The following is a 72,089-nucleotide window of genomic DNA, read 5'->3' on the forward strand; positions in this document are numbered from 1 at the left end:
AAACAGTCCCCTGCAGTAAACAGTCTATTTAAACAGTGCCCTGCAGTAAACAGTCTATTTAAACAGTGCCTTGCAGTAAAGTCTATTTAAATAGTGCCCTCCAGTTAGCAGTCCATTTACAGAGAGTGCATGCAGGGTGGCAAGACCATTCCAACTTCACAGGTTTGTGATATGTCCAGAGAATGATTGGTAGAAGAGGTAGCAATCCCCCTTGGTGTAGTGGAATGTAGTCTGTGTGATTCCTGGTTTAGCCAAGCTAAACTTGCATGTTTACAGATTAACCTGGTGGGTGACATAATTACTCAACTATCCCTATACCAATCTCACTGACTGACTGCTAGACAGCAGGAGGCTACAAGGGAAAGATCCTGAATTCACTTTTTGAGGATGCCCCAAAGTGCTTTACACTATTGCAGTCCCTGTGGAGAACAGCAAACCAAAGACCTGAATTTACCAAAGCATTCCAAAGAAGGAAGTATAGACAAGATTTTACATTTTAAAGCTATTACTTTAACAATCAAACCAAAATCAACATAAACATGAATCTGTCAATATGAATTATAAATTACACAGTTAATAATGATAAAACAAAGATAGATCTCACTGATTTATCCTGCATTCTACTAGGCCAATGTGGCATCATTTGCAGCCACACATTCCGTGAAAGCTCTCATGTCCCTCCAGTGGAATTCCAGCTCCCTTCCTTCACAGATTTAGTCACTGATTATCGGCAGCCACCAACTACCTGGCAATCTGAGGTACCAGCGATGCAAACTTCAAAAAGGTACATCCCTGCAGATCGTCCTCAGCTCTGCACATGCTGTTCACGATGGTATGACTCCACCAGTACTTCCATTATCTGAACCAGCAGAGACAACCTGATGCACTGCATGGCTGGTTCTGGTCTATCAGCCCTTTTTACTAAAATAGTGGCAGCAAAACTATCTTTTCACTATCACCTCTCTTGGATACAGCACCTTATCTTCGACTCCAGCAAGCCTACTCTCTCAGACATGTTTTCACACGGGTGGGATCATAGAATCATAGAGATTTATAGGATAAAAAGGCCTTTTGGCCCATCGCATCATGCTGTTCAAAACCAACCACCTAACTATTCTAACCCTATTTTACAGTACAGGGTCCATAGCCTTGTATGTCTTGGCATTGCAAGTGTACATCTAAATTCTTCTTAAATGTATTGAAGGTCTCTGCCTCCACCACCCTTTTAGACAGTGAGTTCCAGACTCCCACCACCTCCTTGGTGATAAGGTTTTTCCTCTCATCCTGCTAACCCCCCTGCCCCGTACATTAAATCCGCAGATCCCCTAATCATTGATCACTTCACCAAGGTGAAAAGTGTCTTGCTGTCTACTCTATTTATGTCCCTCCTAATTTTATACATCTCTGTCATGTTCCCCTTCAATTTCCTCTGCTCCAAAGAAAACAGCCCCACTCTCTCCATAACTAAAACTGTCCAGCCCAGGAGGCATCATGGTAAGTGTCTGTACCTTTCTATTCAATCACATTCCTCCTACAATGTGGATTCCAGAAATGCACACAGTACTCTAGCAGTACCCTAAGTAAAACTTTCCTGCTCTTAAACTCTACGTCTCAGCTAATCAAGGCTAAAAATAATACCATATGTCTTCTTAACCACTTGATTTACCTGTCCTGCTATCTTAAGGCAGTGGTGTACATTCACAATCCTCTGATCCTTGGTGCTTCCCAATGTCCTTTGTTGTTTGTCATGTATTCCCTTGCCTTGTTTGTCCTGTCCAAGTGCATCATCTCACACTTATCTGGATTGAATTCCATTTGCCACTGATCAGCCCATCTATATCCTCCTGTAATCTAAGGCTATCCTCCTCACTATTTACCACCCCACCAATTTTAAATATCATCCTCAAACGTGCTGATCAATCCTCCTACATTCAAGCCTGAATCATTTCTATAAACCACAACCAGTAATTGCCCCAACACTGCGGGACTCCACTGGACATTTATGCCTCAGAAGGAAAGGGGGGAAAGCAGGAGAGCAATAGTTATTGGGGACGCGATGGTTAGAGGGACTGATAGGAGATTCTGAGACAGCAAAAGAGACACATGGATGGCATGTTGCTTCCTGGGTGCCCAGGATCCTTACGGGAGAGAGGGATCAGTCGCAGGTCATGGTGCCAACCACGTAGATAGGAGAAGGAATGGTGATTTAAAAAGGGAATTTAGGGAGCTAGGGTGGAAGCTGAGAGCCAGGACAAAGCATGTTGTCATCTCTGGCTCGCTGCCTGTGCCACGTGCTAGCGAGTTGAGGAACAGGGAGAGAGTGCAGATAAACATGTCGCTACATGGATGGTGTAGGAGAGAGAGGGTTGCATTTACTTGGATAATTGGAGGACATTCTGGGGAAGGTGGGACTTCTACAAAACAGGATGGATTGCACCTGAACCAGAGGGGCACCAATATCCCGGGAGGAAATTTGCTACAGCTCCTTGGGGGGGTTTAAACTAATTTGTCAGGGGGATGGGAAATGAGCTGTAGTCCAGAAGCCAGTGTTGAGGATAGTGAGGTACTGAAGAAGGTATCAAGTTCACAGGAGTGAACAGGCAGACAGGATGGTGGGTTGAAGTGCATCTACTTCAATGCAAGGAGCATCTGGAATAAGGTAGATGAACTTGGAGCGTGGTTTTGTACTTGGGACTATGGTGCTGTGGCCGTTACGGAGACATGGTCAGAACAGGGACAGGAGTGGTTGTTGGCAGTTCCGGGGTATAGATGTTTCAGTAAGAGTTGGGAAGGGGGTAAAAGAGGTGGAGGAGTAGTATTGTTAATCAAGGTTAGTTTAATGGCTGCTGAAAGGCATTTCGAGGGGGATCTGCCTACTGAGGTAATATGGGCTGAAGTTAGAAATAGGACAGGAATGATCACATTGTTAGGAGTTTTCTATAGGCCCCCCAATAATAATATAGATGTGGAGGAGGAAATGGCAAAGCAGGTTATGGATAGGTGTAGAGGTCACAGAGTAGTTACCATGGGCGACTTTAACTTTCTGAATATTGATTGGAACCTTTGTAGGTCGAATAGTTTGGATGGGACACTTTGCACAGTGTGCAGCAGAGTTTCCTGACACAATATGTGGATAAGCCAACAAGAGGTGGGGCCACATTGGAATTGGTACTGGGTAATGAACCGGGCCAAGTGTTAGATTTGTTTGTGGGAGAGCACTTTGGAGATAGTGACCACAATTCGGTGTCTTTCATTATTGCAATGGAGAGGGGGATAAGGTCACATGGCAGGGCAAGGTTTATAATTGGGGGAGAGGTAATTATGATGTGATTCGGTAAGAATTAGGGAGCATAAGATGGGAGCAGAAACTGTCAGGTAAAGGCAGAAACGAAAAGTGGAGCTTGTTCAAGGAACAAATACTGTGTGTCCTTGATAGGTATGTCCATGGCAGGCAGGAAGGAAATGGCTGAGTGGAGGAACCACAGTTCACAAAGGAGGTTGAATGTCTTATCAAGAGGAAAAAGGATGAAAAAACAAGGTTCAGTTGGGTCACTTGAGGGTTACAAGGTAGCAAGGAATGAGTTAAAAAAAGAGCTTAGGAGAGCTAAGAGGGGGCATGAGAAGTCCTGGGCAGGTCTGATCAAGGAAAACCTCAAGGCTTTTTACTCTTACATGAGAAATAAAAGAATGACCAGGGTGAGGTTAGGACTAGTCAAGGATAGTAGTGGAAACTTGTGCATGGAGTAGGAAGAGATAGGTGGGGCATTGAATGAATACTTTTCTTCAGTGTTCACTAAGGAGAAGGGCCATGTTTTTGAGGATGAGACTGTGATACAGGCAGGTAGGATGGAGGAGGTAGATGTTCTAAGGGAAGATGTATTAGCAATTTTGAAAAATCTGAGGGTCACTAAGTCCCCTGGCCCAGATTAGATATATCCTAACATACTTTGGGAGGGAAGGGATGAGATTGCGGAGCCTTTAGTTTTGATCTTTGGGTCCTCACTGTCCACGGGGATTGTGCCAGAGGACTGGAAAGTGGCGAATGTTGTTCCTCTTTTCAAGAAAGGAAATAGAAATGACCCTGGTAATTATAGGCCAGTTAGTCTTACTTCGGTGGTTGGTAAGTTAATGGGAAAGGTCCAGTGGGATAGGATTTATGACCATTTGGAAAGATGCAGCTTAATCCGGAATAGTCAGCACGGATTCGTGAGGGGTATGTCTTGACTTACAAATTTGATTGAATTCTTTGAGGAGGTAACTAAGTGTGTAGATGAAGGAAGAGCAGTTGATGTCATACACATGGAATTTAGTAAGGCTTTTGATAAGGTTCCCCATGGTAGGCTCATGAAAAAAATAAGAAGGTGTGGGATAGAAGGAAATTTGGCCAATTGGATAAGTAACTGGCTATCTCATAGAATAGTAAGAAGTCTCACAACACCAGGTTTAAGTCCAACCAATTTATTTGATAGTAAACTCACAAGCTTTCGGGGTTTGCCCTTTGATCAGGTGAATGGAGAGTTCTGGCCTCAGACAGAGCATATAACAGCACACACAGTTTACAGATTACTGATTAGAATGCAAGTCTTTACAACTAACCTGCTATTCACGTCTTAAAGATGCAGACAATGTGAGTGGAAAGAGCATTAGGCATAGGTTAAAGAGATGTGTATTGTCTCCAGACAAGTCATGGGAGTTACAGATAGTGCGACATGAACCCAAGATCCCGGTTGAGACCGTCCTCATGTGTGTGGAACTTGGTTATCAGTCTCTGCTCAACGACTCTGCGCTGTTGTGTGTCGTGAAGGCCGCCTTGGAGAACGGTTACCCGAAGGTCAGAGGCTGAATGCCCGTGACCGCTGAAGTGTTCACCAACAGGAAGGGAACAGTCTTGCCTGGTGATTGTCGAGCGATGTTCATTCATCCATTGTCATAGCGTCTGCATGGTCTCCCCAATGTACCATGCTTTGTTAAAGAACACGTTAAAGAAGCCATCCCCTATGGACAAGCCCTCCGTATACACAGGATCTGTTCAGATGAGGAGGATCGTGACAGACACTTCATAAGAACAGGATATGGCGCTCGACTCATCGATTGACAGTTCCAATGCGCCACAATGAAAAACCGCACCGATCTCAGAAGGCAAACACGGGACACAGTGGACAGAGTACCCTTCGTCGTCCAGTACTTCCCCGGAGCGGAGAAGCTATGACATCTTCTCCAGAGTCTTCAACATATCATTGATGAAGACGAACATCTCGCCAAAGCCATCCTCACACCCCCACTTCTTGCCTTCCAACAACTGCACAATCTCAAACAGACATTATTTGCAGCAAACTACCCAGCCTTCAGGAGAACAGTGAATACAACACCACACAACCCTGCCACAGCAACCTCTGCAGGACGTGCTGAATCATCGATACGGATGACATCATCACACGTGAGAATACCATCCACCAGGTACATGGTAAATACTCTTGCAACTCGGCCAACATTGTCTACCTGATACGCTGCAGGAAAGGATGTCCTGAAGCATGGTACACTGGGGAGACCATGCAGACACTACGGCAACGGATGAATGACCATCGCTTGACAATCACCAGGCAAGACTGTTCCCTTCCTGTTGGCGAACACTTTAGTGGTCACAGGCATTCGGCCTCCGACCTTCGGATAAGCATTCTCCAAGGCGGCCTTCACGACACACAACAGCACAGAATCGCTGAGCAGAGACTAATAGCCAAGTTCCGCACGCATGAGGATGGTCTCAACAGGGATCTTGGGTTCATGTCACACTATCTGTAACCCATGACTTGCCTGGGTTTGCAAAACCTCACTTACTGTACTGTCTGGAGACAATACACATCTCTTTAACCTATGCCTAATGCTCTTTCCAGTCACACTGTCTGCATCTTTAAGACTTGAATAGCAGGTTAGTTGTAAAGATTCGCATTTTAATCAGTAATCTGTAAACGGTGTGTGCTATGATATGCTCTGTCTGAGTTCAGAACTCTCCATTCCCCTGACGAAGGGGCAAACCCCAAAAGCTTGTGAGTTTACTATCAAATAAACTGGTTGGACTTAAACCTGGTGTTGTGAGACTTCTTACTGTGTTTACCCCAGTCCAATGCCAGCATCCCCACATCATATCTCATAGAAGACAGAAAGTGATGGTGGAGGGAAAATTTTCAGTTACCAGTGGTGTACCACAGGGGTCAGTGCTGGGCCCTCTGTTATTTGTGATTTTTATCAATGACTTGAAAGAGGAGGCTGAAGGGTGGGTTAGTAAATTTGCTGATGATACCAAGATTGATGGCGAATTACAGGGTCAACGGCAGGGTTCTGAGGAATGTGGAGGAACAGCGAGATCTTGGGGTTCATATCCACAGATCTCTGAAGGTTGCCACTCAAGTGGATAGAACCATGAAGAAGAAGGCTTCTAGTGTGTTAGTGTTTATTAACAGGGGGGTTTGAATTTAAGAGCCATGGGGTTATGCTGTAACTATACCGGACGTCAGTGAGACCATATTTGGAATATTGCGTGCAGTTCTGGTCACCTCACTATAAGAAGTATGTCGAAGCATTGGAGAGAGTGCAGAGGAGATTTACCAGGATGCTGTCTGGTTTGGAGAGCAGGTATTATGAGGAAAGGTTGAGGGAGCTGGGGCTATTCTCTTTAGAGTGGAGGAGGATGAGAGGTGACTTAATAAAGTTTAAAGGATGATGAGGGGGATAGATAGACCGATCGTTCAGAGACTATTTCCTCGGGTGGATGTAGCTGCTACTAGGGGGCATAACTATAATGTTCATGGTGGGAGATATAGGAGGGATGTCCGAGGTGGATTCTTTACTCAGAGAGTGGTTGGGGTGTGGAACGCACTGCCAGCTGTGATAGTGGAGTCGGACACTTTAGGAACTTTCAAGCGGTTATTGGATTGGGACATGGAGCACACAAGAATGATAGGGAGCGGGATAGCTTGATCCTGAGGTCAGACATAGCTCAGCACAACATCGATGGCCGAAGGACCTGTACTGTGCTGTACTGTTCTATGTTCTATATATCTTCCAATCAGAAAAACACCCCTCCGCCATCACTCTCTGTTCCTGCCTCTCAGCCAATTCTGGATCTAACTTGCCAAATTTCCTTGAATCCCATTGGCTCTTACCTTGGCTATTAGTTCCCCACGTGGGACCTTATCAAAAGCCTTGCTGAAGTTCACACAGGCGAAGGATGTCAAATTCTAATGGACTCTGAAAACCACATATTCTACTCTTGAATTGTGAATGCTGTTGTAGAAAATGTAGCAGTGTTTTTACACATGGCTACTGACACACTCAGCAATTTGATTATGGCCAGGTGAAAAGGGACTCGCTGATGATTCTGTGAATTGCTAAAAACTTAAGCTAAACACATCCGCTCATGAAGCAGAATCCAAGTACAAGACGTGTCTTTATTGACCAAACTATTGAATGGAACAATGATATTACAAGGCCCAGCACCCACATGGAGTCTCCAGACAGTCCAATATCACCATGAATTACAATGCCTCCGTGAGGGCAATTATACATTTTCAAAATCATATTTTCCACCTTTCTCATAGGCATGATCCAGTAAACATTCGTACAAATCAATCAATAACTCACCCAGCCAATTATGAGCCACACCTTAGTATTGTGGAAGGTGCTGGAGTCCATTATCAACGATTTTATAACTCAGCATTTGGAAAACAGTGGTATAATCAGACAAAGTCAGCACAAATTTAAAAAAAGGGAAATCATACTTGACAAATTTATTGGAATTCTTTGATGATGCAACTGGAGAGTTGACCAAGGAGAACCAGTGGATGTGTTTTATTTAGATTTTCAGAAGGCTTTCGATAAGGTCTCACATAACAGACGATTATGTAAAGTTAAAGCACATAAGATTGTAGGCAATGTCTTGAGATGGATAGAAAGCTGGGTAGCAGATAGGAAGCAGGCAGTGATTAGTAGGATACTGTGCTAGGACCCCAACTGTTCACATTATATAGTAATAATTTGGAAGAGGGAATTGAACGTATTATCTCTAAATTTGCAGATGATACAAGGTTCAGAGGGAGGATGAGCTGTGAGGGGGTTGGAGAGATGCTTCACCGTGATTTGGACAGGCTGAGTGTGTGGGCATCTGCACGGCAGATACAGTATAATGTGGATTAATGTGAGGTTACCACTTTGGTAGCAATAATAGGAAGATACATTATTACTTGAATGGGTGTACATTTAGAGAGGTGGGTACTCAGCGAGACCTTGGTGCCCTCATGCATCAGTCGCTGAAAGTAAGCGCGCAGGTACAGCAGACAGTAAAGATGGCAAGTAGTATGTTAGCCTTCATACTGAGAGGATTTGAGCATAGGGATAGGGGTATTTTATTACAATTGTATAGGGTGTTGGTGAGGCTACACCTGTGCAGTTTTGGTGTCCTAATCTGAGGAAGGATGTCCTTGCTAGAGAGGGAGTGCGAAGAAGGTTTACCAGGCTGATTCCTGGGATGGCAGGTCTGTCATATGAGAAGAGACTAAGTCGGTTAGGATTATATTCACTGGAGTTTAGAAGAGTGAGAGGGGATGTCATAGAAACTTATAAAATTCTAACAGAGTTAGACAGGGCAGATTCAGAAAGAATGTTCCTGATGGTGGGAGGAGTCCAGAACTAGGGGTCAGTGTTTGAGGATAAGGGGTAAATCTTTTAGATCTGAGGTGAGGAGAAATTTCTTCACCCAGAGAGTGGTGAGTGTGTGGAATTCACTCCCATAGAAAGTGGTTGAGGCCAAAACATTGTGTGATTTCAAGAAGAAATTAGATATTGCTCTTGGGGCTAAAGGAATTTGGGGGGAAAGGGAGAATCAGGGTATTGAATTTGATGATCAAAATGAATGGCGGAGCAAGCTCGAAGGGCCAAACGGCCTCCTCCTGTTTCTCATTTTGATGTTTCTATTTAAAGCTATATCTTATTTCTAATATCCACAAATGCTAATATAGATTATTTAAAGCTGCCTTTGTTACCTCCTCAAAAATGAATCCAAACAGTGCATCCTTTCTTGTTGGATTGAACACTTTTTTATAGAAAACTGTCCTGTTTTCTATAAAATTTTTCTCCACTTTATATTACCACTGTCTGAGCCTGTATTAAAGTATCTCGATTCGGATCCTGATGGGTTTCTTCTCTGAACTGAGCTGGTTGGATGTTCATTATTACTCAATAACCATGCTGTTGTTCTGGCTCTCTTCACTGATTGCTCTTGTGTACATTTCTATACAGAGTCCTGGTCTGTGATTATTCAGTGACTGAAGACAGTTGAATCCATCTGAACTGAACTTGTTCCTCTACAGCCTGAAACACAGAAATTAATATCCACCTCAGGTTAATCAACCCAACTGGAAATATTCATACAGCACAGGTATGTAGGGAGAGAATTCTTTGTTTTATTAACGTTCAGTAAATCAGGGTCTGAGGACGCACAATACCCCAGTCGGGGTTCCTGATCTCTACACTGCAGAAAGGGAGAATTTACGCTGAAAACATGGACATCGGATTAAACAGGAATGGGTGCAGCAATCAAGTGGATTGTATTTGACAAGGTCCCTCATGGCAGATTGGTGCAGAAGGTGAAGTTGCATGGGATCAGAGGTGAGCTGGTACGGTGGATACAGAACTGGCTCGGTCACAGAAGACAGAGGGTAGCAATGGAAGGGTGTGTCTCTGAATGGAGGGCTGTGACAAGTGGCATTCCTCAGGGGTCAGTGCTGGGACCTTTGCTGTTTATAATGTATATAAATGATTTGGAGGAAAATGTAACTGGTTTGATTAGTAAGTTTATGGATGACACAAAGGTTAGTGGATTTGTGGATAGCAATGAGGACCATCAGAGGATACAGCAAGACACAGATCGATTGGAGACTCTGGCGGAGAGATGGCAGATGGAGTTTAATCTGGACAAATTTGAGGTAATGCACTTTGGAAGGTCTAATGTAGATAGGGAATATACAGTAAATGGCAGAACCCTTAAGAGGGACCTGGGTGTACAGGTACACATGTCAACTGAAAGTGGCAATGCAGGTGGAGAAGGTAGTCAAGAAGGCATACGGCATGCTTGCCTTCATTGGCCAGGGCACTGAGTTTAAAAATTGGCAAGTCATGTTGCAGCTTTATAGAACCTTAGTTAGGCTGCACTGGGAATATAGTGTTCAATTCTAGTCACTACACTATCAGAAAGATGTAGATGCTTTGGAGAGGGTATAGAAAAGATTTACCAGGATGTTGCCTGGTATGGAGGGCATTAGATATGAAGAGAAGTTGGAGAAACTTGGTTTGTTCTGACTGAAATGACGGAAGTTGAGGGGCAATCTGATAGAAGCCTACAAGATTATGAGAGGCATTGATAGAGTGGATAGTCACCCTTTTTCCCAGGGTGGAAGAGTCAGTTACTAAGGGGCATAGGTTTATGGTGCAAGAGGCAAGGTTTAAAGGAGATGTACAAAGCAAGTTTTTACACAGAGGGTGAGGGGTGCCTGGAACTCGTTGCCGGGGGAGGGAGTGGAAGCGGATACGATAGTGAGTTTTAAGGGGCGTCTGGACAAATACATAAATAGGATGAGAATGGGGGGATATGGTCCCCAGAAGGCTTGGAGATTTTAGTTCTGTCGGGCAGCATGGTTGGTTTGGAGGGCCAAAGGGTCTGTTCCTGTGGTGTAATTTTCTTTGTTCTTTGTAATATAGAGTCTAAATGTTTATTCAGATCCATGGGGAAGTGATGCACTGAGGGAGGGAGGATCATTGAGATGAAAAGATTATAAATGAGTTCAAAGTGAGTCTCTGGAGAGAGTGAGGGAAGGGTTTGGCAATATGCTGAATGAGTGGTCAGGTTTAGTCAACATTTCCCAGAAAGGTATGAACATGTTGACTTTTATTGCAAACTGTTCCTGTTTAAGTTCTCATCTGGAGCCGCACAGCAGAAGCTGAACACAGAATCCAGGCTAAGACTCTGTGTAGGACTGAGGGGATGCTGAACTGTCAGAGGTGCTATTCTTTGGATGGAACATAGGTAAGTAGGTGATCATCCTGTTTCAGGTGATGTTTAAGGTTCTGTAGTTATATTGAAAGAGGAGCAGGGAGTTAGTTCTCCCAGAAAACTCTTAGCCAACATCACTGGAAAAAGATTAGCACAGAATTGAACTCATTGCTGTTTGTGATATCTTGCTGTGCTGTGTGAGGTAATTGCACTGGGGTGTAATAAATGCAGGTTCATTTTCTCCGTGAAGGGGCTGGAAGGAATATTTAAAACACAACCTTGAACATAGATATACTCACCTGATATGGAGATAAGTGCGCTTCTGTCTCAGGTTCTGAAGAGCACAGATGGACTGGTCTGTGAGCAGATTGTTGGACAGGTTCACCATTGTCAGTGATGTGTTTATAAAGAGAATCCTGGTCAGTTCGTCTGTGAAGGTATCTGAGATCTCATTACCCTCCAGTCTGCATGGATCAGAAATAACGTTTATAATAACAGGAGAGCAAGTTATAAACACAAGAGACAGGTAGAGATAGTGGCAAAGGAAATGAGATGGCAGTAAATTGGTGTCAAAATGAAATACATTTCATGTTCAAAGCTTGTACACAGCCGTGCACTACGAGCCACAATGAACACAGTTACGTGCACACAGCCACCCATGCACACTGAACCACACAAGAACACAAATGTGTACACAGCTGCATACATGTGCACAGCCACACATGTGGACACATCCATAGACACATGTACGTACAGTCACACGCATGCTCGCAACCACACACACATGTGCAGAGCTGCACATGTGCACAATGCCACACATGCCCACACACAGCCACATATGCTTGCACACACACACACGTGCGCGCGCGCGCACACACACACACGTGCACATCCACATCCTTGTGCAGTCAAAAGTGCACACAGCCACCCACACACAAACATATACATGTGAAGCCACACATCTACACAGCTACAGATGTGCATAGCCACATGTGCAAAGACATATGTGGGCACAGCACACACACACAATCACACATGTGCATGCAGCACATGTGTATAAAGCTGCATATGCTCCTGGCTACACATGCTGACACAGACACACACACAAACACAACAACAAACACACACAGAGAACCACCCAAGAGTCCACGTGCACACTGCCACAAACAGCCCCACAACCACATACAAACACTGCCACACACACACATGCAGAGCCACACATGCACAAAACCTGACCCTTAAAGGATGAAGGGGGGGGGACTTAGTGGTAGGGGATGTGGAAATGGCTGAGGCCTTGAATAACTTTTTTTGTTTCGGTCTTCACGGAGGAGGACGCGAATAGTTTGCCGGGTGTTAGCGATGGAAAAATGGTAGGAGTGGAGGGCCTGAATGACATTATTGTTACTAGAGAGGCAGTGCTCGACAGACTGGAGGGACTGATTGTGGACAAGTCCCCAGGACCGGATGGAATGCATCCAAGGGTTCTGAAAGGAATGGCGGAGGTGATAGTGGATGCCTTGGTGATTATTTTCCAAACCTCGCTGGATTCCGGGGAAGTGCCGGAAGATTGGAAAACGACTAATGTTACGCCGTTGTTTAAGAAGGGTAGCAGGCAAAAGGCAGGGAATTATAGGCCGGTTAGTTTAACGTCTGTTGTAGGTAAAATGCTTGAATCCGTAATCAAGGAGAAAATAGCGAGGCATCTTGAGGAGAATTGTTTGATAGAGCAAACGCAGCACGGTTTCGTTAAGGGGAAGTCGTGTCTGACGAATTTATTAGAATTCTATGAGGATGTGTCTAGTGCGGTGAATAGAGGAGAACCGGTGGATGTGGTGTTTCTTGATTTTCAGAAGGTGCTTGATAAGGTGCTGCACAAGAGGTTGTTACAGAAGGTTAGGGGGCATGGAGTTGGGGGTAGTGTGTTAGCATGGATAGGGGATTGGCTGTCAAATAGGAGGCAGAGAGTGGGGGTCAATGGGTGCTATTCAGATTGGCGGTTGGTGACTAGTGGAGTGCCCCAGGGGTCGGTGCTGGGGCCTCAGCTATTTACCATTTATATAGATGATCTGGAGGAGGGAACCGAGTGTATGGTGTCGAAATTTGCTGATGACACCAAGATTGGTGGACCGGCAAATTGTGCGGAGGGTGTGGAGAGTCTACAGAAGGATCTAGATAGGCTGGGCGAATGGGCCAGGAAATGGCAAATGGCAAGTTGGCAAGTGTGAAGTTGTCCACTTTGGTAGGAATAATGGTAGGAAGGACTAGTACTTACATGGCGAAAAACTGCAGCATGCAACGGTGCAGAGGGACCTCGGGGTCCTTGTGCATGAGTCGCAAAAACCCAGCCTGCAGGTGCAGCAGGTGGTCAGGAAGGCAAATGGATGCTAGCCTTCATAGCGAGGGGGATTGAATATAAAAGTAGGGAGGTCTTGCTGCAACTGTACAGGGCACTGGTGAGGCCGCAGCTGGAGTACTGTGTGCAGTTTTGGTCGCCGCACTTACGCAAGGATATTTTGGCCTTGGAGGGAGTGCAGAGGAGGTTTACTAGGCTGATACCGGAGTTGAGGGGATTGAGCTATGAGGAGAGGCTGAATAAACTAGGCTTGTACTCGTTAGAGTTTATAAGAATGAGGGGAGATCTCATTGAGACGTATAAGATGATGAACGGGATGGATAGGATAGAGGTGGAGAGTCTCTTCCCACTCAGAAAGGACAGTAGGACTAGGGGGCACAGCCTCAAGATAAAGGGGGGGGCAGTTTAGAACAGAGTTGAGGAGGAACTTCTTCACTCAAAGGGTGGTGAATCTCTGGAATTCTCTGCCCGTTGAAGTGGTGGAGGCTGCCTCGCTAAATATATTTAAGACGCGGGTTGATAGGCAAGGGGATTAAGGGTTATGGGGAGAAGGCGGGAAAGTGGAACTGAGCCACGACAGATCAGCCATGATCTTATTGAATGGCGGGGCAGGCTCGAAGGGCTAGATGGCCTACTCCTGCTCCTATTTCTTATGTTCTTATGCACAACCACATGCATCCACACCCACATTGTACGTGTGCATAGTCACACACACACATAAAACCACACATGCACATATAGCCACACAATTTCATATGTGCACACTGTAACATGTATGCACTGCCAGTCACCTACACACTTCCACACCTGTGCATACAACTATACATGTGCACGCATGCACACACAGCCATACATGCACATGGACAACCGTTAACATATGTAGAACCACATCGGAGCCCACCAACGCAAAACTGCAAGTGCACACAACCACACACAGCCTCAGACACATGCACACTGCCACACATGCACACAGCCACACCTGTGCACTCTGACACGCTCATGCAGCTGCGCATGCAGTCATACACACACTCAGCAATATGCACACAGCCACACGCACAGACAGACATACATGTGCACACACACCCACACAGCCAGTTGTGCACATGGTCACATAAGCATGCACAGTCACCGAAGGCCTCACAGCCATATATACATGTACAGCCACATGTGCACACGCACACAACATAAATGTGCACAGCCACACACACACTTTACTTACTCCAATGTTTGGATTGGACAGTTTTTCTGACCCAGAGTGTTAGTTAACAGTTTAAATCCCATGTCTCCCAGTTTATTGTTATTCAGATTTAAGCTTGTCAATGATCGGTTGTTTCTGAGAACAGAACTGAGTTGATCAATGATATTACCTCGAATAAGATTCTCACAGAGCGTGGTGAAGAAAATGAACAGTGTTAATAGTTACTGTATTAGAAAGTTTTTCCACACACAGGACAAAGCCAGATTAACTTAATGTTTCCTTTAAACTAAGATAAAGGCAGATCAAGAATTGAAGGCAACAGGTTTAAGATAATTGGTAAAAGAAACAAAAGTGATAAGTTTTCACACAGTGAGTGGTTCAGGTCTGGAATGCCCTGCCTGATTGGTGGAGAAAGGTTTAATCAAGACATTGATGAGGGAATTAGATGATTATTTGAAAAGAAACAATGTGCAAAGTTCCACAGAGAAACCAAGAGAATGGCACCAGGTGAAATGCTCAATTGGAGAGACAGTACGAATGTGATGGGCCAAATGGCCTCATTCCATGCTGTTATAAGTCTGTGAACTTACTCCAGAGTCTGTATTTTACACTGCCAGCTGTTCAGTGCCTCACACAGGTATTTCACTCCAGCGTCTCCCAGTTTATTCTTACTCAGATAAAGCTGTGTCAGTGATGAATTGCTGGTGAGACCCATTGCAAGTTGCTGAGCATCTGTATGAGACAAACCATTGGAACACAAGCTGTGGGAGTGAAACACAGTGAATTGGGGAGTATGTTAACACTGGAACAGTAAGATTATGTATAAACAACCCACACAAGTATTTCTTATTACAAATACACATTCAGATAATGTACACAGTGTATTACTTACTCCAGTGTCTGTATTTTACAATCCGGTCTCCTCAGTGCAGCTGACAGCAGTTTGACTCCTTCTTCAGTCAGATTATTGCCCCTCAGCCTGAACACAAACACACACAGACTCAGAGACCAGCACTGTGCACTCTCATTTCCACCACGTTAGATCAGCTTTACCTCAATAAACTCAACCATTAACTTCCATTGTACTTGAACAACAAATATAAAAATATCAGAGTGAAATCTGTTCAGGATGCAGTTATATTGATTAGTGTGGGTACAGAGAGTGAAACCAGACAAGTGTAAAGGACACAAGCTGTTGTGGAAAATTGCAGTTCAAGAAGGAAGATCCAGAGGTAATTGTACATGGATTTTCCATTCCAAACCACAGGGATTGAGTTTTACCGTCCAGATATTAATGGTCATCTGGGCAAAACACAGAAAGAAGAATATCACACACCCTGACAGAACCTGACAGATTCCAGTCCCATTGTTTCACATGCTGGAAAATCCTGGTGGATTGTAACACAATCTGTCAGAATTTCTCTTCAGTGTTTCAGGCAGGTAATCATATCACTTTATCCATCATATCCCTCTACATCCATCCTATCTCTTTTCGATCCTATTTCTCTATGGTCCTAGTTCTCTGTGTTATTCCTCTCAATCTGGTATCTTCTTTCTATCCTGCTGTCCAATTTAACCTGTCTCTCTTCATTTTCTCATTGTAGGATTAGGCTTTTTAACTGAAGGAAAGTTTAGACTTGGGGAGATTTAATTTAAATATTGAGAAATGATGTAGATTGTGGGTGCAATCTTACGAAAAAGATTTGAAGTGCCGAATGGGTGAGAAAATGGGAGAGAATGGCGCTGTTTTTTTTTGACGAGCTGCGAGTCACAATCTTACAACACTTAGTGCAAAGATTCTCACCAACTGGGGTGGGAGAAAGGGCGGGGGGTGGATCTGATCTCACTGGAGTAGCTGGATCCTGAGTTCCAGGGGTGCCATTTCTCCTGCTGCCTTCGCCTCACCCACCACATGGACATTGAGACCTCCACACGCCTGTGGGGATCTCACCCCACAACCACTCCATGGAAATTGGAATCCCCCTCCTGCTGGATTACCACCCCTGCAGAATTCCACCATTTTCCCATCCACCTCCCATCAGCAACCCTGCAGAGTTGCCCTTGCCCCTTCCTCTCCTCCACCTCCATCCTCCCCACCCACCCCCCCAATTACAATGAAACAGCCTCCAGTGATTCTCTTCAGAATGGACTCATCCAAACTGCCTGCAGTTGAGCTCCTTAACAAGCGAGAGCTTCATATAAGCTCCAATGATGGACACACAGGCAATCACACATTCTGGAGAACTTCACCAAGGTTTACTGAGACCATCTGCTAGATGCATTGGAAGGGTGGACGGACACATTCTTCCCCCAGACAGGCGATGAGCCAGGGATTGGTACAGCTTTTTAAGACGCGGATTGATAGGTTTTCGATAGGCAAGGGGATTAAGGGTTATGGGGAGAGGGCGGGAATGTGGAACTGAGACACGACAGATCAGCCATGATCTTATTGAATGGCGAGGCAGGCTCGAAGGGCTAGATGGCCTACTCCTGCTCCTATTTCTTATGTTCTTATGAAGGGTGGTGGCAGTCAGTGCCCTTGCACTGGCACATAGGACAGGCCATCAGTGCCAATATACATTCTGTCCTGGCATCAGTTCCATATGGGGAACTTGCATCCACCCGTTCACACCCCACGGCCTTCCAGCACCTGACCCCCTAGCACTTGCTCCAATCCCTCTGGCATCCCCATCATAGCCCCCTCTTGGCCAAGGCATTATCCCAACAGACCCCACCCCTGACACGGACCCAGACACTCGCTGCCCTTCCAGCTATCAGGCTTTCAGTGCCCCCTTCTATGCCCACAGGAGAAGATGGTCCATAACCACCAGGAGTGGGAGAAGACAGGGGGTGCAGCCCCTGAGCTCAGAATCCATGCCTTTTGAGAAGAGCGTCATGGATTTGGCAGAAGAGGAGCTCAGGACCATGAGGGGCAGCCAGGTCGACCTGTGACAGAGAACTGAGCATCCAGCAACACTTTAGCTAAGTGGCAAGCTGCCCAAATACTTGTCTCTCTCACACTTAAACCTGGTGCCCTATGTTGCAGGAAATGACCCTGTTGCACTCGGTTCATCTGGCATCACTGCCCTCTTGAGTCCTCACCGAGACACTCCATGACAGCTCGGAGGGAAGCCTGAGGAAAGCTTTGAGGCCAGCACCTGTTGATCGCCACAGACATCGTCCGCACCATCCAACAGCACAGATACTATCACCTCAGCGGGACAAATTAGTGGTGAGGCTTCAGTGTCACTCTCTGGTGTGCATGACACAGCCACTGATGTACATTAGATGGAAGTGGAAATGTCTGAGGCCTCTGGCACATCAAGGTCTGCTGGAGGCAAGGATTCAGCTGACTACAAGCCAGATGCCACATCTCGCTAAGCTGTGGAAATGCAGCAGCAGAGCCAGGGAATGCAGGAGGGGCTGTCAGCAACATTCAGCAACCGTTGGGAGGAGGACCAAGAGATATTCCCGACACTGTGAGGGACCCAGGCCAACACTTCAAGGACACCCACTGTTTCAGAAGGAGTTACTGCAAGGACACCCACTGTTTCAGAAGGAGTTACTGCAAGGACACCCACTGTTTCAGAAGGAGTTACTACAAGGACACCCACTGTTTCAGAAGGAGTTACTGCAAGGACACCCACTGTTTCAGAAGGAGTTACTGCAAGGACACCCACTGTTTCAGAAGGAGTTACTACAAGGACACCCACTGTTTCAGAAGGAGTTACTACAAGGATACCCACTGTTTCAGAAGGAGTTACTACAAGGACACCCACTGTTTCAGAAGGAGTTACTGCAAGGACACCCACTGTTTCAGAAGGAGTTACTACAAGGACACCCACTGTTTCAGAAGGAGCTACTGCAAAGACACCCACTGTTTCAGAAGGAGCTACTGCAAGGACACCCACTGCTTCAGAAGGGGTTACTGCAAGGACACCCACTGTTTCAGGAGTTACTGCAAGGACACCCATTGTTTCAGAAGGAGTTGCTGCAAGGACACCCACTGTTTCAGAAGGAGTTACTGCAAGGACACCCACTGTTTCAGAAGGGGTTACTGCAAGGACACCCACTGTTTCAGAAAGGGTTACTACAAGGACACCCACTGTTTCAGAAGGAGTTACTGCAAGGACACCCACTGTTTCAGAAGGAGTTACTGCAAGGACACCCACTGTTTCAGAAGGAGTTACTGCAAGGACACCCACTGTTTCAGAAGGAGTTGCTGCAAGGACACCCACTGTTTCAGAAGGAGTTGCTGCAAGGACACCCACTGTTTCAGAAGGAGTTACTGCAAGGACACCCAATGTTTCAGAAGGAGTTACTGCAAGGACACCCACTGTTTCAGAAGGAGTTACTGCAAGGACACCCACTGTTTCAGAAGGAGTTACTGCAAGGACACCCAATGTTTCAGAAGGAGTTACTGCAAGGACACCCACTGTTTCAGAAGGAGTTACTGCAAAGACACCCACTGTTTCAGAAGGAGTTACTACAAGGACACCCACTGTTTCAGAAGGAGCTACTGCAAAGACACCCACTGTTTCAGAAGGAGCTACTGCAAGGACACCCACTGCTTCAGAAGAAGTTACTGCAAGGACACCCACTGTTTCAGAAGGAGTTACTGCAAGGACACCCACTGTTTCAGAAGGAGTTACTACAAGGACACCCACTGTTTCAGAAGGAGCTACTGCAAAGACACCCACTGTTTCAGAAGGAGCTACTGCAAGGACACCCACTGTTTCAGAAGGAGTTACTGCAAGGACACCCACTGTTTCAGAAGGAGTTACTTCAAGGACACCCACTGTTTCAGAAGGAGTTACTGCAAGGACACCCACTGTTTCAGAAAGAGTTACTGCAAGGACACCCACTGTTTCAGAAGGAGTTACTGCAAGGACACAGGTTTAAGGTGCGGGGAGGAAAGTACAGAAGTGATGTTAGGGGTAAGTGTGAAGAAAATCAGTGGAGTTACTCCAGTTTTTATGTGAATTCAGCACTGAGAATTCTTTGACTTTCACCCCCAGAATCTTTACCTTGGCAGGTTAGCCAATCTGGTACCTGAAGGACCAATGGAGTCGAGGCACAATGTCGTTTGGAAGGAAAGGGAAGGACAACAGTTCAGGATTGCTGATAGACTCATACCCAAATGGTGAGAGTGCTGATCAGGAGATTCTCTGTGTCTCAGTCATTGCTTCCTCAATGACCTTTCAGATCAAAGTAAGCTCCTTAAAACCATTACCTCGAGAAAGAAATTCACTCCCTGCTTTTCACCTATAATATGGGTATGAAAAATCTGACTTCACACAATTTACACACAGATCTCTTCCTGATAGGGGGGTGATAGATCCTGAGAAGGAAGGAGATTAGGAAACAGGGAAGTAGAAAACCAGAAAATCAAATGACTGAAACAAGAGTGAGAGAATAATCTACGGACATACCTGAGCTGTTTGCATTTGTGTAGAACAGGTGCCAGTCTCTGGATCCCTTCAGTTCCCAGGCAGCAGTTATTGAGGTTAAGCTCCAGTATCTCATCACAGTGACGAATGACAGCCGCCAGCACAGAGCAGTCCATAGGTGTCAGTTGGATTGCACTGTAGGGAAAGTCATGACCCAGTGCGAGTATTCCTCCCGATCCCACAGTGTTCCGCATTAACCCTGTGTTCTGTAACTCAGACAGATAATAGAGTGATTCCAATAACTTGCTGCTGCTACTGCCTTCACTTTGTGTGTTGAGGTTGTTCCGGGTATTGCTTAGGTTGTTCTTAGTTTGTTCCTTCACCCAGTCAATCACTGTGCGGGTTGTCTGATGAGGAAGGGGTCCCAGGATGTCTCCGAGTATCCGAGCTGAAACTGATGAGGAGAGACCGACCATAAATCGGAGGAATGTCCTGGATCTGTCACCATGCTCAGCAGCAGAATCCAGGAGCTGTGTCAGATTCTGTGGATCCACAGTCAGGTATTTAGCCAGAGCTGCTACAAACTCCTGGAGGATGATGTGAATGAATGAGAAGATGGGTTGAGACGTATCTGTGTCGAGATATTCTATCAGAAACCCTGGCAAAGTGTGTGATCGCTCCAATCCGAAATTATTTAACTGCTTCTCATTAAAATGGATGATATTATCACAGATTCCCATGTGGGCCATTTCACCAGCTTTAATTACCAGGTCACGAATTTGTCCAGGACTGAGAACATGATGTTTATAAATGTTGAATTCATGGTTTTTGAACATGTTTGAGATGCAAGTTGCAAATATCTGAGTAACTGTTGTAGGGAGAGTTTCCCGTGTCCCCTGCATTCGTCTCAATCCTGGAGCCAGTGAGGAACAGATGATTCTGCAATAGGAGGGGTTGTCACACATGGAGTACAGGATGTCATTCTGTTCCAGGTGGGTGAAAGCTGCTTCTACCAGGCTCTGATCTCCAAAGTATTTCTGAAAGTACTCCTTGCGCTGCTCCTTTAAGAAGCCCACAATCTCTGCCCACAGATTAATCTCAGCCTGTCTCAGTGACTCCAGTTCAGTCTGGCGGGTTGTGACCAGCACTGAGCAGCCTTTCAATACTTTCTGTTGGATCAGACAGCGTACAATATCAGACACTTCACATTCACAGTCTGGGTGGAAACACTGGTGCTCAGGGAGTGAGTTTCTCTTTGAGTTTGTGAAATCTATCTTCTCCTTAAACTCCTCTAAACTGTCCAATATAAAGAGCAATCCCTGTGGATCCTCCCAGAGATGTTCAATCTCATTCCCAAAGTAAGGATATGAATCCAGGATCAGTTTCTTGATACTCGTTTTGCCTTTAATGTTGCTGAGGTCTCGAAATCTAAAGAAGAACATAAACTGGAACTGTGGATATATTTTCCCGTCCGCCCAGTCACAGACAATCTTCTGGATCATGGTGGTCTTCCCAATTCCAGTAGCACCACTGACCACCGTAGTCCCAGACAGGCTGCTTTTCCCAAAACTGCTCCTGAAGAGCTGACCGATTCCCACTGTTTCCCAATGTGTTTTGATCATCTTCCTCTGACCTTCCTCACGCCTCTTCCCGCTTACTGCTAGATCAAGTCTTGAAACATTCTGATCAGGGTCTGAAACAATGATGATCTGTTCAATATATTGATCCTTCAGGAAGAATTTAACCTTTTTCCCACCAATGACATTGATCAGTAGATATTTATTCTCTTCATGAAGGAATTTTTTGTGTTGCACCTGGATTTCTGAAATGAAAATTGAAATTGTTATCAATAGTATAACACAGAGTAGAATAGTATAACATGGGTGACACAGCGGTTTGTACTGCGGTCTCTCAGCACCAGAGACCCCAGTTCGATTCCAGCCTTGAGCGATTGTGTGGAGTTTGCACATACTCCCCATGTCTGTGTGGGTTTCCTCCGGGTGCTCCGGTTTCTCCCCGCACTCCAAAGATGTGTGATTAGGTTGTTTGACCATGCTAAATTGCCCCTTAGTGCCGGGGGATTATCAGGGTCCATGTGTGGGGTTACAGGGATAGGCCCTGGGTGAGATTGTTGTTGGAGCAGGCTCGATGGGCCAAATGGCCTCCTTCTGCACCATAGGGATTCTATGATCTTTGATTTGATTTATTTATTGCCACATTTTTTAACATACAGTGAAAAGTGTTGTTTCTTTCATGCTGTACAAACAAAGCATTCCGTACATAGACATAGGAAGGAGAGAGTGCAGAATTTAGTGTTACAGTCATAGCTAGGATATAATAGAACAGGGACAGAAAATAATCCGAAAGGCTAATGAAATGTTGGCCTTGAAAACTAGAATACAAGTTGGTCAAAACCATATCTCAGTTACTCAAAACCCTGGTTAGACCACAGGTAGAGAACTGTGAGCTGAACAATATATTGGCCTTGGAGGGAGTAGATTTAGCAGAATGATTTGCGTACTCCAAGGGTTCAATTACGAGGCGAGGTTACACAAACTAGGAATGAACTCTCTGGAATTTAGAAGGTTAAAGGGTTTGATTTGTCGGAGATTAAGATGTTGAGGGGAAGTCGGAGAACCAGAGAAGGCCATTGCCCCGTGGTACAAGAAACTGGAACACATGGTCACGTCAGTGTGTGAACGGGAATGAGTCTCACAGTTTGCTAGTTGAAGATCATTCTCAGGGAACCAATGCTTTTCTGCAGTTTTACCTTTCAGATAATTGGACACTCTGAATTCCATTTGACTCTGCCTCACTTCCATTAGTAGATTGGCTCCTATTAAAATAAGTTCCATTATTTACAATTCACATTTTATCCATGTATAAACAGAATACTGAATATTCTCATCATAAACTTGAGTACATTGAGTGTTACTTCACACCTTTATTTTCAATCTCTTGCAGTATCTTTCTCAGTTTTGGATAATTAGGCATCATCTTTACAAAGCTTTCCCACATTGCTCTCGCTGCCTGAGCTCCAGTCTCCATCACAGTATCCAGGAGAAGTTTGGAAGCTTCCCGCTGATGCCCGTCTCTCGCCAGCTGTTGGATTTCCTGGAAAATAACAGGCTAATCATCACCATGAGGGTCAGGAAATCTCTGGTCATTATTTGGTCTGAGTGAGTGTAGTGAGGATGTGGAGATGCCGGCATTGGACTGGGATAAGCACAGTAAGAACTCTCTCAACACCAGATTAAAATCCAACAGGTTTATCTGGTAGCACAAGCTTTCAGAGTGTCGCTCCTTCTTCAGGTGAGTGCAGTGAGCCAGAATTGAGAGAAATTCTTTCAAAAATGAAGCATGAAATTATGGCCCAATTGCTGGATGGATAAACAATTAATTATTGTTGAGATGCAACAGACAAGTGTTTAACAGAGTTTCCCGGTGTGTGGTGTAACTCTAGCATTGACTAGCGCATTGAGTGACTGCACTGTCGAGTGAGTGAGTGAATACCCAGGTATACAGTGGTCAGGAGGACTTGCCCTGGGACTCCTCAACCTTGACTCTGGACCACATGAAGCTCTGACATTGGGTCAAACATGGGCAAGGAATACTCTTGCTGTTTATTCCTTCCTGCCCTCAATGCTCTTGTCAGCTGATGAATAAGTATTCCTCCATGTTGAATATCACTTGGAGGAAGCGCTGAGGGTGGCAATGGCACAGAGTGTTCTCTGGCTGGGAGACTTCAATGTCTGTCAGCAAGAGTGGCTGGGTAGCACCATTACTGACTGAATCCAAATGACAGAGCTGCTAGCCTGGGTCTGTGACAGGCTCAGGGAACAAACAGGCTTCATCCTCACTGACTGAGCCCTAAATGACAGAGCTGCTAGCCTGGGTCTGTGGCAGGATGGGGGGACAAACAGGCTTCATCCTCACCAATCTAGCTGCAATGCTTCTATCCATGACGGTACAGCTAGGAGTGACTGCCATCATCAGTCTGTGAAGATCATTATGCTTCGTGACATAAGCATTCGTTAGAGTGGATTGAAGGTAAAGCTTTGAATTAGGCACCCATGTGGCATCAGCAGCACAACCTGCTATCAACCATAATCTGTAATCCCATGTCCCAGCATATCCTCCAACTGTACCATTACCATCAGACAAAGTATTAACCTTAGTTCAATGAGGAGCGCAGGAAGGAATGCTGTGACGGCACCAAGCATACCTAAAAATGAGGTGGTAATCTGGTGAGGCTACAGAACAGGACTACATCCACACTAAACAGCATAAGCCGCATGCTAAATACAGAGCTAAGTGATCCAAACACCAAGGAATCAGATATAAGCCTTGCCATCCGGCTATATTCATTCATGAACGGTGGTGGACAATTAAACAACTCACTGGAGGAGGAGGCTCCACAAAGTTCCCCATCCTCAATGATAGAGGAACACAGCACATTAGTGCAAAAGACAAGGCTGCACGGGATTGAAAATTAGATAGGAATGGGCCTGGGCCTGTTTTTATTCCCCCACAGGTCAGGAGAAAAGGAACAGTTAGACAGGGAAACAGTGAAGCTGTGAGTGGAAGGTCAAAGGAGAGCCAAAAAATTGATTTTGGAGCCAATCAGAGATTTTGGGGATCGCTGTGAAAGCAACTGGGATAAGACAGAAACTGAAAGGGACTTAGGGCCGACACCCAAATAAAGGAACTGAATCACCATCTGGGGAATACAGAGGACTGAGAGACTGGGGAGCTGAAATCAATGCCAGTTATATTTAATGCTGAGTGCTTGCAATTTTATGAAATTCTTTTTGCTGTTTGGAATGAAATGTTTTGACTGAAATTTGAATTTTGATTGAAGTATTATTCACTTGTTAATTAATATTTGAATTACATTGGTGTGGTTTGATTGTTACAGCAAGAATAGAAAGTGAAATGTTTTTGATGGGTTTATTTCGAGATTCCATTCTTTTCACACTTTAACTGTCTCTTCAGGAATGATGATATAGTAAAGGGAAGGAGGTTGGTCTTGGACTGCACGGTGGAGAAGGGGCAGCCGAGTCTAAAGGAGGAGAAGGGTGAGGGTTAGGAGGGTCACTGTGGCCTGGTTTGGGAGCCTAGGGTGAAACTCTCCAGTTCCTCTTGGCCCACAAGCAGTGCTGAAAAGTTCCCTGGATCTCACTGACTGTCCTCACCATGCTGCAGCTGGAGGCTTTCCCAAAACCCAGGATAACCATCAGTTAAATCTGATCGATACAAGGCTACCAGCCTCAGTAACATCATTAAAATGCAATCAGTGTTGCAGGCTGCGGTTAGTGAACCCAACAATTGTTCTACCAAAGATGGGAGATCAGTGAGTTATACACACTTCTATTCTACAGCCTCCCCCCAATCACACCTACACACCCATATTCAAAATGCCTCCTTCACTGTCATTATCGACTCTATTGAGGAGCGCAGGTATCTGTTAACCATGTGGACAAACTAACATCTTCAGGAAAGAAGAGAACAAAACTGCCAGAAAGGCAAATCTGCGTTAAAGAAAGCTATTGTGCTGAAACATCTGTACTGTTTAAAACAACGATTAGCAGACGATTACATTGAGGATTTGTATTCTACATACCTTATAGCGATGATCATTTGACTTTACTTCACTTAGTATTATCAGGCTGACACCTTCCACACGTTCCTCAATGACTTCTTCTATTCTCTGTCGGTAGAATTCAGTGACTTTGCGGAGCTGAGTGTCAGTGTAACCTCTCAGAGTCTCTCTGACAGCAGCACTGTTACCTGGAAACACAGTAAAAATAAACTCTGTTACAAACAATGGCACATCACTGATTCCACCCATACTGAATATAATTTAAATTGGATGTTGTGAGGTCTCAGGGTGACAGCATCACTGACAATGTCTCATTTATTGCCCATCCCAATTGGCCTTTAGGTTGGTATTGAGACTTCTTGCTGCTCTTTCCAATTCCATCAACCTCTTCCCTATCATCAGCAAAGTGATGGAGGGTGTCATTGGCAGTGCTATCAAGTGGCAGCTAAACATTAAATAACCTGCTCACGGGCACTTAGTTTGGGGTCACCACGGCAACTCAGCTCCTAACCTCATTACAGCCTTGGTTTAAACATGGACAAAGCAGCTGAACTCCAGAGATGAGGTGAGAGTGACTGTCCCTGATATCAAGGCAGCATTTGACCAAGTGAGGCATCAAGGAGCCTGAGCAAAATGGAGTCGATGGAAATCAGGGTAAACTCTCTGCTGGTTATAGTCATAGCTGGTAGAAATGAAGATAGTTGTGATTGCTGGAAGTCAATCATCAGCTTCCCAGGATCAGAATTCCTCAGGATTGTGTCTTAGGACAAACCGTCCTCAGCTGTTTTATCAATTATCTTTGCCTTCCATCAGTAGGTCAGAAATGGAGCTGTTTGCTGATGGTTGTACAATGTCCATGTGGTAGTGTGGCTTCTTTTATACAGCCGGAGCCAATGGAGTGTGAGCGCGCAAACCTGGGCCAGTCAGAAGCAAGGAGGACCTCAGAGTCCGGGCATTTTTATGGGGAATTCCTGGAACTCCTGTGTAAATGTCAGGAAGTGCTTAAAAAGGGAACTTGTTTGGATAAAAGGGGTTAAAGGTGAAATATACTTGAATCCCAAGACTATGCCTAGGTTTATCCGAGCTCATCCTGTACCATACACATTGCATCAGAAAGTGGAGGTTAAACTGAGAATGCTGCTTGGGCATCATCAAACCTGTACAGTTCTCAGAATGGGCTACACCCATTGTCCCTGTCCTGAATCCAGACCGCAGTGTGAGGATCTGTGAGGGCAATAAGCTGATGTTACAGAGAGAAGCCCAGCTAGATCGTTCCCAGGATAGAGGACCTCCACGTTACTTTAGCCAGGGCCTCAGGTATACTAAGATAGACTTAAGTTATACATATCCAGAAAGTCAGTTATGATTAAGGGGGTTATATCAGGACACCTGACTGCCGTTTGGTCTCTTGTCAGCCTCTGCTATTTTTCAGTACACTATAGAGAGCCTGTTACAGGGAATCCCCAACATGGTGATATACTTGAACGATGTACTAATTACAGGTGTATCTTCTGAGGAAGATGCTGTAAACCTGGAAGAGGAATAAGAGGTTTAACAAAGCTGGCATTCATTTAAAGAAATATACGTTTCCACCTGAGGGGCTTATGTACCTCAGTTTCAAAATGGATGTAAAGGGGTTGCATCCACCTAAAGATAAGGAGAAAGTTGCTAAAGGACTGCTGGAACCGAGGAATATAAGAACATAAGAAATAGGAGCAGGAGTAGGCCATCTAGTCCTTCGAGCCTGCCCCGCCATTCAATAAGATCATGGCTGATCTGAAGTGGATCAGTTCCACTTTCCCGCTTTCTCCCCATAACCCTTAATCCCCTTGACTATCAAAAACCCATCAACCCGCTTCTTAAAAATATTGAGCGAGGCAGCCTCCACCACTTCAACGGGCAGAGAATTCCAGAGATTCACCACCCTTTGAGTGAAGAAGTTCCTCCTCAACTCTGATCTAAACTGCCCCCCCCCTTATCTTGAGGCTGTGCCCTCTAGTCCTGCTGTTCTTTCTGAGCAGGAAGAATCTCTCTACCTCTACACTATCCATCCCTTTCATTATCTTATATGTCTCTGTAAGATCCCCCCTCATCCTTCTAAACTCCAAATATGATCGCATTGAACCCGGAAAGGTCCATTATTACAAAAGATTTCTGTCAAATGTATCAACGATTCTGCCTGCCCTCTACACAGACATTAACAAGCATCAGTGATGGGAGTGGTGAGGCTTTGTTCACGTATTTTAACTCACGCAAGTCAATAATAGTCACTTGTGATGTATTTGCAATAGTACTATCCCATACAGCAAATGGGACGGAGAAGCCAATTGCATTTGCTTCGAGGTTTTGTCAGACACTGAGTAATGGTACTCACAAATTGACAAAGAAAGCTGGGCACTCCTGTACACTGTGAGGAAATTTCACCAGTACATCCACTGATGGTACTTCACCACTGTAACAGACAGGCAGCAGATACATGGCAACACCACCACCTGGAGGTTCCGCTTCAAATCATTCACCATCCCGACTTGGAAATATATCGCCGTTCCTTTACAGTCACTGGGTCAAAATCCTGGAATTCCCTCCCTAACGATATTGTGGGATGACCCACAGAACATGAACCGCGATTCAAGAAGGCAGCTCACCACCACCTTCTCAAGGGCAAACAAGGATGGGCAATAAATGTTGGATAGCCAGCGGCCCCTGTGTCCCACAAACAAATTGAAAATAAGTCATTGTTGGGACTTTTCAATGAGGACAAGCCAGTGCCACCTGCAGCCTTGGCCAGGGTGCAGAGATGGGTCTTGCTGCTGGCAGCAGACAGCTATCTGTTCCAGCACAGACTGGACACATCTCAAATGCAGGTTTATTTAACTGTCTCCTACTGCTGCAGGCCACACTGTCACTGCCGCAGAATTTAATGTCACTACTGCAGGCCACACCATCACTGCCGTAAGATTCAATGTCACTCCTGCAAGCCATACTGTCACTGCCCCAGGCCACACTAATCAGTGCTGCAGGCCACACCGTCACTGCCGCAGGATTTAATGTCACTACTGCAGGCCACACCATCACTGCCGTAAGATTCAATGTCACTCCTGCAAGCCATACTGTCACTGCCCCAGGCCACACCGTCACTGCCGCAGGATTTAATGTCACTACTGCAGGCCACACCATCACTGCCGTAAGATTCAATGTCACTCCTGCAAGCCATACTGTCACTGCCCCAGGCCACACTAATCAGTGCTGCAGGCCACACCATCACTGCCGTAGGGTTTAATGTCACTACTGCAGGCCACACCGTCACTGCTGTAAGATTCAATGTCACTCCTGCAAGCCATACCGTCACTGCCCCAGGCCACACTATCAGTGCCGCAGGCCACACCACCGCTGCCACTGGCCACACCGTCACTGCCGTAGGGTTTAATGTCACTACTGTAGGCCACACCGTCACTGCCTGCTCCACAGGAGACAGTATTGCCTCTGCACTTCCTCAACACTGTGCCTGCTTCAACAGCTCTATAATTAAACTGTGAACAGATAGACTATTAACAAGGGTCAGGAAAATGATGCTGACAGGGTGGCACTTCAACAAGGCACAGCAAATGAAGTTATATTTGCAAACAGACAATAACCTGTGAAGATGGAATGTTATTATGCAGGGTCTGTGCATTGTACAATCCCTGGGCACCAGTCGCTGCTCTAAGACTTCACAATGTACATCCAATCCAGAGTAAAATGGAAGTGTTGGCCACAATCCATGTCTGACATTGACAATGAATTAAACAAATGGTTGGGCAGTGCAACAGTTTCAAGCTCAGCAAGCGTTACCTCTAACAGCAAACCTACGCCCCCGGGAATGGCCAGACTGTCTGTGGTCACGGATTCACATAGATTTTGTTGGGGCAGATGTTTCTAATCCTAGTAGATGTCCATTCCAAATGATTGGATGTTCAGCTGCATCTATAGGGGCAGCACGGTGTCACAGTGGGTTAGCACTGCTACCTCACAGCTCCAGGCACCTGGGTTCGATTCCCAGCTTGGGTCGCTATCTGTGTGGAGTTTGCTCATTCTCCCCATGTCTGCATGGGTTTCCTCCGGATGCTCAGGTTTCCTCCCACACTCCAAAGATGTGTGGGTTAGGTTGATTGGCCATGTTAAATTGCCCCTTTAGTATCCCTTAATATCCCAGGATTTGTAGGTTTGGGGATGAGTGGGGTAAATATGTGGGATAACAGAGGGATTGTTGTTGGTGCAGACTGAAAGGGCCAAATGGCCTCCTTCTGCACTATAGGGATTCTATGGTTCTACTGTTGATAAACTGAGGCAGATCTTTGTGGTTCATGGTCTTCCCGAAGTGTTGGTTTCAGATAGCGGAAGGCACTCACAGCTGACAATCTTCAGACTTCTGTCAAGTTTAATGGCATTTGTCAGGTCAGCCCCCGACTATCCTGCCTCAAATGGGTTGGTGGAGCGAGCTGTGCGGATTCAAAGTTTCCATGAAGAAGCAGGCTCAGAGGCTGTTGCCATAGTGATTGTCCCACAACATTACACCTCACGCCAGCACTGGGGTCACACCTGAAGAATTACTAATGGGTCGGTGTCTCCGTATCTTTTAGACTTAGTGTTCCCAAATTTATCGGAGGGGGGGAGGCTAAACAAGCCTCAGAAAGAGTATCATGACTGCCAGAAATGGAACAGGTCGTTTAATGTGGACAATCTTATCTTGACATAGAACTTTGATGGCAGACCTGCCTGGGTGTCAGGGGGAGTTAGAATCATAGAATCATAGAAAGAGGCCATTCAGTCCATCAAGTCTCTACTGACTCTCCAAAAGACTCAGGCCCACCCCTTTACCCTATCTCCATAACACCATTTAGCATGGTTAATCCATCTAACCAACACATCACTGGACACGAAGGGGCAATTTAACATGGCCAATCCACCTAACCTGCACATCTTTGCGCTGTGGGAGGAAACCAGAGCACCTGGAGGAAACCCACACAGACATGGGGAGAACATGCAAACTTCACACAGTCGCCCAAGACCAGAAGTGAACCCAGGTTCCTGGTGCTGAGAGGCAGCAGTGCTAACCACTGTGCCAATGTGCCAGAGAAGACAGGTCCAGTCTCATAGGTGGTGGAGGCACAAGGTCACTGAGTTAGGAAACATGTCAATCACTGATGCAAGAGAGTGGAACCAACTCCAGGAGACGAGCAAGTGAGCCCCACATCAGGTTCATATCTAGCAGCCCCTGAACAAGAGAGTTCCATTTCCATGATAGAGCCAAGACAGCTTGGCTGCAGCAGAGAAAGGAACTGCACAAGGCTTGTCTCCAGATATGGTCAGTTCCATCAATGGATCCAGTGTCACCGGCTGCTGAAGATCCCCTGACAAGAGTTGCAGTATTCCAAAAGGGTCTGAGGTCTCCGGAAAGGCTGAGATTATGAACTGGTGTCTCTTCTGTAATGTTGTTGTTTCTCTGTCTATTTTAATTGTCTTTCGTTTTGTTTTAGTATAGGTAGTCCAAGCAGTTTGCAGGGAGAAGAAGTATGGTAACATGGCTCCTGTAATGGGGTGATCCTTCATGGGCCACATGACTGGGTCAAATCCAGTGGAGTGCCTGAACCTAGATCAGTTGGAAGTGAGGACAGCAGGTCTGGGGCTGAAGAGTTTCAGTTGGAGTCAGAATGTTGTTCGGTGTAGCCATGTACTGATTGTTGAAAACTTCATTGATGTAGTTTATTCTCATCACTAAACCTTTTATTTGCCACATCGAGTTGCCTTGCATTATTTCAGTTCAGTGCCATTAGCAACACCTCAATAGCTGGAACAGTCTCTGTCAATAGGCACTTAGAACTGGATAGAACTGGCTCAAAAAAGACAGTAGGACTAGGGGGCACAGCCTCAAGATAAAGGGGAGGCGGTTTAGAACGGAGTTGAGGAGGAACTTCTTCACTCAAAGGGTGGTGAATCTCTGGAATTCTCTGCCCGTTGAAGTGGTGGAGGCTGCCTCGCTAAATATTTTTAAGAAGCGGGTTGATGGGTTCTTGATAAGAGAGGGGATTAAGGGTTATGGGGAGAGGGCGGGAAAGTGGAACTGAGCCACGACAGATCAGCCATGATCTTATTGAATGGCGGGGCAGGCTCGAAGGGCTAGATGGCCTACTCCTGCTCCTATTTCTTATGTTCTTATGTTCTTATAACATTCAGGCTTGGGCAGCACGGTGGCACAGTGGTTGGTTATCACTGCTACCACACAGTGTTAGGGGCCGAGTTCAATTCCAGCTTCGGATGACTGTGTGGAGTTTGTATGTTCTCTCCATGTCTGGTGGGTTTCCTCCAAGTGCTCTGGTTTCTTCCCAGAGTCCAAAGATGTGCACATTGGGTGAATTGGCCATGGTAAATGTACAGGGTTATTGGGATAGGGGAGGGCCTGGGTAAGATGCTCATTTGTTGCAGACCTGATGGGCTGAATGAACTCTTTCTGCACTGTAGGGATTCTATGATTCTAAATTTGTGCTGACAAGTTGGAAGTAATATTTGTGCCACACAACTGTCAGGCAATTACCATCACCACACGAGAGAATCTAACCATCTCCCCTTGCCATTCAATGGCATTCTCTGTTCAATTCTCACTGTCAGCATCATCAGGGTTACCATTGACCAGAGATATATATGTGGGTTGACAAGAGTAGGTCAAAGGCCAGGAATCCTGTGGTGAATTACTCACTGCTGGATTGAGTAACTCACCCTCTGACTCCTCAAAACCTGTCTACCATCTACAAGGCACAAATCAGGAATGTGATGGAATACTCTCCCACTTGCCTGAAATGAGAATCGCTCACTCAAGAAGCTGGACACCAGCCAGGACAAAGTATTCCACATGCTCACAGCCTGAAACATTCACTCAGTCTATCACCGACACACAGTGGCAGCCGTACGTACCATTTATAAGATGCATTTCAACAACTCACCAAGGAGCCCCCAACAACACTTTCCAAACCTGTCACCTTAAAGTGCAGAGACAGCCGATGATAGAATACTACAGCCTACAAGTATCCCACTGAGCCTCACACCATCCTAAATTAGAACTATAATCTCTGGGTCAAAATCCTGGAACTCCCTCCCTAACAGCACTGTGGTTACCAGACCACATGGACTGCAGCGGTTCAGGAAGATGCTCACCACTATCTTCCCAGAAACAATTAGGGAAAGGCAATACACGCTGGCCTAGTCAGTGACACTTACATCACATAGAGGAATAAAAATATACTGCAGCCTATGGGGGTGGATACCATTCTGTATGGATTTCCAGGATCTTAACCCAACAATGAAGGAACGGTTGATACTGTTGGGCCATAGGAGGTGCTGTCTTTCAAATTCAACATTAAATCAAGGCTCTGTAAGTGGATGGAAAATCTGCCCAGTGTTCCTGCCAAAGCCACTCCTCATGTCAGTGATCTGTTCATTGAAGGAACTGGGTCAAGGATGATGAAACACATTGTCAAAAAGGAAAGGTGGATAGAGTCATAGAGATTTACAGCATGGAAACAGACCCTTTGGCCCTACTTATCCATGCTGCCCTTTTTTTTTAAAACCCTAAGCTAGTTGCAATTGCCTGCATTTGGCCCATATCCCTCTATATCCTTCTTACCCATGAAACTGTTGAAACATTTTTTAAAAGACAAAATTTACCCATTTCTAGCTTGTTCCAGACACTCACCACTCTCTGTGTGAAAAAATTGCCCCTCTGGACTCTTGTATCTCTTCTCTCACCTTAAACCTATGCTCTCTAATTTTAGACTTCCTACCTTTGGGAAAAAATATTGGCTATCTTGTGATCTATGCCCCTCATTACTTTATAGACCTGTGTAAGATCTCCCCTCAGCCTGCTACACACCAGAGAAAAAAAATCCCTGTCTATCCAACCTCTCCTTATAACTCAAACTACCAAGGCCCGGTAGCATTCTAGTAAATCTCTTCTGCAAATCTTTCTAGTTCAATAATATCCTTTCTACAATAGGGTGACCAGAACTGCATACAGTATTCCATGTGTGGCCTTAACAATATTTTGTATAACTTCAACAATACATCCCAACTCCTCTATTCAGTGTTCTAATCAATGAAACCAAGCATGCTGAATGCCTTCTTCACCACTCTGTCCACCTGCGAATCCACTTTCAAGGAGTTCCTGTACCCCGAGACCTGTTTGTTCTGTAACTCTCTCCAGTGCCCTACTATTAACTGAGTAAGTCCTGCCCTGGTTCAATCTACCAAAATGCATCACCTCGCATTTATCTAAATTAAATTCCATCTGCCATTCATCAGCCCACTGGCCCAACTGATCACTGTCCACTAAGCCACCAATCTTGGTGTCATCTGCAAACTTGCTAACCATGCCTTCTACATTCTCATCCAAATCATTAATATAAATGACAAATAACAGTGGACCCAGCACTGATCCCTCAGGCACATCGCTGGTCACAGGCCTCTAGTTTGAAAGACAACTCTATACAACCACCTTCTGTCATCAAGCCAATTTTGTATCCATTTAGCTACCTCACCCTGGATCCCGTGAGATTTAACCTTCTGCAACAATCTACCATGTGGCACCTTGTCAAAGGCCTTACTAAAGTCCATGTAGACAACATCAACTGCACTGCCCTCATCTACTTTCTTGGTTACACCTTCAAAAAACCCAATCAAATTTGAGACATGATTTTCCACTCACAAAGCCATGCTGACTGTCCCTTAACAGTCCTTATGTCTCTAAATGCCTGTTGGGCTTGTCTCTCTAAATACCTTCTAATAATTTACCCACCACAGATCTGAGGCTCACAGCCTGTCTTTCCAGGCTTTTCCCTGCAGCCCTTTTTAAACAAAGACACAACATTTGCCATCCTCCAATCTTCAGCACCTCACCTGTGACTATCGATGATTCAAATATCTCGGCTAGGGGACCCGCAATTTCCTCCCTAGCCTCCCACAACATCCTGGGATACACTTCATCAGGTCCCATCTGTTGTGGATCTGCACATAGATGACTTTATTGATCCTTAAGAGGCCCTACTCTCTCCCTTGTTACTCTTTTGCCTTTTATGTATTTATAGAAGCTCTTTGGATTCTCCTTTGCCATATCTGCCAAAACAATCTCGTGTCTCCTTTTTGCCCTCCTGATTTCTCTCTTAACGCTACTCCTACACTGCCTATACTCCTCAAGAGATTCACTTGATCCCAGCTGCCTCTGCATGTCATGTGCCTCCTTCTTTTTCTTGACCAGATGGACAAGTCAATTCTCCTTCTGGTCAATTGCAGAGCCAATTATAACCTTCAAAAGGCAATCCATAGAACCCCTACAGTTCAGAAGTCCATGGAGTCTGCGTGGACTCTCCAACAGAGCATCTTACCCAGGCCTTATCCCCATAATCTTGCATATTTACCCCACTAATCCTCCTAGTCTACATCTTGAGACTCTAAAGGAAAGCATAGCCCATCAACCTAACCCTGCATTTCTTTGGACTGTGGGGGGAAATTGGGGCACCCGGAGGAATCAGGGGAGAAATTGCAGACACCACACGGTCAGTCACCCATGGCTGGAATTGAACCCGGATCTCTAGTGCTAACCACTGTGTCACTGTGCCATTCCACGGCTAAACAGTTTAAGGAGAACTTGAGAATTTACAGAGCTAAGCAGCTTAGTACGGAGTGGGATTAATCAGATAGCTCTCTCATAGAGAGAGTACAGTAACAAGAGCCAAATGGCCTCCTTCCCTGCATTGTGATATTGTATGATTCTGGGATTAATTTTGGCAGCAGGGAGCTACTGCAGTCAGTGCGACTGTCTGTTCACTGCAAGTTTCCACACCCAGATAACAGAGGTTTTGTCATGTTCAAAGCTGACTGTTAGACAAAGTGTGGAGATGCTGGTGCTGGACTGGGTAAACACAGTAAGAAGTCTCACAACACCGGGTTAAAGTTTGACAAAGGGCATGAAAGACATTGTTTGATATGTAAAGGGAGAAGCTGTATAGATACCTCTGTCAGTCTGCTCCAATACATCAGACGAATGGAGAGTGTTAGGCTGCTTTGCTTTTTTCACAGGCATTACTCTGTTTCCAAATCCATGCGCTAGTTGCGTATTCTGAAATGAATCTCCCCTGTTGTCCATCTGGTTCACATTTTCACCAGTGTTGGCAGTGTTCATGGTGGCTTTGATAAGTGTATGATTCTCATTGCCAGTGAGATAGCTCGAGTAAGAACTGCATGGATCTGTTATATTTCCAATCTGATTCATGTTACTGAAGGGATTATCACCTTTACTGGGGGATATTCCATCCTCACCTCCCACTGCTCTTTTACTCAACGCAAGCTCACTGACTGTCTCTGATTTGCCACTGGTCTGATTCCAACTGGTAACAGAGCACTTTGTTTCTACACTGGGGTCCTGGGATCTGTAGCTGAAGCCAGTATTCCCACTCGTTCTGCAGTCCCTCTCATTCCCACTCCTCTGATGGAAAGCATTACCTTTATAAGCTGCTGTCCTCGAGACCTGTTCCTCACCCCCAGGAGCTGCACCATGCCAACCTCCAACATTAGCAAAGACCCTCTGGACTCCTGTACCTGGTTTGTTCACACTGACTGCTGCTGGTGTGGGATGGCTTTGTTTTTCATCAATGTGATCCAGTGTTTCACAGCTTTTTGCTTTCCTTCTTTCCAACCCTGATTTAGAGGGTTTCCCCTTAGTCTTCTGTTTACCCTCATTGTGGAATGCTTGGCTAGTGTCCCTGCTACCCTGACTGATATTATTCCAAATCTGCTTAAGATTACCGAAAGAGAAGCTTCGGTCCTTTAATTTTAAATCTGGTCCCTTATCTACCATCCCTGGTGCTGCAGGGCTGTAACCATCAGTTTTCCCTGGGCTGCTGCCTGCCTGGTGCATATTAACTGAACTGAATAGGTTCTCTCCAGCCACTGGATTCAGCTTCTGCTCTTCATTGCTCAGTATCACACATCTGGAGCCTGCTGATGGTGAGAATCTGCTGCTCTGGGGTGCAGTGGCAGAAGAGAAAGGGGCAGTACCTGCTACTGGCTCAGGGGTCAATTCCACATCTGTTGCAGCCAGGTGAGTCAAACCAATGTTTGGACCAAACCTGTGCTGCTGAGCATTTGGTTACAAGGCTCAGGGAGACCGCTTCTGTCCCTCTTTTGTCGACTGGATTCTTTATGCCTGGACCCAAATTTATTGAATATGTTTGGTTGGAAATGCCCAATAAAAAAGCCTTTAATATTGTGACAGGTGGCTATTCCCTTCTCCATTCATTCTCAGTCACTGTCACACGTGTACCAAAGCACCCAATGGAAGTTAATTCCTCCATTCCTCAGGGATCACAGCCTGTCCCACTGTCTCTGCCTTGTTTATCCCTCCTCACACAGAAACGTGATTTTACAAACTAGTCTCCCCCAGATGGACGATTCTGTGTACAGGTGAAGTCTGTGAACTTTACAGTGGTGAAACACAGGCACTGTGCAATAATCCCATGGGATCAATTCAGCTGTTCTCACTCCCTGGTCAAAGCCACCATCAGCGCAGGGCTGGATTTATTCCCTGTACAGAAAATGCTGGAATTACTCAGCACATCTGGCAGCATCTGTGGAGGAAAAAACAAAGAGTTAACATTTCAGTCTGATGTCCTTTCAACAGGCCTGGGAAAGCAATGTAATAGTTTCAGAACATGAAAAAATGAAAAGCGGGACCTTCATCAGTTGCAAGCCTCCAAAGTGTTATTTTATAAGTGCAGTCAGCTCTGTGCCGGAAATCGGAGCAGAGCTGATTATTATATTGAAATTAGACTTTCAATGTGATTAGCAGGCCTGGGTCAGAATCCTCTCAGCTCAAAAGCATCTCCCACTAATGATTGCAGTGTTAATGATTGCAGTGTTAATGGTTTTGAGGGGTTTACCCTCAACCAGAATGCATAAGGGAAAGCCATTGCTGATGACAGGGAAGTGCCCAATCAACACTCATCATTTGTGTCTATAAACAGTGACCCCTCATTCTAGATTCCCTGACAAGATGAAACATCCTCTATACATTCACCCTGTCAATAACCCACAGGAGCTCAAAGCTTTTGATCAAATCACTTCTAAACTTTAAGATTTTTTTGAGTGTATTCAGAAGGAATTTCTCATTCAGTGTGTGAATGGCCCGACTAGAGAGGAGGACAGAGTGGTGGAGAAGGCATTCAGCCTGCTTGGTTTAATTGGTCAGAACATTGAACATAGGAATCGGGATGTCTTGTTGAAGTTGTACAAGACATTGGTAAGGCCACACTTGGGATACTGTGAACAGTTCTGGTCACCCTTTTATAGAAAGGATATTATTAAACTAGAAAGTGTGCAGAAAAGATTTACTAGGATACTACTGGTTTGAGTTATAAGGAGAGGCTGGATAGACTGGGACTTTTTTCTCTGAAGCGTAGGAGGCTGAGGTGTGATCTTATACAGGTCTATAAAATAGTGAGGGTCACAGATCAGCCCCTCATTATTTTAGATAGTCAATATCTTTTCCCAAAGGTAGGGGAGTCTAAAACTAGATGGCATAGGTTTAAGGTGAGAGGGAAGAGATACAAAAGTGTCCAGAGGGGCAATTTTTCACACAGAGATTGGTGAGTGTCTGGAATGAGCTGCCAGAGGTAGCAGTAGAGATGGGTACAATTTTGTCCTTTAAAAAGCATTTAGATAGTTACATGGGTAAGATGGGTATAGAGGGATGTGGGCCAAATGTGGGCAATTGGGACTAGCTTACGGCTTAACAAAAGGGTGGCATGGACAAGTTGAGCCAAAGGGCCTGTTTCCATGCTGTAAACCTCTGTGACTCTATAACTCATGATGTGGGTATGCCGGCGTTGGACTGGCGTAAACACAGTAAAAAGTCTGGTGTTGTCAGACTTTTTACTCTATAACTCTCCAGTGGATACTAAACTCTCTAACCTTTCCTCTCATGATAACCCATTATTCCAGGTAGTAGGGCAGTAAACCTTTTTCTACTTCCAATGCATTTAGATCCTTCCGTAAATACAGTGATAATTGTCCAGATGTAGGGTTTACTCTCAACCAGAATGCATTAGGGAAAGCGACTGCTGAACACAGAGAATTGCCCAATCAGCACTTACCATTGAGGGATCTATAAACAGTGACCCCTCATTCTAGACTCTTCCACAACTGAAGCATAACCTCCCTATTTTTGTAATCGATGAGCTGCAGGGAGGAAAAACCAATGAAAAGATTGACTTCTTTTCATAGAACTGGATAATTTCCTCTCTCTGCAAGTTAGTGGGTGAAACCACCATCTGAGGGACAATGCAATTTGCTCTGTTAGATGAAACTCTCTTATCACAACTTACTTTAATTCTGTCTGTTTCAATCAGTCCCACTTTCTTTCTGTCTCTCCTCCTGCCTTCTTTGCCTCTCTTCCATCTCTATCCTTCCTTTCCTTTTTCACTCTATTCTGTTCCAGTCTGTAGCTGTCTCTGTTCCCCTCTCTCTTCCTCTCTGGGACCATTATAACATTGCTGTTTGGGGCACCTTACTGTTCACAATATGTTCGCCTATATTACAACAGTGATTTTACCTGAAAGAAAATGATTATCAAACATTTTGACATTCTGAGAAATTGAAACATCTGATGTAATGCAAATCATTAAGAGTAACGATGCATTTTATAAAATTACAATTAATACAGATATTATAAATGGAAGAAAGTGGAGTGATGTGAACCAGTCAGAGGGCTGGGTGGTAGAGAGTCTGTTCAATAAGATCATAAGAAATAGGAACAGGAGCAGGCCATTCGGCTCCTTAAGCCTGCTCTGCCATTCAATAGGACCTTGCCTGATTCAACATTTCTCACCTCCACATTCCTGCCCTTTCTCTGTAAGCCTTGATTTCCTTACTGATCAAAAATCTATCTATCCCAGGCTGAAATCTCCACAAGGACTCTACCCCCACAGCTCTCTGTGGTGAAGAGTTCCAAAGGCTCACAACCTTCTGACAGAAGAAATTCTTCCTCGTCTTAAAGTGGCGCCTCTTTATTCTGAAATCCTGCCCTCTGGTCCTGGACTCTCCCATAAGGGGAAACATCCTCTCAGTGTTTGCCCTGTCAAGCCCCTTTAGAATCCCTTATGTTTCAGTGCGACCACCTTTCATTGTTCTAAATTCCAATGAATAGACTCCCAACCTGTTTAACCTTTCCTCAGATGACAATCCCTCCATATCAGGGATCATCCTAATGAACCCTCTCCAAACTGCCTCCAATGAAATTATATCTTTCCTTAAATAAACGAACCAAAACTGTTCACAGTATTCCAGATGTGGTCTCACCAGTACCTAGTACAGTTGCAGCAAGATTTCTCTATTCTTATACTCCAATCCCTAGAAATATTTCATTAGCCTTCTTGGCTGTATCTGTGTGCTTGCTTTCTGTGTTTGGTGCACAATTACCCCCAAGTCCCTTTGTGTTGCAACTTGCTGCAGTTTTTTTCCATTTATATATTCCATTTGTTCTCCCTTCCAAAATTAAAACTTCACATCTTCCCACATTATACTCCATTTGCAAGCTTTTTGCCCATTTGCTTAACTTATCACTGTCTCTTTATAAACTGTATCCCTCTTGCAACTTGTCTATCTATTTTGATGTCATCTGCACATTTAGACAGTACATTTACTTCCTTCCTCCACGTCATTAATATATATTGTAAACGACTGTGGACCAAGCACTTATCCCCGTGGAACCTCACTGATTACCGGTCACTAACCTGAAAAAAGAACCCCCTGCCCCCCAATCGCTATTTCCTGCCCATTAGCTAAATATCTATCTGTGCCAATATACTACTCCCAATACCACGAGCTCTTATTACATGACTTTGCCTTTTGTGAGATACCTTTTTGAACACATTTTTGAAGTCCAAATATTACAAATCTACTTGTTCTCCTCTACCTGGTTGAGAAAACTTCAATAAATTAGTCAGACATAATGAACCTTTCATGAAATCATGCTGACTCTGTTCGATTAGATTATAATTTTCCAAATGTGCTGCTATTACTTCCTTAATAATTGATTACAGACAACACTTTTCCAACAATAAATGTTAGGCTAATCTTGCATTTTGTCTCCATCCTTTTTTTTAATCAGTGGTGTCACATTAACTTTTCCAATCCTCCAGTAATTCTATAGAATCCAAGGATTTTTGGAAGATTACTACCAACATTTCCATGATTCTCTAGTATGATAATGCTGTGTTATTTTGATTTATTTAAGCTATATGATGGGACGTTCTAAGAGGCAGTGTTTTGTTGCAAGAGTCAGTTTGTCTTGGAAAACATGCAGCCGATGCTGAGAATGCAGGATAATAACTGAATTTAGCTAGGAATGTGTTATTTTATTGAGTTAATTGACCTTTTATTTAGGTTCTCCTGTATTTTAAACTAGGTATGCACAGTCATATGGTCAATGAGAGGAGCTAAGCTTGCAGGAAGAAGACAGTTTCATTTTCATTCTCAAACCAACAGCAGTTACTGCTGGGCTACCAGAAGAAAACAATGTCTCTCTGTTCCCCGCATTCTCTCTCCAAAATCCTTCTGAAAGTTCTAAACCACGTAACCTAAGTCAAAGCAAATATGCCTGTGTTTTGCTAATTTTAAAGAGGGATTTAAGTCTGTTAGAGAAATATTGCTAATTGGAACACATTCTGATCAAAAGCAGATAAAGGGCGATGGGGAAAAGGCAGGGAAGTGGAGTTAGGATGAGATGGATATCAGCCATGATCATATAGAATGGTGGAATGGACTTGAAGGGCTGAATTGCCTATTCTCATTCCTAATTCCTATGTTAGAAGTTAAGACTTGTATCTTATCATGTTTAAGTTTGTTCAATTGTTAAAGTTAAGTTAACTCATTTGTTATAGTTAAGCTGTGTTGTTAATTAAAGTTTGTTTTAATAAAGCTTCCCAATGCATCAGTAGAATTGCGCTGAACTGAAACATCCTACCCTCACATTAATGTCAAAATAGCAAATTGTTGGGGTCTAGTCTGGTTTCTGATCTGTACCCTAATAGTAGCTACTTCCTTTAGGATTTGAGGATGCAAGATATGAAACTATAAGGGCCTGCAAGGCTTATTTGCCTTTAGCCCCATTAGTTTGTCTGATACTATGTCATTATTGATGGTGTTAATTCTTCCCCTCACCACCCCAGGGTTCTTTAGTATTATTTGAAGCATCTTCCACCGTAAAAACTGGTCCAAAATATTTGTTTAACTCCTCTGTCATTTTCTTTTCCCCATAACTATCTTCCCAGGTTCATTTTGGAAGGGGCCGATGTTCACTTTGACCTCTCTCTTCCTTTATATAAATTAAAAGGAGCTCATATTGTCAGTTTTATATTCCAACTTGCCTTCATAGCTTATTTTCTCTCTTTATTACCTTTTAGTCCTCCTTTGTTGAATTCTGAATTTATGCCAGTCTTCGGGGCTGACTGACTTTTGTCTCCTTATATGTTTTCTCTTTCATCTTAATACTTTCCTTAGGTTCCTTGGTTGGCCATGGTAGGTTTATTCCTCTCCTCCTTACTGGTATATATTTTTGCTGAGAGCCTTGAATTACCTCCATAAATATCTGTCATTTATTGCTTACTGTCTTTTCTGTTAATCTGCTCAGTTTACCTCATAGAGTCATAGAGGTTTACAGCATGGAAACAGGCCCTTTGGCCCAACTTGTCCATGCCCCCTTTTTTTTTAAACTCCTAAGCTAATCCCAATTGCCCGCATTTGGCCCATATCCCTCTATGCCCATCATACCCATGTAACTATCTAAATGCTTTTTAAAAGACAAAATTGTACCCGCCTCTACTACTACCTCTGGCAGCTTGTTCCAGACACCACCTTGTGTGTGAAAAAGTTGCTGCCTGGACACTTTTGTATTTCTCCCCTCTCACCTTAAACCTACGCCCTCTAGTTTTAACTCCCCACCTTTGGGAAAAGATATTGACTATCTAGCTGATCTATGCCCCTCATTATTTTATAAACCTATATAAGATCACCCCTCAGCCACCTAGGTTCCAGAGAAAAAAGTCCCAGTCTATCCAGCTTCTCTTTATAAGTCAATCCATCAAGTCCTGGTAGCATCCTAGTAAATCTTTTCTGCACTCTTTCTAGTTTAATAATATCCTTTCTATAATAGGGTGACCAGAATTGCACACAGTATTCCAAGTGTGGCCTTACCAATGTCTTGTACAAGTTCAACAAGACGTCCTAACTCCTGTATCCAATGTTCTGACTGATGAAACCAAGCATGCCGAATGCCTTCTTCACCACTCTGTCCACCTGTGACTCCACTTTCAAGCAGCTATGAACATGTACCCCGAGATCTCTTTGCTCTGTAACTCGCCCCAGTGCCCTACCATTAACTGAGTAAGTCTTGGTCTGGTTCAATCTACCAAAATGCAGCACCTCGCATTTGTCTAAACTCCATCTGCCATTCGTCAGCCCACTGGCCCAAATGATCAAGAACCCGTTGCAATTGGAGATAAATTTCTTCACTGTCCACTATGATATCAATCTTGGTGTCATCTGCAAACTCATTAACCATGCCCCCTATATTCACATCCAAATCATTAATATAAATGACAAATAACTGTGGGCCCAGCACTGATCCTTGAGGCACACCGCTCAGGCACAGGTCTCCAGTTTGAAAAATAACTCTCTACAACTACCCTCTGGCAAGAAGCCGATTTTGTATCCATTTAGATACCTTAACCTGGATCCCGTGAGATTTAACTTTATGCGGTAACCTACTATGTGGTAACTTGTCAAAGGCCTTGCTAAAGTCCATGTAGACAACATCAACTGCACTGCCCTCATCTACCTTCTTAGTTACCCCTTCAAAAAAGTCAATTAAATTTCTGAGACATGATTTTCCACTCACAAAGCCATGCTGACTGTCCCTAACCAGTCTTTGCATCTCTAAATTCCTGTAGATCCTGTCTCTCAAAATATCTTCCAACAATTTACCCAGCACAGATGTGAGGCTCACTGGCCTGTAGCTCCCAGGCTTTTCCCTGCAGCCCTTTTTAAACAAAGACACAATATTTGCCATCCTCCAATCTTCAGGCACCTCACCTGTGACTATCGATGATTCAAATATCTCGGCTAGGGGACCCGCAATTTCCTCCCTAGCCTCCCACAACATCCTAGGATATACTTCATCAGGTCCCGGGGATTTAGCTACCTTGATGCGCTTTAAGACTTCCAGCTCTTCCAGAGACTCCTTCTCTGTAATATGTACACTCCTCAAGACATCACTATTTATTTCCCCAAGTTCCCTCACATCCATGCTTTTCTCAACAGTAAATACTGATGAGAAGCATTCATTTAGGATCTCACCCATCTCTGCACATAGATAACCTTGTTGAACCTTAAGAGGCCCTACTCTCTCCCTTGTTACTCTTTTGCCCTTTATGTATTTGTAGAAGATTTTGGATTCTCCTTTGCTTTATCTGCCAAAACAATTTTGTGTCCCCTTTTTGCCCTCCCGATTTCTCTCTTAACTCTGCTCCTACGCCCCCTGTACTCTTCAAGAGCTTCACTTGATCCCAGCTGTCTATGCATGTCATGTGCCTCTTTCTTCTTCTTGACCAGGACCTTAGCTGACTCTATCCTCATTTCATTATCATTCCCTTTTTTCTCAGTTAAACGCAGTTGTTTCCGACCCAGGTTTCTCACTCTCAAACTGCATATTAAATTCTGTCATGTTATGCTCACTATTTCCTACAGGATTGTTTACTCTGAGGTAATTTATTAAAACTGCCTCATTATCCATCACCAGATCCAAGATAGCCTGTTCCCTGGTTGGCTCCATGACATATTGTTCTAGGAAACTATCGCAAACACACTATGAATTTGTTGTCATAGCTACCCTTTCCAGTTGGATTAATCCAATCAACATTAAGATTAAAGTCACCCATAATTGTTATTTCTTTATTTTTCCATGCTCCTATTGTTTGTTGATTTATATTCTTTCCTACAGTGTGACCACACTTTGGGTCTATAAACTTCTTTTTCCCTTGCTTTTGTTTTCATCTCCATCCAAATGGTCTCAACATCACCCAAGCCTAGATCATCTTTTGCAACTGACCTCACTTTATCTCTTACTAACAGTGCTACTCCACCACCTTTTTCTTCCCCTCTGACTTTCCAAAATGTCAAACATCCCTGACAGTTCAGTTCTCAGTTTTGATCTCCTTTTAATCCTGGGTGGAATGTTATCAAGAAGTGTTAAGGTCTGTCTGAAAACCAGAAACTTATCAGTTTTCACTCCAGATCTTATGATACTTAATCAATAGTAAAACAGGTAGGTGTGTTTCAAACTTGCCATGTTGAGAAATGGGGCCTAAACACATTGGCAAAGTCCAGCTGCACTGATTTCAGGAGGAGTCAAGAGTTTCACCTGTCCCATGATCAGAGCCAGCATTACCACCCAATCCTTAAAGTTTACTTATTAGTCACAAGAAAGGCTTACATTAACACTGCAATGAAGTGATTGTGAAAATCCCCTATTTGCCACACTCTGACGCGTGTTCCAGTAAATGACCCTAACCAGCATGTCTTTCCAAACTAAATGAGTCCTCTCCCCATGAGACTCCCACCAGGGTCTGTAACTGGTACTGCATCCTGGAACAGGTTGTCATGGTGCCAGCCTGTGCCAGTGGAAAGTGTCAGGGAGAGGGCATTGCCTCGCAATGTCCCTCTCCAGAAGGATGAACCTGTGGTAAACCTCATCGACGGGGTTCGAAAATACACTGGGGAAGAAGGGGAGGGGAATATCTGTCATGGTGGGTCTTTAATCACATTTAAATTTATTAAAATATATTCAGATCAGGTTCACGGCCATAACCTGATTATGTTGCTGGTGAGGGATGGCAGAAATCAGAGATCATAATCTCATAAGAACATAAGAACATAAGAAAATAAGAAATAGGAGCAGGAGTAGGCCATCCAGCCCTTCGAGCCTGCCCCGCCATTCAATCTCATCAGCGAGATTCATCAATTCGGGGTTACGCAGGATCTTGAGTCTCCACCACTATTCCTGTGGAAGGTGCGCACAGTCTCAGGATCACCCCCATTTATCTTTATTTGTGCCGTCAGTTTGTCCAACCTATTCTAAATGCTTCATATATTAATATACAAAGCGTTAGGCTTGCCTTTTGACCATTTTAATCATAACTTTTACTTGTACTGTGGCCCTATTTGCCTCTTGCTCTTGATTACCCTGTCTATTGTTTTTATATTTTACTCTTCTTTCTTTTATTACTATCCTTGTTTCTCTTTCCCTTGTCACCCTGCATAGAACAAAGAACAAAGAAAATTCCAGCACAGGAGCAGGCCCATTGGCCCTCCAAGCCTGATCAACTGTGCTACCGACTGAACTAAAACCCTCTACCCTTCCGGGGACCATATCCCTCTATTCCCATCCTATTCATGTACTTGTCAAGACCCCTTAAAACTCACCATCATATCTGCTTTCACTACCTCCCCCGGCAGCGAGTTCCAGGCACCCACCACCCTCTGTGTAAAAAACTTATCTCATACAACTCCTTTAAACTTTGCTCCTCGCACTTTAAACCTGTGCCCCTAGTAATTGTCTCTTCCACCCTGGTAAAAGCTTCTGACTATCCACTCTGTCCATGCCTCTCATAATCAATCAGGTCGCCTTTCAACCTCTGTCATTCCAGTGAGAACAAACCAAGTTTAGAACATAGAACATAGAAAATATACAACACAAACAGGCCCTTCGGCCCACAAGTTGCACTGATGATATCCATACCTACTAGGCTTACCTATAACCCTCAATTCTATTAAGTCCCACAGATAGAGGATGTGGTTAAGACGGCGTATGGTGCACTGGCCTTCATCAATCGAAGGATTGAGTTTAGGAGTTGGGAGATAATGTTGCAGCTTTATAAGACCCTGGTCAGACCTCTCTTGGAATACTGTGCTCAGTTCTGGTCGCCTCATTACAGGAAGGATGTGGAAGCTATTAAAGTTTCTCCAGCCTCTCTTCATAGCTAATGCCCTTCATAGTAGGCAACATCCTGGTAAATCTTTTCTGAACCCTCTCCAAAGCCTCCACATCCTGGTAGTGTGGCGACCAGAATTGAACACTATATTCCAGGTGTGACCTAAGGTTCTATAAAGCTGCCAATTTTTAAACTGAATGCCCTGGCCAATGAAGGCAAGCATGCCATATGCCTTCTTGACTACCTTCTCCACCTGCATTACCATTTTCAGTGACTCGTGTACCTGTATACCCAGATCCTCTGCCTATCAATACTCTGAAGGGCTCTGCCATTTATTATATATTTCCTATCTGCATTAGACCTTCCAAAATACTTCACCTCACATTTAGAATACTTCACCTCCAGATTAAACTCCATCTGCCATCACTCTGCCCAAGTCTCCAACCAATCTATATCATGCTGTATCCTGTGATGGTCCTCATCGCTATCTGCAAATCTACCAACCTTTGTGTCATCTGCAAACTTACTAATCAAAGGTTTCCATTCCCTTGCCATTAAACTCTCCCAATGAGCAAAAAAAACCTCCTTTCACATCAATCCCAGTCCTACCCAGGTATAACTCATTCACTTTGTACTGGCCCCACCTCCCCCAGAGCCGATCCCAATGTTCCAGGAAGCTGAAACCCTCGCCATTCTATCAGCTTTCCAGCCACATATTCACCTGATAGCTCCTGGCATTTCTACTCTGACTAGCGTGTGGCACTGATCGTAATCCTGAGATCACTCACTATCTTTAAGATCCGAATTTTCAACTTCCAAACTCCCTTTTTTTTTATCTTTGGCATTGGTACTGATGTGCACCATGACCATTGACTGTTCACCGTTTCTCTCAGAATATTCCATAACAGCTCTGAGACATCTTTGATTCTAGCAGCAGGGAGGCAACATATCATCCGGGAGTCTTGTTTACAGCCATAGCAATGCTGATTTATTCCCCTTATTATTGAATCCCCAAATGAATTTACTTCACTTGGACAATCAGGGAAAGCTTCACAATGGTTCATCTATTCATGGCTTTGGCCCTTTTTATCTGAGAGAGGTGCCTCGATTTGTAGTGCGTACAAAGAGATTAACAAGGCTGTGGAGTAGAGAAGGGGAGTTAATGATTAAAATAGAGTCTGTGTCGGTGTTAACAATCGGTTCCGTATTGAGGGTCGTGGCTGGTTAAAGGAAAGAGAATAAAGAGAAATAGGAACATGCTGAAAACATGGGATTAGATCCTGCAGTCCCACACGAGTGGAGAATGAACAATAGCACGGACTGGGTGAGAACAACAGCCTGTTTGTGTGTTGCACAGTTTGAAGTAAATTATCTTTATAAATACAGATATAAGTATTTATAAGAATGAATTTTAAATGGATAATGAATTAGATCGGTTCGGACTGGTCCAAATGGTCTCACTCCTATCAGCTTCACGATTGAAGACCCCTGCTTATTAAATTCTCTCAGCTCGGGTGGATTGGGAAATCGATTGGCTGGAGATCACCAGGGAACAAACACCAAGAGACAACGCCCAAACTGAGCAGGGGGGTGCCTATCTACCTCTGGGATCACTCTGCTTATTGACACCCTTCCAATACATTCACAGTAAAAAATTCCCACTTATTTTAAAGTAGACAGAAAAGGAGAAAATCAGTTTGTATTCCTAGGTTAAGAGCGCGTTTCAAAGTACTTACAGTTCCTTAATCCACATCCAGTCGCCATGTATTCACGATGGACTTTGATAAAGTCCAATGTTACTTCCTTTATGTAAAACAAATAAGATGCAACTCCTGACAACATAAATTTCCAGTTATCAATGTGCCCTTTGTACAGACACTGAATAACCTTTCCCTCTGTGACGTTGAAAATGAAGCTGGCTTCACAGAGCGCTCTCAGCCCAGCAGTGGGCCTGGGGAGGTTTTCCCAGGGCTATATCCAGACCCAATTCAGCTGAATTATACCAGCTCAGTGGCACAGGGAGGAGGCTCCATTTTGTGTACAAGAGGGCTCTATTTTTGTATACAGGAGGGCTCTATTTCTGTGTACAGGAGGACTCTATTTCTGTGTACAGGGGGGCTCTATTTCTCTGTACAGGAGAGCTCTATTTCTGTGTACAGAGGGGCTCTATTTCTGTGTACAGGAGGGCTCTATTTCTGTATAGAGGAGGGCTCTATTTTTGTGTACAAGAGGGCTGTATTTCTGTGTACAGGAAGGCTCTATTTCTGTATAGAGGAGGGCTCTATTTCTGTGTACAGGAGAGCTCTATTTCTGTGTACAGGAGAGCTCTATTTCTGTGTACAGGAGGATTCCATTTCTGTGTACAGGAGAGCTCTATTTCTGTGTACAGGGGGGCTGTATTTCTGTATACAGGGGGGCTCTATTTCTGTGTACAGGAGGGCTCTATTTCTGTGTACAGGAGGGCTCTATTTCTGTGTACAGGAGAGCTCTATTTCTGCGTACAGGGGGGCTCTATTTCTGTGTACAGGGGGGCTCTATTTCTGTGTACAGGAGAGCTCTATTTCTGCGTACAGGGGGGCTCTATTTCTGTGTACAGGGGGGCTCTATTTCTGTGTACAGGCGGGCTCTATTTCTGTATACGGTAGAGCTCTATTTTTGTGTACAAGAGGGCTGTATTTCTGCGTACATGAGGGTTCTATTTCTGTGTACGGGGGGGCTCTATTTCTGTGTATAGGAGGGCTCTATTTCTGTGTACAGGACAGCTCTGTTTCTGTGTGCAGGAGGGATCTATTTCTGTATACAGCAGAGCTCTATTTCTGTGTAGAGGAGGGCTCTATTTCTGTATACAGGGGGGCTCTATTTCTGTGTACACGAGGGCTCAATTTCTGTGTACAAGAGGGCTCTATTTCTGTGTACAGGAGGGCTCTATTTCTGTGTACAGGAGGGCTCTATTTCTGTGTACAGGCGGGCTCTATTTCTGTGTACTCGAGGGCTCAATTTCTGTGTACAGGAGGGCTCTATTTCTGTGTACAGGCGGGCTCTATTTCTGTGTACAGGAAGGCTCTATTTCTTTGATTTATTATTGAGACATGTATTAACACACAGTGAAAAGTGTTGATTCTTACGCACTATACAGGTAAAACATACCCGTTCATAGAAAAGGAAAGGAGAGTGCAGAATGTAGTGTTACAGACATAGCTGGGGTGTAGAGAAAGATCAACTTAATGCAAGGTAAGTCTATTCAAAAGTCTGACAGCAGCAGGGAAGAAGCTGTTCTTGAGTTGGACTTTTGTTTGTTTTTCCATAAGGGAGAAGGTGGAAGAGAGAACGTCTGGAGTGAGTAGGGTCCTTAATTATGCTGGCTGCTTTGCTGAGGCAGCAGGAAGTGGAGACAGTGTCAATGAATGGGGGCTAGTTTGCGTGATGGATTGGGTTAAGTTCACGACCTTTTGTAGTTCTTTTCAGACTTGGGCAGAGCAAGAGCCATACCAAGCTGTGATACAACCAGAAAGAATGCTTTCTATGGTGCATGTATAAAAGTTGATGAAAGTGTAGCTGACATGCTAAATTTCCTTAGTAGAGGCATTGGTGGGCTTTCTTAATTATAGTGTCGGCATGGAGGGAACCAGGACAGGTTGTTGGTGATCCCAACACCAAAAAACTTGAAGCTCTTGACCCTTTCTACTTTGTCCCCATTGATGTAACAGGGGCATGTTCTCCTTTACGCTGCCTGAAGTCGATGACAATCTCCTTTGTTTTGTTGACATTGAGGGTGAGGTTATTGTTGCCGCACCATTTCACCAGATTCTCTATCTCGTTCTTGTACTCTGTCTCGTCATTGTTTGAGATCTGACCCACTAAGGTGGTGTCGTCCGCAAACTTGAAAATCAAACTGGAAAGGAATTTGGCCACAGTCACTGGTGTACAAGGAGTATAGTAGGGGGCTGAGAACACAGCCTTGTAGGTTACCAGCGCTGAGTATGATCATGGAGGAGGTGTTGTTGCCTATCCTTACTGATTGTGGATTGTGAGTTTGGAAGTTCAGGATCCAGTCGCATAGGGAGGTGCCGAAGCCCAGGCCACGGAGTTTGGAGATGAGTTTCGTGGGAATAATAGTGTTGAAGGCTGAGCTCTAGTCAATAAATAGGAATCTGACATAGTGTCCTTGTTATCTAGGTGTTCCAGGGTTGAGTGCAGGGTCAGGGAAATGGCATCTGCTGTGGACCTTTTGCAGCAGTAGGTAAACTGTAGTGGATCCAGGTAGTCCGGGAGGCTGGGATTGATTCATGCCATGACTAACCTTTCAAAGCACTTCATAATGATGGAAGTCCGAGCCATCAGCTGATAGTCATTAAGGCGCGCTGCTTAGTTTTTCTTAGGTTCCAGGATGATGGTCATTTTCTTGAAGCAGATAGGGACCTCCGATTGCTGTAGAGAGAGATTGAAGATGTCTGTGAATACCCCCGCCAGCTGATCCACGCAGGATCTGAGTGCACATCGGGGTACCCATCGGGCCAGTCACTTTCTGTGGGTTGATCTTCCAGAAAGGTACACTGACATCTGCAACGGTGACCCCAGATACAGGTTCATTCAGGTATTATTTCTATATACTTCTGTATACAGGGGAACTCTATTTTTCTGTACAGATCTCTATTTCTGTGTACAGGAGGATTCTATTTCTGTGTACAGGAAAGCTCTATTTCTGTCTACAGGAGAGCTCTATTTCTGTGTACAAGAGGGCTCTATTTCTGTGTACAAGAGGGCTCTATTTCTGTGTACAGGGGGGTTCTATTTCTGTGTACAGGAGAGCTCTATTTCTGTGTACGGGGGGCTCTATTTCTGTGTACAGGAGGGCTCTATTTCTGTGTATGGGGGGTTCTATTTCTGTGTGCAGGAGAGCTCTATTTCTGTGTACAGGAGGGCTCTATTTCTGTGTACGGGGGGCTCTATTTCTGTGTACAAGAGGGCTCTATTTCCGTGTACAGGCAGGCTCTATTTCTGTGTACAGGGGGGTTCTATTTCTGTGTACAGGAGAGCTCTATTTCTGTGTACAGGAGAGCTCTATTTCTGTGTACAGGGGGGCTCTATTTCTGTGTACAGGGGGGCTCTATTTCTGTGTACAAGAGGGCTCTATTTCTGTGTACAGGAGGGTTCTATTTCTGTGTACAGGAGGACTCTATTTCTGTTTACAGGAGGGTTCTATTTCTGTGTACGGGGGGCTGTATTTCTCTGTACAAGAGGGCTCTATTTCTGTTACAGGATAGTTCTATTTCTGTATCAGGATCCAACTTGGACGAAAAGATAATGGACCTACTTAAGGTCTTGCTTTATGCAAGATTCAGTATATGAACTCCACCTGGTTGGTTAATTACCAATCCCCAGGGAGCTCATATTCATCGATTTCTACAGGGAGGTCAATAGTGATTCCCCATACATGTCCTCGGGGTGATAACACCCCTCCCAGGCCAGGGCCATCTTTGTCCTTTGGTCTGGGGCCTTTCCTCTATTTCATACTCTACTTGGTCTGGCTTTAATTCTTGTGCCAATGTGGAGGCCAATGTAGGTCATTCTCACAAGTGACTTTGTAAGGCCATGTGAAATACCATGGGGCTATTGTGAAACCCTGTGGTAGCCGGGTCCACGTATACTGTTGCTGCCCAACTGTAAAGGCAAACCATGGTTGGACCTCAGCTGCCAGTAGCACCGACTAAAATCCATTAGCCATGTTGATGACTGAAAAGTACTTATATGCCGGGGTTAATGTGTTAAAGATGGGGGAGGGGTCCGCAACTAGAGGAGCCTTTTAATCAATACACTGATTATCCTTTCTGTCAACAGCCAAATGTTCAATTTCTTTACTGGCTGTCAGCTAACACTGGGCTATTGGGCAGAAGGAGGACTTACCTCCGGGTCACGGCGTAGGTTTGATGTCCTGGATTTACTCCAAAGGCCTTCAGCTGTCCCTGTCCAAACGCCAGAACTGAAAAGTCTGTTTATTTCTTCAGAATAAAGTTTAGCATGACTGGTGCAAAATAAATACTCCTTTATTTAAGCATCTTTAATAAGCATTTTACAGAAGTGAAATAAGGATTACTTAAGGGAGACGGAGAGAGCAGCCAAAAGTCAGCACTGAGAACAACTCAAAACATAGTCTGGATTGAACTAATTATGATGTGGAGATGCCAGCATTGGACTGGGGTAAACACAATAAGAAATCTCACAACACCGGGTTAAAGTCTGACAGGTTTATTTGGTAGCACAAGCCACTAGCTTTCAAAGCGCTGCTCTTTCATCAGGTAAGTAGGAGGTCTGTTCACAAACAGGGCATATTAAGACACAAACTCAATTTACAAAATAATGCAAGTCTTTACAGGTAATCAACTCTTTAAGATACAGACAATGTCAGTGGAGAGAGCGTTAAGCACAGGTTAAAGAGATGTGTATTGTCTCCAGTTGGTGAGGTTTTGCAAGCCCAGGCAAGTCATGGGGGTTACAGATAGTGTGACATGAACCCAAGATCCCGGTTGAGGCTGTCCTCACGTGCGCAGAACTTGGCTATCAGTCTCTGCTCAGTGACTCTGCGCTGTTGTGTGTCATGAAGGCCGCCTTGGAGAACGGTTACCGAAGATCAGAGGCTGAATGCCCGTGACCACTGAAGTGTTCCCCAACAGGAAGAGAACAGTCTTGCCTGGTGATTATCGAGCAGTGTTCACTTATCTGTTGTCATAACATCTACATTATCAAACTAATTAAACATCGATCCGTGTCTACAATATAACTGAGTATTACTGTATATTTATATTATTAAAAGTTGCATACAAGCAGTTTACAGCTGCATCAACAACTTGCTTCACTGACCATGAGAAAACTTCTGTTTATCTTATGAGCAAATTTGTAGACCTTCAATTGTATTTTCAGAGAATGTACCTAAATTTCTAGGCTGGATCTAGAATTCCAAGCTGATGTGTCCAAATTAGCTTAAGTTAGCTTAAAGCAAAGCAGGGCTTTGGCAAAGGGTCATCTGGACTCGAAAGGTCAGCTCTCTTTTCTCCTTACAGATGCTGCCAGACCTGCTGAGATTTTCCATTGTTTTCTCTTTTGGTTTCAGATTCCAGTATCCGCAGTAATTTGCTTTTATTAAAGCATAACACATTAGGCAGAAATACCTTAAAATGAAGCATTTTAACTGGGCAAACCATACAGAGGATCCCACAGATGGTAAAGAGTCAACCATACACATATAGAATTTATTCATTCCAAAGACCATTGCCCAACCCTCTCTTTCTATCTGTGCGCATCTTCTTTCTACATTAGCTAATGTCCTGTTGCTCCATCCTGTTGTTCCATCGGTGTGACAGTACTGTCCCTATTCCATAAGGAATGTTACGACAATGGCCTTTCTGGGTTGAAATGGGTCAACACGTTGTCCAACTGTTATTGATTCTTCACCCTCACAAAACGTCCTCCTGGAGTTCTTTCTATTCTGGTGCTTTTTAAACAATGTATGTAGGAGTGCTCGTAAGGTTGCCAAGTTTGGAATGAATTTCGCATAATAATTTACAAGGCCAAGGAACGACTTTAATTCCGTCATGTTCCTTGGTGTTGGCTCTTTTGTGGCTCTTACCTTTTCTTCGACTGGGTACAGGCCGTCTTTATAGAACATAGAACACTACAGCACAAATAGGCCCTTCGGCCCACAAGTTGCGCTGATCATATCCCTACCTACCAGGCCTATCTATAACCCTCAATCCCATTAAATCCCATGTACTCATCCAGAAGTCTCTTAAAAGACCCCAGCGAGTTCGCCTCCACCACCACCGACAGCAGCCAATTCCACTCACTCACCACCCTCTGAGTGCAAAAATTACCCCTGACATCTCTTCTGTACCTACTCCCCAGCACCTTAAACCTGTGTCCTCTCGTAGCGACCATTTCAGCCCTGGGAAATAGCTTCTGAGAATCCACCCTATCAATACCTCTCAACATCTTATACACCTCTATCAGGTCACCTCTCATCCTTCGTCCCTCCAGGGAGAAAAGACCAAGCTCCCTCAACCTCTCCTCATAAGGCATGCCACCCAATCCAGGCAACATCTTTGTAAATCTCCTCTGCGCCCTTTCATTAGCTTCCACATCCTTCTTGTAGTGAGGCGACCAGAACTGCACACAGTACTCCAAGTGGGGTCTGACAAGGGTCTTATAAAGCTGTAGCATTAGTCTTTGTCAACCCTGCATCTGAGGTATGTTACTTCTGCTACTTGAAAAATGCATTTTCCTCTTTTTAGTCTGACTCCAGTTTCTGAAAACTGTTGTAAGACTTCCACTAAATTTTCATGGTATCCTTTGACAGTGGCTCCTGTGATTAGAGCACTGTCTTGGTAAACTGTAACTCCTTGTAATCTGCTTTCCATTACTCTTTAGAATATGGCACAGGCTATATGACAAAGGTAGACGAGTATATTTTTATAATCCCTTGTGCTTATTTACTGTCACATTCTTTCTTGATGACGCTTCCAGTTCTAACTGGAGATATGCATGACTCTGTACAGCTTTGTGAAATCCGGCCTTTTTGCATCGAGGTCATCTATTTGTGACATTGGATATTTATCCTCACGAGAAGCTCTGTTCACCGTCATTTTATAAAGGTGGATTGTGTTGTCTGGCTTTAACATCGGGACTACCGGTGTAGCCCGTTTGGAAAATTTCACGGGTTGGATTGTTCCCAGCTCTTCTGATCGCTTCATCTCCACTTTCGCTCGTAGTGCGTATGGAACTGGTCTTGCTTCAAAAATTCTAGGTTGAGTATTCGGGTCTACGTAAATGTTTGCCTTGATCCCTTTTACTTTTCAAAGGCCTGTTTACGTACTTCTGAGTACTCTCCTATAAGTTTCCAGTACGCATTTTGAAAATTTGTAGCCAGTCCCTTCCCAAAAGGCTGGGTCCTGGTCCTTTTATCGCTATCAACAGGAATCAAACTGTTCGCGCCGAATACAATTGGTCCCAACCGGGACTAAAAGATAATGGACCTACTCACTGTCCTCCTTTATACAGGGTTTGGTGTACAAGGACAACCTGATTGGTTAACTACCAATCACTAGGGAGCTTGCATTCAATCAGCCCTACAGGGTGGCCAGTTAGTGATTTTCCCATGCAAGTCATGAGGGTTATCATAAAAGGAGAGCTTTACCTGCGTGCAGGTAGACTCCATTTCTGTGTACGTAGTTCTCTATTTCTGCATACAGGGGAGCTCTATTTCTGTGTACAGATGGGCTCTATTTCTGTATACTGGAGGGCTCTATCTCTGTATATAAGTGAGTTCTATTTCTGTATACAAGAGAACTCTTTCTGCATACAGTAATGTTATGTTTTTATGCATGACAGTATTCTGTTTGTGTCCATGAAGCATAACTTCCCTATTTTTGTAACGCAGCTATGAAGAGTGAAAACCAATGAAGAGAATTACACTAACTCATAGGACCACAGTCTGCAGAGTTCCCTCCCTCCCTCCCACCACGATCACAGCCCCACAGAGTTCCCTCCCTCTCACCCCGATTGTGACCCCGCAGAATTCCCTCCCTCCCACCACAGTGGGCACTGCCAGGGTGCCAGGCAGGTATTGCCAGACAGGCATTGCCCTTCGGACACTTCCCAGCTCTGCCTCCAGCCAAAGGAACTTCAGTAGCCTGTAATCCTCCCCAGCGTGGTGGGGGGGATTACACCAGTGAGAACAGTGAGCAGGTAAGGACAAATGAGCCCCGACAATAGCACCCGGGGCTCACTAATTACATTTAAATTGGCTTTGCACCCTTTCTGGATGCCAAGCTACTTTTGCCGACATATCGCGAGACTATTAATCCAGAAACTCAGCTGATATTCTGGGGACCCAGGTTTGAATTCTGTCATAGCAGATGGTGAATTTGAATTTCATAAAAAAAAAGTCTGGAATTAAGATTCTACGATGATCATGAAACCATTGTCAATTGTCAGAGAAACCCATTTGGTTCACTAATGTCCTTTAGGGAGGGAAATCTGCTGTCCTTACCCGGCCTACATGTGATTCCAGAGCCACAGCAATGCGGTTGACTCTCAACTACCCCCAGGGAACTAGGGACGGGCATTAAATGCTGGCCTGCCAGCAATACCCATGTACCACAAATGAGTAAATAAACTGTCAGGATAATTAGTGATTTGGAGGGGGACCTCCAAGCGGTGGTGTTCTTGTTGTGTGAATTTGAGGTATTGGAGAGGATGCAGAAAGAGGGTGAGCAACTCTGATGGTGTAAAATAATGGACACTTTGAACATGGGACCAGCAAGTGTGGATTTTTATTCATTCGCCTTGAGAAGCTGGTGACTAATTGAATGGTGTAGGCTGCTTTAGGAAGGATGTGAGTCATTAGAGAGAGTGTAGAAAAGATCCACAATGGGGTAGAACATTTTAAAAGGAACAGATAAGCAATGCGAACTGGACAATGCCAGTTTAACAACCCTAAAACAGTTCCAGTTTGGCCTCCTTACTGAAGGAGGGATAGTCTTGCATCAGAGGCAGTCCTGGGAAAGTTGGTTTGGCTGATTCCCGGACAGGTTTGGGTCTGTGCTGATTAGAGTTTAGAAGAATGAGGGGTGATCTGATTGAAACATCTAAGATTCTGAGGGGGCTGACAAGATGAATTCTGGAAGGAGGTTTCCTCTTGGAGGGATGTCTAGAACTGAGACAGGGGTGGGACCACAGGTTCAAAATCAGGAGTCTGCTATTCAAGATGGAGATGAGGACGAATTTATTCTCTCAGGGAGTCATTACTGTTTGAATTCTGTACCCCAGAGAGCGGTGGAGGTTGTGGGTCAGTGAATTAAAGTTTATTTATCCGTGTCACAACTAGGCTTACATTAACACTGCAATGAAGTTACTGTGAAAATCCCCTAGTCACCACATTCTGATGCACGGCCAATGCACCTATTTTGGATTCTGATCACCACACTAGCAGAAGGATGTGAGGCTTTGGAGAGGGTACAGAAAAGATTTACCAGGATGTTGCCTGGTATGGAGGGTATTAGCTATGAGGAGAGTTTGGAGAAACTTAGTTTGTTCTCACTGGAGCGACGGAGGTTGAGGGGTGACCTGATAGAAGTCTACAAGATTATGAGGGGCACAGACAGAGTGGAGAGTCAGAAGTTTTTTCCCAGGATAGAAAAGTCAATTACTAGGGGGCACAGGTTTAAGGTGCGAGGGGCAAGGTTTAAAGGAGATGTACAAGGCAAGTTTTTTTACACAGAGGGTGGTGGGTGCCTGGAGCTCGCTGCCAGGGGAGATAGTAGAAGCAGATGTGAGTTTTAAGGAGCGTCTGGCCAAATACATGAATAAGATGGGAGTAGATGGATATGGTCCCCAGAAGGGTAGGGGGTTTTAGTTCAGTCAGACAGCACGGTTAGTGCAGGCTCGGAGGGCCAAAGGACCTATTCCCGTGGTATAATTTTCTTTGTTCTTTGTAACCAGTATGGCTTTCAGACTGTGGGAGGAAACCGGAGCACCAGGAGGAAACCCACATGACATGGGGAAAAGGTGCAAACCCCACACAGACAGTAACCCAAGCCAGGAATCGAACCAAGGTCCCTGGCACTGTGAGGCAGCAGTGCTAACCACGGTGCCATCATGTTACCCCAGAGATGAGGAACCTCAGCTACGAGATAGATTGGAAAGGTTGGGACTGTTCACTTTGGAGAGAAGGCTAAGAGGAGATTTGATTGAGATGTTCAAAATCATGAGAGGGCTGGATAGAATAGCTAAGGAGAAACTGTTCCCATTGGTGGAAGGATTGAGAACGAGAAGAAAGAGATTGAAGGTGGCAGGGAAAGAGGCAATGGTGAAATGAGGAAAAATGTTTTCAAGCTGCGAGCAGTTAAGGATCAGGAATGGTGTGGTGGGAGGCAGGTTCAATCGAGGCTGCCAAAAGGCAATTAGATTATCATCAATAAAGGATGTGTTGGTGTATGCGGCAAAAATTGGAGGATTGACACCAGGTGAAATGCTCCACCTTTGGACCAGAACAGTCAGGACTGAAGGGTAGGGGGTTTCAGTTCTGTCAGGCAGCATGGTCAGCACAGGCTTGGAGGGCCGAAGGGCCTGTTCCTGTGCTATAATTTTCTTTGTTCTTTGGACCCCATGGACTCCGTGATTTAATGATGCTAAAGTCACACAGTCTTTTTCTTCAGAACTTTTATTCACATTTTACCCAAAGTGCAACAAATCCTAAAAATCTAATCCAATACGAGTGATTATTATTTCACAGAAACACACAGAAAAGACCAACATTCAAATGGGTCAAATTATTCAGCATTGCAATCATTGTAGTTGCTGTCTCCTCTGGTACAAATAATGAAAGAATACCAGAAAGAGTGGGGGATCTTAGGATAAAGCCACAAGAACATGACCTTGGTATTGCCCACAGGATAACAGAGACAGAGCTTCACAAAATACAGGATCCCTTATGAGTGTTAGTGTTAGGGTTAGGGGCCTTACTCAACACTCCAGGAGCTCCAAGCAATGAAAAGGTACCCCAGAAAAAGGGGAACATCAGGATACCACCATCGGTACAAGACATGATGTAGTGGTATGTAGGAGCGAGTAAGCCAAGGATTCTTACATCACGCCAAGACTCACAAGACAACAGACCTCACTCCTCTCCAGTCATATTAGAGGCACCAATAAGACCACACCGTCATTGGAAAACTTAACCCACTTTCCACCAAGGAAACCTTACTAACTCAGGGTATCTCAGGGAGAGATAGGACTCTCCTTCTCCTGACACGATAAGAATTAACTATAACAAATCAGGGCATATATCAGCATCCCACTCATCTGGAGAAAGGAAACGTCAAAGAGAGAGAGGGCCATCAGGAAAATTCAGTAGACACCAGGCATGGTCTTCCAGAGGAGAATTTCAAAGGAGGGATACCAAGAAGAGACAGCATAACTTCACAAAACAGGTCACAGTTGTGCCTCCCACCCCCACTGGACAGACCAGAATCTCCATATAAAGCCACTTTTGAAGAAGCGACCACTCCTCTACCCAGCCTAATTTCCAGCCAAAGAAAGACTCCAACAATGTTGAATTTAAGCACCCAGACTCACACTCAGGCCCCGTAGCCAATTGGACTCTACACCCCCAGGGCAACCAAGCCTCCAGAATGAGAGATGTCCAGATGCCCCCAGAAGAGGAAATCTCGGGTAAGATGACCTACTCGCCCATCCAACATACCCTCCACCTGATCCAGTTCAACACAGCCACTCCTGCCCTATCCTACTCAATGACAGCAACAGGTGGTGGTCATTCAACCCCTCAAGCCTGTTACACAGGAACACCAGAATAAGGGCCAACATATGAGGATTATTCACATCACTCTTATACATTGAACAAAGCAAATAATCCCTGTCTCTAGGCAGCCCAGAGGGACAATTTAGGCCTCACCGTCAATGAAATTCAACCCATTTCCCCTCATCAGAGAAACCCTAACTAAGGATAATATGTCCACCCTATATTCCATGAGCCAATTAATTAAGTAACCACTGTCATTACCCACACAGCCAACTCAAAATGTAAGACTAACCTAACAAGGCTAGATATCCAAGGATTACCCTGCCACACCAGGGTGTGCACCAGAATATAATTCCCCCACTCCAGCAAACCCAATGACAAAAAAGAACACCCAGTTTTTGCCAAAATAGATGATCTGTCTGTATCTTCAGTGGAAACATGCAAAGATTCCTTAATCCCAAAATAACATTAGAGATTCTATAAACCCAAAACTTATGAAATACAAAAAATACATGGGCCGAACCCTACCAACTACCTCCACGTTAAACCACTTACCCATCTCCCTGCAATGGTGCTACTCACCTTAACCATAACTGTAATAAAGATGAAAAAGTCCCCCACTAAATATGCCACCGTTATAAAATGAGAAGATGGTTAAAAATCACATAGCTCGAGTAAATAAATATCCCTTCATTCACCTCAAAAATTTGCTATCATGATGGGCTGAAGGGCCTCTTCTGCACTGTATGATTCTATGATCTTGGGTTCATGTCGCACTATCAGTAATCCCCGTGACTTGCCTGGGTTTGCAAAACCTCACTTACTGTACTGTCTGGAGACAATACACATCTCTGTAACCTGTGATCAGTGCTCCTTCCACTCACATTGTCAGCCACTTCAGGTCTTGAACAGCAGGTTAGGTGTAAGGATTCGCATTCTAATCAGTAATCTGTAAACTGTCTGTGCTTTATATGCTCTGTCTGAGGCCAGAACTCTCCATTCACCTGACGAAGGGGCTAACCCCGAAAGCTTGTGAGTCTATTATCAAACAAATCGGTTGGACTAAAACCTGGTGTTGTCAGACTTTTTACTGATTCTATGATTCACAGGATCACCCCCATAAATGTGATAAATCATGTAACAGGATTAAGCAAAGATAAAATTATAAGGGATACATTTAAGGATTATGCAACAGGATAATTGGCAATATTCACCTCAGATCTCAGTTACAGGATTGCACCATTGATATGAAAACAGCACAGTACAGGATCAAGGATTTACTTACAGGGGTTACAGTCAAGGATTAACGAATCCTGATGTTCACAGTGTAACAGGATAACAAGCCACAGACACCTGTGAGGTCATATTTCACAAACACTTGTCAGGATAATAAAACTATGTCATATTATCAGGAGTATAATCACAAGGGAACAGAGTTCAGAATTGATAATGAACTGCAGGATAAAATAACTATCCACTGACCTTGAAGTGCCAAAACCATGACAGGATTGTTGAGCAACATCCAGATCCATCCAGAGTTTCACCGGGATCTTTGTACCTCCACCATGTCATCTTGCCGAAGCCCAGTAAAGAGAAACCTTGGCCCCAGTGTCATAGAGTCAGACAGGTTTACAGCAAAACAGACCCTTCAGCCCTGCTGCCCTTTGTTTTAAAACCCCTAAACTAATCCCAATTGCCCATTTGGGCCATACCCCTCTATAGCTATCGTACCCATGTACTATGTAAATGCTTTTTAAAAGATAAAATTGTATCCGCCTCTACTATTACCCCTGGCAGCTTGTTCCAGACACTCAACACCTTCTGTGTGAAAAAATTGCCCCTTTGGACACTTTTGTATCTCTCCCCTCTCACCTTAAACCTATGCCCTTTAGTTTTAGACTCCCCTACCTTTGGGAAAAGACAGACTATCTACCTTGTCTATGTCCCTCATTATTTTATAAACCTCTATAAGGTCACCCCTCAGCCTCTTATGCTCCAGAGAAAAAAGGCCCAGTCTATTCAGTGTCCCCTTATAACTCAATCCACCAAGTCCCGGTAGCATCCTAGTAAATCTTTTCTGCACTCCTTCTAGTTTAATAATATCCTTTCTATAACAGGGTGATCAGAATTGCACACAGTATTCCAAGTGTGGCCTTACCAATATCTTGTACAACTTCAACAAGGCGTCCCAACTCTTCCACAGTGGGTGGAAGACCCATTGTGTCTGGCCACTTCTAGCCCTTCTCGATGAACACCAAGAACAAGGTATCATAAAACCAGTGATCGGAGTTTTTTGACCGACCCCAGGCTTCAAGGGCTGGGTACATTGTGCTCCATTGAACTCGAAACATCCAGCCCTCAAACCGAGATTGTGAAAACATGGCGGGCAGTTCTCATCTACAGCCCCCTTCAAGAGATCGGGCACCCAGGTATTCCTTCTCCGCCTCCGACTCCCTGAATCGACCAGGATTTTCGGCATACCATGCAGCAGGATTTCCAAGGACTGCAGGTGACTAGAAGAGACTGCCCTCTGACTGACAGGATTCTCTTCTCCACTTCATCCATCCTCTTCAGGATATCTCACAGTTCATTAATGTGAGCGCCAATGATCTGTACCGGGGAGCAGAGACTGTCAGCCACAACTTCACCCACAGTGACAGCCATCATCTCGATGCCTTTGGCACCACTGAAGTGTAGACGCACTCACCGGTGAAACAGCCACTGCCAACTGGGCCCCACCCTGACCATCTCCAACCGTCTCAATCAAACAAGGACTTTCATGACTTAACTCAGCACCCACCACAAACTTTAGCAAGGATCTTCCAGGAACATAGCACAAATTATATCAATCAGGATCAAGTAATTAAGAGTCATGCACAGGTTGAAAAAAAATTAAAAAGTGAGAGTGCCAGAACTGCTCCCACGCTTACATCACGAGACTCCTCCCGCAGTTTTGTTTTATATAAAGGAATGCTGAATCAATACTTCCAGGCCCGTGAAGTGAATTTTTAATCCAACCATCCTCTTCATGTTGTCTCTACACCTTAAATAAATCATTTCATCGCCGAAAGTGAGAGTGCACACCTCATGTTCCACACAAGCGAAGTGTCAAAAGAAAAACTGGCCATGATCCAATTCAATAAAAAGGTGTTATCCCCAATATTGCCTGTGGGCAATGTATTCATGTGTGTGTGTGTGCGTGTGTGTGTGTATAAACATGTGCATGTATGTGTTTGACTGTGTGAGAATATGTGTGTGTATGTATGTGCATGCACATCTGTGAGCATGTGTTTTTATGTTTCTGTGTGAGCATGTGAGCATACATGGGTGTGAGCCTGTGTGTATATCTATTCTCTTACCAATGAGTAATTCAATTTAAAATTAAGCCAGCAGCAAAGGGAAGCGATGGTTTAGTTGTATTATCATTGCATTAATAATCCAGAGACCCAATGTAATATTCTGGGGGCCCAGGTCTGAATCCCACCACAGCTGATGGTGAAATTTGAATTCAATAGAAATCAGGACTGAAGAATCTACTGATGACCATGACACCATTATTGGAAAGACCCATTTGGTTCACTGGTGCCCTTTAGCAAAGGAAATAGCTGTTCTTACCTGGTCTGGCCTACATGTGACTCCAGAGCCACAGCAATGTGGTTGAATCTCAACTGCACTACGAAATGGAGGGCATTTCAGGATGGGCAATAAATAATGAGCAGCCAGTGACTCCCACATCTCAATAAAATAAATTTAAAAAAGACTTTTCTCCTCAAATAAAGGACTAGAATAGTTTATTTAACCCTTTTGCTCTGGATGGAAAGAAAAAGAAGAAGTTACGTGAACATATGATATTTATCAACGTAAATCAAACACAGATTAGTCCACACTGGGTACAGGCCTGAAATGTTTGAAGTCAAGATGCTCCATTGTCTGAAGTGAAAATCTTAAGGTTGTAGAGTTTACTCTGCAGCTGTAAAGGTTTCTGTTGTCAAATTTCCTGTTTTGATAGATGCTAAATAGAATCCGGTGAGATGGTGGGAGTGGGGCAGAGAGAGGGAGGAGTGTTAGTATTCTTGTAAATAACTGCGATGAGATTCTCTCTTTCCCTCAGCCACATTGATCACTGCAGAATGATTGCTGGGCTTGTTGGTCCCCCCTCTCCCGTGGGCTGAAGCTGTTGTCTGCTTTTCTGAAGATTTCTCCAATCTACCTTTGCTCCCGCTCTTTTCGATGCTTTTTGAAGGCAAGGTGGCTGCTGTCATCATGTGACCTGTTCAACCATCTCCCAAATGAGGCATCAACACTTCAACAGGTCCCTTCTCTCACCTGTGCTTCTTAGCTTTGGTCCTTTATAAAAAAAATCCCTCATAGAACGTGGCTTGAATTTCCCTCAATGTCAGTGAGAATCGGATAGAAGCAGAGGGACAATTGCTCACTCAAACCATAAATACCAGTCACAACTAATAGGCCAGACTTCACGGCAATGGCCCACTGTTTATCCTGGTAGTTTTTCTCACCCAGTACACATCCGTGAATCAAATACACAATTGGGATCACCACTCGTTTTGTGATTGAGTTGGGTCACTCAGACTGGGATATTTCCTGATTCCCTGACTGCCTTGGTAGAAAGGTCGCTAAGTCTGATGGCAGGGTAGAGGAAATGGGTGCAGGATATAGTCAAGCTCGCTAGTTCCAGAAACAGAGCTTGGGTAGGTGGCTGTGAGGGCAGTTCAGTGCCGTGGCCACTGCCACTCCTGATCCTAACCAGTCTGGGCCCACTGGCATCAATTCCATCAATGTGGTAACATGGTCCCATGATTGCTTTAACTGACAATGTCTGACACCAAGGCTCATGAGGAGATACCAGAATGGGTAATGAGAGGATTCCTTCACCACTCCCAAGAAAATCCAGCTGCTGAGGGCCAAAAGCACTGCAAGTTCCTCCCTAAAGATCTCCCCCCATATTTCCACGATTAAGACACGTTTTAAAGGCTAATATTTTGTCAAAGCGTTCAGTCATCCCACCCTTATATCTCCTGATGTGGCTCGCTGTCACAGGATTTTCATCAGTGTACACCATCTACTACAGCTCCTTCAACAGCACCTTCCAAATCATCAATTCATAGAATTCTGACAGTGCAGAAAGAGGCCATTCGAACCATCGAGCCTGCACCATCCCACCCAGCCCTATTCCCGTAACCACATGTATTTACCCTGTTAGTCCCCCTGACACTCGGGTAATTTATCATGGCCAATCTACCTAATCCACACATCTTTGGATAGTTGGACAGTGGGAGGAAACCGGAGGACCCAGAGGAAACCCATGCAGACACGGGAGAATCTGACAGTGACCTGAGGCCCGAATACCTGGCGCTGTGAGGCAGCAGTGCTAATCGCTGTGTCACCCAATCATGAACTGTACCATCTAGAAGGACAACGGCAGCAGGTACCTGGGAACAGTACTACCTGGAAGTTGCCCTCCAAGTTACTCACCATCCCGACTTGGAAATATATCAGCCATTTCTTCACTGTTGCTGGGTCAAAATCCTGGAATTTCCTCTCTAACAGCAGTGGGTGTACCTACACCACAGAGACTGCAGCGGTTCAAGAAGGCAGCTCACCACCATCTTCTCAAAAGAAACTTGGGATAGGCAATAAATGCTGATCTACCCAGAGGTGCCCAAATCCCTGTGAATGTGTGAAGTCTCAGAGCAGCATTGAACTGAGATTGGAGACAGGGCAGGATCAGTGTTTGATGGTAACGTTAGGATGTGGGAACTCCAGCCCCAGGGTTGGAACGTCTGAATAAGTCATGGTGGAGCACGGGGAGGGACTCTAGACAGCCTCTGGGAGCTCCACAATCCGGCCACCGCCTTGCTCCCAATATTGACCCAACGTTCTCTAAAGGCTGTCCCTGGGACATCTGTCACTTCTTCTTTAGCCTTTCTTTCATTAACAACTGACCTTTGTCCTATTAACACATTCTGCTTTTTACTTTTATGCCACTAATAACAACTTCTATAGCCCTTAATGCTCTACACATCTTTGTGCAATATCTTCAAGCTCTCATCCGTCATCAACTCTACCTAGATGTTCCACATTTTCTTATCCAAAGAACAAAGAACAATACAGCACAGGAACAGGCCATTCAGCCCTCCAAGCCTGTACCAATCATGTGTTCCTAACTAGACCATCCGTCTGTAACTCTCTATTCCTAGTCTGTTCCTGTGGCTATAAAATGATCATTTAAATAAGTCTTAAATGATCCTAGCGTGTCTGCCTCAACCATCTTTCTTGGTAGTGCATTCCAGGCCCCCACCACCCTTTGTGTAAAATACGTCCCCCGCATATCCGTATTGGACCTTGCCGCCCCCCCCCTTATCTTGAACTTGTGACCCCTTGCATTTGTCATTTCTGAAAAAGCTTCCAACTGTTCACTATGCCCTGCATAATTTTATAAACTTCTATTAGGTCACCCCTCAACCTCCGTCTTTCTAGGGACAACAACTCTAGTTTACTCAATCTCACCTCATAGCTAATACCCTCTATACCAGGCAACATCCTGGTAAACCTTTTTTGCATTCTCTCCAAAGCCTCCCCGTACTTCCGGTAGTGTGGTGACCAGAACTGGAGGCAGTATTCCAAATGTGGCCTAACCAACGTTCTGTATAACTGCAACATCACATGTCAACTTTTATACTCTATGCCCCGCCCAATAAAGGCAAACATGTCACATGCCCTCTTCACTGTCTTTTTCACCTGTGCTGCCACTTTTAAGGTTCTGTGGACTTGCACACCCAGATCCCTCTGTGTGTCTATACTCCTGATGGTTCTTTCATTCATTGTATAGCTCCACCCTGCATTAGATCTACTAAAATGCAATACTTCGCATTTATCTGGATTAAAATCCATCTGCCATTTCTCTGCCCAATTTTCCAGCCTATCTATATCCTGCTGTATTCTCTGACAATGTTCATCACTATCCGCAACTCCAGCATCTTTGTGTCATCTGCACACAGAGGGATCTGGGTGTGCAAGTCCACAGAACCTTAAAAGTGTCATCTGCAAAGTTACTAATGAGACCAGCTACATCTTCTTCCAAATCATTTATATGTATATATCACAAACAGCAGGTCCCAGTACAGAGCCTTGCGGAACACCACTAGTCACAGGCCTCCAATCAGAAAAAGACCCGTCCACTGCTACCCCATGTCTTCTTCTAGGGCCAAGCCAGTTCTGTAGCCATCTAGCTAGTTCACCTTTGATGCCGAGACATTTAACCTTTTGCATCAATCTGCCATGAGGGACCTTGTCAAATGCCTTACTAAAATTCATGTAAATGACATCCACGGTCCTTCCCTCGTCAATCATTTTTGTTGCCTCCTCAAAAAACTCAACCAAATTTGTGAGGTATGACCTCCCTCGTACAAAACCATGTTGTCTATCGCCAAAGAGACTATTCAGTTCTAAATGTGTATAGATCCCATCTCTAAGAAATTGTTCTTCAACAATTTCTCCACCATGGACGTCAAGCTCATCAGCCTATAATTACCCGGGTTATCCTTGCTACCCTTCTTAAATAACAGGACAACATTTGCTATCCTCCAATCCTCTGGGACCTCTGTGTTCAATGAAGAAACAAAGATTTCTGTTAGAGGCCCAGCAATTTCATCTCTTGTCTCTCTCAGAAATCTAGGACAGATGCCATCTGGCCCTGGGGATCTGTCTACCTTAACGCTTCCTAAAATACCTAACACTTCCTCCCTTGTAATTGCGATTTGTTCTAACGGGTCTACACATCCCTCTGAGACACTATCAATCAAAGTGTCCCTCTCCTTTGTGAATACTGATCCAAAGTATTCATTTAGGATCTCACCTACTTCCTTGGGTTCTAAGCATAATTCCCCTCCTTTGTTCTTGAAAGGTCCGACTCTTTCTCTGACAATCCTCTTGTTCCTAACGTATGTATAAAATGCCTTGGATTCTCTTTAATCCTGTCTGCCAAGGACATTTCATGACCCCTTTTTTCCCTTCTAACTCCCTGCTTGAGTTCTTTTCTACCTTCTCTGCATTCCTCCATTGCTTCATCTGTTTTTAGCTGCCTGGACCTTATGTATGCCTCTTTTCACTTTTTGATTAGACCCACAATTTCCCTGATTATCCATAGCTCTCAAATCCTACTTTTCCTGTCCTTCCTTTTTACAGGCACATGCCTGTCCTGCAATCCTATCAACTGTTCCTTAAAAGATTCCCACATGCCAGGTGTGGATTTACCCTGAAACAGCCTCTCCCAATCAACAGCCACCAAATCCTGCCTAATCCGGCTGTAGTTAGCTTTCCCCCAATTCAGCACCTTACCCACAGGACAACACTCATCCCTTTCCGTGACTATTCGAAAGTTTACAAGAATTGTGGTCACTGTTCCGCACATGTTCCCCTACTGAAACTTCGATGACCTGACCGGGCTCATTCCCCAGTACTAGGTCCAGTATAGCTCCCTTTCTAGTTGGACTACCAACATATTGTTCCAAAGAACCTTCCTGGACACATTTAATAAATTCCTCCTCATCCGAATTCCCAGCTTTAAGGGATTTCCAGGCTATATGAGGGAAATTAAAGTCTCCCACTACAAAATCCTATTTTTTTCTACACAAGTCCAGAATGTCCTTACATATCCGTTCTCAACTTCCTGTGGGCTGTTGGGAGGCCTGTAGTATATCCCCAGCATAGTGACTGTGCCCTTCCTGTTTCTGAGCTCGTTACATGATCCTTCCAAATTGTCCATCCTCTGTACCGCTCTAATACGCTCCCTAACCAGTATTGCTACTCCCCCACCTCTTCTAGCCCCTCCTCTGTCTCGTCTACAACACTTACACCCCGGAATATTCAGCTGCCAGTCCTGTCCTTCTTTTAACCAAGTCCCTGTCATTGCAACCACATCCGAGTTCCGCACATGCATTAAGACTCTAAGTTCATCGGTTTTGCCCGTTATACTCCTTACATTGAAGCAGATGCACTCCAGACCTCCAGGCCCACTAAGCTCATCCTCCCCCAGACTGCTCTTCCCCTTAGGTAGCCTTATCTTGGCCCCATGTTTGTCCCCAGTCTCTATACTTGCTGACCTATTGTTCCAATTCCCACCCCCCTGCCACATTAGTTTAAACTCACCCGAACCACACTAGCAAACCTCCCAGCCAGGATATTGGTGCCCAGTTCAGTTGTAACCTATCCTTCTTGTACAGGTCCCATCCTAGCTGGAAGACTTCCCAGTTATCCAATATAAAATCCATCACGTTTCTCTCTCTTTCATTCTGAAGCAGAAGCGTACCCTCTCAAAGCATTAACTCTGTTTCTCTCTCCACAGATAATCACAGACCTGCTGAGTTTTCCCTACATTTTCCGTTTTAATGGCATAGTCTGTTCAAAGTACAAAGAGCAAAGAAAAATTACAGCACAGGAACAGGTCTTTCGGTCCTCCAAGCCTACACCAACCATGCTGCCTGACTTAACTAAAACCCACTATTCTTCCAGGGAGCATATCCCTCTATTCCCATCCTATTCATGTACTTGGCAAGATGCCCCTTAAAAGTCACTACTGTATCCGCTTCCAGTACCTCCCCCGGCAATGAGTTCCAGGCACCCACCACCATCTGTGTAAAAAATCTGCCTCATACATTTCCTTTAAACCTTGCCTCTCGCACCTTAAAACTTAGTAATTGACTCTTCCATCTTGGGAAAAAGCTTCAGACTATCCACTCTGTCCATGCTTCTCATAATCTTGTAGACCTCTAACAGGTCTCCCCTCAACCTCCGTTGTTGTAGTGAGAGAACAAGCCAAGTTTGGATACTTTCGGAACTTTCAAGCGGTTATTGGATAGGCACATGGAACACACCAGAATGATAGGGAGTGGGATAGCTTGATCTTGGGTTCGGATGTAGCTCGGCACAACATTGAGGGCCATAGGGCCTGTACTGTGCTGTACTGTTCTGTGTTTCTCCAATCTCTCCTCATAACTAATGTCCTCCATACCAGGCAACATCGTGGTAAATCTTTTCTGTACCCCCTCCAAAGCCTCCACATCCTTCTGGTAGTATGGCAACCAGAGTTGAACAGTGTATTCCAAGTGCAGCCTGACTAAAGTTCTATAAATCTGTAACATGGCTTGCCAATTTTTAAAGTCAATACCTCAGCCGATGAAGGCAAGCATGCCGTATGCCTTCTTGGCTACTTTCTCCACCTGCATTGCCACTTTCAGTGACCTGTACACCCAGGTCCCTCTGCCTATCAATACTCTTAAGGCTTCTGCCATTTACCGTATATTTACTGAGTGAGTGGGCGAGGACCTGGCAGATGGAATACAATGTTGGCAAGTGTGAGGTTATCCACTTTGGCATGAATAATAGTAGGAAGGACTACTACTTAAAGGGCGAAAAGCTGCAGCATGCTACGGTGCAGAGGGACCTGGGGGTCCTTGTGCATGAGTCGCAAAAACCCAGCCTACAGGTGCAGCAGGTGGTCAGGAAGGCAAATGGGATGCTGGCCTTCATAGCGAGGGGGATAGAATATAAAAGTAGGGAGGTCTTGCTGCAACTGTACAGGGCACTGATGAGGCCGCAGCTGGAGTACTGTGTGCAGTTTTGGTCACCGCACTTGCGCAAGGATATTTTGGCCTTGGAGGGAGTGCAGAGGAGGTTCTCTAGGCTGATACCAGAGTTCAGGGGGTTGAACTATGAAGAGAGGCTAAATAGACAGGGCTTGTACTCGTTGGAGTTTAAAAGGATGGGGGGGATCTTATTGAGACGTATAAGAAGATGAAGGGGCTGGATAGAGTAGAGGTGGAGAGGTTCTTCCTGCTCAGAAAGGACAGCAGGACTAGAGGGCACAGCCTCAAGATAAGCGGGGGGCAGTTTAGAACAGAGTTGAGGAGGAACTTCTTCACTCAAAGGGTGGTGAATCTCTGGAATTCTCTGCCCGTTGAAGTGGTGAAGGCTACCTCACTAAATATATTTAAGACACGGGTAGATAGGTTTTTGGTAGGCAAGGGGATTAAGGGTTATGGGGAGAAAGCGGGAAAATGGAACTGAGCCACTTCAGATCAGCCATGATCTTATTGAATGGTGGGGCAGGCTCAAGGGGCTAGATGGCCTACTCGTGCTCCTACTCCTTATGTTCTTATGTATGTTTCCTATCTGTATTAGACCTTCTAAAATGCATTACCTCACATATGTTCGGATTAAACTCCAGCTGCCATCTCTCCAGCCAAATCTCCAACTGATCTAAATTCTGCTGTATCCTCTGATGGTCCTCATCACTATCTGCAAATCCACCAACCTTTGTGTTGTCTGCAAACTTACTAATCAATCCAGTTACATTTTCTTCCAAATCATTTTATATATTACAAACAGCAAAGGTCCCAGCACTGATCCCTGAGGGACACCACTTGCACAGCCCTCCATTCAGAAACACACCCTTGATCCTTGTGGCAAAGCTCCAAACTCAAAAAGGAAAATTTTCAGAAGCAATTCTCAGGAATCACTTTATTCTGGAGACTGCACAGAGTGGAACACTTAGAGTGAAAATCTTGCTAAAACTAGTGTTGGGTGTTATGGAACAGAGGGTGGAGTTAACACAGTGGCCCTCCATCAGCCATGTGTTTGGTCGTTAATCCACATTAAAATGACAAACTGAAGGATGAAGAGTCAGCAGTAGGAAATGAAGAAAATCTCATTTCCTTCTTTGTGGGATCTTTAATGGAACGATTCCCCTCTCCTATTACACATCCAGTAGTTTTTGCCGTCCTCGTTCCTTGTGGTTTCAGTCCATTGGCTAAAATGATAAATATCTCCATTTTTTTTGTGATCCTCTTGTTACCAACTCTGTGGCAGAACAGATTACAACCAAAAACACCCAACACCGAGTTTTAGCAAGATTCCAGTGTTCCACTCTGTGCAGTCTCCAGACATTCCTGAAAACTGCTTCTAAAAAGTTTCCTTTTTGGGTTTGGAACTTTGCCACAAGGATCAAGGGTGTGTTTCTGAATGGAGGGCTGTGAAAGTGGTGTACCTCACTGGATTGCAGAGGGGCAATGGCAGCCATTTCATGGTCACCATTCAACTTAAATTCC

The 72,089-nt window shown here is 44.6% G+C and overlaps 1 protein-coding gene across 1 annotated transcript; it reads right to left on the minus strand.

The window, feature by feature from the left end:
• Nucleotides 1-9,465: 9,465 nt before the first annotated feature.
• On the minus strand, nt 9,466-36,526 carry LOC145338624 (NACHT, LRR and PYD domains-containing protein 3-like). Its single transcript, XM_080183000.1, has 10 exons — nt 35,623-36,526; nt 25,606-25,772; nt 22,925-23,096; nt 22,753-22,818; nt 20,025-21,804; nt 15,485-15,571; nt 15,186-15,353; nt 14,614-14,787; nt 11,341-11,505; nt 9,466-9,523 (listed from the first exon to the last, which is right to left on the minus strand). Exons 1-10 carry the CDS (start codon nt 36,524-36,526, stop codon nt 9,466-9,468), a joined length of 3,741 nt encoding a protein of 1,246 aa, XP_080039126.1.
• Nucleotides 36,527-72,089: the final 35,563 nt, after the last annotated feature.

Source organism: Carcharhinus amblyrhynchos, unplaced genomic scaffold, assembly GCF_965287045.1.
Source record: "Carcharhinus amblyrhynchos unplaced genomic scaffold, sCarAmb.v2.hapA chromosome_111, whole genome shotgun sequence".
NCBI lineage: Eukaryota > Metazoa > Chordata > Chondrichthyes > Carcharhiniformes > Carcharhinidae > Carcharhinus > Carcharhinus amblyrhynchos.

Bases quoted from the DNA above. Each gene is read 5' to 3' on its own strand.
- LOC145338624 (XM_080183000.1), bottom strand. From the start codon at position 36,526: ATGCACCAGGCAGGCAGCAGCCCAGGGAAAACTGATGGTTACAGCCCT. The intron at 25,773-35,622 runs GTATCTATACAG...CTGTGTTTCCAG, and splicing joins ATTGGAGCAGACTGACAGAG to GTAACAGTGCTGCTGTCAGA. The intron at 22,819-22,924 runs GTGTGAAGTAAC...TTATTTTAATAG, and splicing joins GCAAGAGATTGAAAATAAAG to GAGCCAATCTACTAATGGAA.